The following is a 72,089-nucleotide window of genomic DNA, read 5'->3' as shown; positions in this document are numbered from 1 at the left end:
TGTCTACAATTTAGTCAACACCAATTACATAAATGAAGACAGATGTCTGTAGCAGTCTGCCGCCTGAAACCTCATCATTCTTCAATTTTCTTCAGTGCTTCAATGTTAAACAAAACTTTTCTGGCTTTTCTCAATTGCAAATGTTGTTATCCCAGAAGGTAAACACCATCCCTCTGATCCAGATGGGGAGAATGTTTTGAATGGCATATCAGCATATGTATCCTCATAAACTTGTTTTTTGTTTGCATATGCTCTTTAGCTGTTATATTGATCATAGGTACTAAAACGAAACAAATATAATACTGTTGTTACAGTGCTGTTGGCTGCATTTTGAGGGATTGATATAGGAAAAAAAAATACCATAGAACATTCTATATTTTTCTTTTAAATTAACTTGTCATTTTGTCAGTTTTCTTCATCTAATTTCAAGTCACTTCTTTTGCATCTCTAGCATGTTTTCTCATGATACTACCTAACTTCCTTACAGGACTTCATTTCCTTTATCCCAAGAACTCAATTATAATCTCATGACTGTCAGTACAGAATACATGTGTATTAAAAATTACTGAAAGTTCCCATCCTACAAGACGCTTCAAGCCTCTTATACATATGTTTTAAAGAGTAGACTGATGAAAGACTGGACTTTGGATTTGAAAAGTTACTTTCTCATTAAAAAAAAAAAAAAAAAGATAGCATTTATCATTTGCCTTCTCTAAATGTATGGTTGCGTTTTCTAAGAAGGTTATATTAAAAAGTCAGGAAGAGAGACAACAACATAAATAAATTTGATAAATATAGGTTAATGGAGATACATAGTTTTTCTTTGTTTTCAACACAGAAAGCAAGAAAGATAAGGAGGGAGGTAAAATATTCAGGAAGAGGGTTGCTTGTTCATTCAGTTTTATGCTTTTCTTGTGAGTTTCAATTCTAAAAACCTTAGTTTTCTTCTGAAATTCATATAAAATAAAAGTGAAGTATATTTTGAGTATTTTGAATACATATATATATATGCATATATATATATACGAATACATATATATATATATACATATATATATATATATGAGCTCCAGTATTCAGGGACAGACATAATAATTAAGTGGGAGAGTCTGAGAAGTGATACACACCTTTAGACATTTTTTTCCCTTTTTTTTTTTTCTTTTCTTTTAAAGGACTTCAGTCCCCTCCACATTTCTTCTTTCCTTTGTAAGAACATCCAAAAAGTGTTCATCATCCATCTCCTCCTGTCACATTCTCTCCCAGCTGGAGTATTTTGGATTTCTTTAGAAGAGTGATTTAGTGAATGAACCAGTATGCAAATAGCTTTTGCGGGGACTACTGGGATTTCTTGTACACAATATTTTACTCTCTTGTAGAAAGGCTATTTTTTAATAACCAGTATAAATATATTTTAATTAGAATGAAGCAGCTCTGACTTTGAAATAGCCTAAGGCAATGAAATGCTTTGTGACTATTTGGGATGTGAGAGGTAGCATATGCAGAGTGAGAAGTGGGGACACTTTCTGGTTTCCCTGAGGAATCAGTGCCTGAAGAACTGACCTTCACAACTTTTAGTTCTGTTGTTACTATGTATTATACTGCAAAGTAGAGCAGCTATTTCCAAGGTTACTAGAGAAGCATCTTAACTCATATCATCCCCATGAAAAGGGGTTCAGCTCATATAAAAGAATGAAAGTTATTGTCATTGCCTAATATTGATTCAGAACTAAAAGTCAGAAGCAATATATAGATCTTCTTTCTTACAGCCTCTCATATCTTTTGCTGTAAGAACCAAAAGGTACAAAAGACACAGCAATTTTACTGAATGCCAGATACAAACTTGGGAGGTATTTGCAGGCCACTCTCATTCTGTTTTCTGTCTGAACATTTGAGTGGATGAAAATAATGCTTTGAAAGCTGCTTCTATAGCCCAAAGGCAACTAAGCTCTCACAAAATGTTAATACTTCTTTTTTTTTTTTTTTTTAATCCTCCATGGAAACTTAATTACATTAAAACATATGTGTGAAGAGTATGTGTGTATACCATATAAGTGTAAAAGTTCATATATGTATATATGTGTGTATACACATATATACAAATGTCTAAATATATTATAAAGAATAATTGTTTATTCATATTTTTATCAGGTTATGGTTAAAAGCATTGAAATTTGAGTATTTTCATCTGTTTGTCACTCTCACTGATTATAACCACTGCAAAATGAACTGCAGTAATATGATAACTGAGTGGAATTAGGTGTCCAGGACTACTTGTAAATCATCTTTTTCACAAAATGTTTTTTTCACACATGAAGTGTACCAAATAGGATGATGTAACCACATATGTATGTACATTTGTGTGTATGTACGTATACTAATGTATCTCTGTTTCTTTCTTCAGAATTACAAGAATCCCTCACTTAACCAAAACCCACATTAGTAATATCAAATACATTTTCCAAAGGTGACTTCAGTTCAACTAATAGTAGGTCTCTCACAGCAATGTGTTGAACAAATATCTTTTTGTAGTCACACAGAAAAGAAAAGGAAAGCCTTAGAGGCTTTTTGGAAGAGTTCCTATGGAGAAGAGGAAGACATGACAGGCATCATCTTTTTTTCTCGAGTGTCAGTGTTTTTATGCCCAAGGAAATGAGGCTATGACTGGGCCTTGTCTGGAAAGCTAGTCACATGGTGACATACATGTCATTTCTGATAGACTAATACTAAGCAACATTGTTTTCTGAATTTTCTAAGCAAGACATGTCATGTCAAATCCTATTAATCAATCACGCCTCTTGTCGTTGCAAAGTCATATATGATATATAATAGAAAAGAGCTTAAATAAAAGGCAGAAAAGTTTTTGTGGTATGTACATATCTTCAGTTATGAAACTCTTGAATAAAGGGGGTATAGCTCCAAGGTTTTGTGTATCTTATGTTAAAAAAAAAAAAAAGAAAAAAGAAAAGAATCATCATGCTTTTACGCTTTTTAGGGAGAGTACAAAACAAAGATGGGTATTACATATATTTATGTGTAAACGCAGGTTCATGAATATTCATTGGAAAAAAATTATGTATTTGGAGGTAAAACTTTTTTTTGGAGGTTTAGACTTTATAAAGATGATTGATGAAATGTAAAGGAGGGGGAAATCTTGTCAAATGTCATTCAATATTTTTATTGTGTCATAAAATTCTCAGTACAACTGGAATCAATGTAGGCTGACTTCAGTTTAGAGTAGCACACCTGTTTACAGGGTATGCTTATGTCAATAATTTTCAGAGTGCGTATTTACTTAGCATTTTACTTTTTCTTGAATATTTTCAAAAGAAAATATTTTTAGGCAATATTTCCTTATTTCTGTTATTTATTTATTTATTTATTTTCTTGAACAGGAGAAAGGATATGGAGAATGCTAAGTGAAGGACTAATAGTTTCTTCTATGGTGAAATACATTGCTAGTGAATTTATTTTTATATTTGAATACAGCATCTTATACAACATCTCAAAAAGTCTAAGGAAGCAAGAAGTATGACTTTTTTATGGAGCTGGGAAGTGAAACAGAAAGACATGATAAAGAAATGAGTAAAGGAAAACACAAATGAGTTAATGAAGAACAAGGAAGGAAATGGGTGCTTTGGGATCAATAGGATCACTTAGAAGTGGAAAGTTGTATAGTTTTTGTTTCTTTGTTTGCTTTTAGAAAGATAATTGAATCAAAGCCTCAGAGACTGAGGGTTAAGTGTAATATAAATAATATACGAGAATGATTTTGAGTAAAATATATACACTGTATAAACACTTCCTTACTGTTACAGACTCTTATACAGAAGGACTGAAAACCAACAAAAGTAATCCACAGAAATATATGTATATTATTTATATTGGGAAAACAGATTAAACTCTCAATTTACCAATTAGTTTCAAGTAGTGTAAGAAATTATGCATTTCAAAGAAAATGTCTATTAGTCAGGAAAAAAAAAAGAAAAAGGAAAAAAAAGACAAGAGCTTCCTTTTTAGGCATAATAAGGAGTTATATCTGGAAGCACTGTTGTCACTGATATTAATCTTTTCATTAACTTATTTAGCATGAATTCATAATCTTGCTGACATTTTAAGTAAGGGTCTCCACTGTGTCTGAAATAATCAGTTAGTTCTGCATGGCAAAACTATTTACTCTTGTTATGTTAAAATGAATCACATTAGGAGAATTTGACTTCAGCTGGCAGTTAATTGAGATAGAGGATACAACACTGGTAATCGTTTTACAAATGAGTGCCCTGTTTGCATTCAGTTCTGACACATAGCTCCTAACAACATTGTCTTTGTCAATAGATCCTTATCAACAGAATTCTTTAGAACACATCCCTTGATTAAAAATTAGAACCTCTTTTTGTACACTTATTTTATGAAATGTTTTTAAAACTCAAGATACATATTGTATACGCTTACAGTATAAAACTGTAATATTTTAATAGTATTTTAACATTAAGACAAAAGCATAGTTTCCATTTGGTTTTGCAAAACTTATATATATATAATTTATAGAGAGAGTTTTATGTATATATATATTCAGTTTGATTCATAAAACAGACACTTGACTTTCTGGAAACACTGTGGGTAAAACATGTCATCACAAAGGGAAGCTCTTGGGACCATCTATGTATTTATTTCAGCTAACACAGAGCCCTTATATAGTACTTTGAATTTTAAAAGAAAGTCAGTAACTTTGACCAATCTAGAGAGAAAAGACATACAAGATTGATCACACGTTCTATTACATGTACATTAATTTTGGATTTCTTGTCAGTATGGGTCTGCAAGGGAAGAATTTTACAATAAATGCCAATATTTTGAGTATTACAGTTGAAGAAGTCCTGGCAGATCACACTAATAATTCAAAATCTTTCTTTATGCAGAGCATAAATACATTTTAAGGACACTGATATTTGCATTCATTTATCCTTACCTGTTGCCTAGCATAGTAATAAAAAAAAAAAAAAAAAAAAGGGTTTCTGTCTAGCCACTTGCTGATGTTTAAAAATGCTGATTTCTCTTAAAAAGTTCTATTTAAAATAATTTATCATAAAGTAACCTTTTTTTTTTTCTAAAATCATTTTCTTGTGCTGAAATAATTTCAAAGATTTAAAACAAAATATAAACACTGTCATTTGTCTGGTCAGCTCAATTCCTTGTGGCTTCTTAAAATGCAACATTCTTCAAACATTTCACAGAATATAAAAGGTTACATCCTTTTGCAAAGTACACAAATCAAATAGTTTTATCTGACTCATTTCCACTGTTAGGTAGTGCACATATTCTTTAATTCTTGCGTCACAACAGTTATTTTCTTCAAACTTCCTACATTTTCAAAGCATAACACCAGAGAAACCAACCAACCAACCAAAAACCCCTCCTCTATTCACTAATGATATTAATAAAAAGAAAATTAAAAAATAGCTATAAATATCTTTGTCTTCTTGTGATTAGTGCTTAATATATGCTTATAAACATAATTTCTGTTTTTGAGAAAGCCTTTGCTCAATGGACAAATTTTCCATCATGTTACAAAAATACATGTGGATGGCTTTGATGTTTGCCAGGAATGCTAAAGGAGATATATAATGCAGTGGTCTAGGTCAGTTTCAGACAATTATCAAATGTACTCAAAATGTTAGTGTAGCTATACCCTCCCTGAGATGAGACAGTTAGATGTAGCAATTCTTACTCATTATTAATAAAAAAAAATAAAAATAAAAAAAATAAAAAAAAAATCCCTGAAATGTGTAACTGAAAAAATTCAGATTTACACAATGTTGCCAAGTATGGACATGGTGAGAAGAATAATGCAATGCTTTTCACACCAAAATCACACATTTATGTATAACTGGCAACTCTATTGACAAAGAGTAGTAGAACAACTATTGCTATTTTGAAGATACGTGCTGATATACCTGATGCAACTAGTTGCCTGAAAGGCATCCATGAAATGTAAACAAAGTATTTCTTTGTTCTTTTGGTCCATCTCTACATTCCATACAATCTCTCTACTTCATTGAGTATGACTGTTTGTGTACTGGTATGAAGACATGCTGGCACCATCAGCAAGTAGCAAAAGTGGCAGTACTAAGAAAGAATAGCTTTTTTATTGCTGTGTTTTCATGAAAGACATCTTTCTTGGGTTTGTATCTTTGTAACATAAATTGTAAGGGAAGTAAAAAGCATGTTTGTTAAGATTGAAAAAATGAGTATCACAAAAGCTGTTTCAATTTGGAATGAATTCCTCCTTCAAACATAAAATAAAAAGTTTTCTAATCAAACCTGATTTAAATTGATCATACTAGTCTTCAATAATTATGAAAATGAATGGAACAATTTTGTGTTGTGTTTTTGTTTGTTTTCATACAGTGGACCCAATTTTCAAGCCATTATAGTGCTTATACTGTTGTAAAACAACAACAAAAAAAAGCTATTTATTTTTCCAAGTAGGAAAAGACATCTCTTTAATTTAGTAACAATTACACTGTTTACTGCAAACTTTTTGAAGCCTTAGTAAAATATTAAGATTCCAGACAATAAGTCAGATTTATAGACTGTTGTATATGATAAATAGATGAATATCTACATTTTCATTCTCATTTGTGGCTGGTTGGCACCGGCCAGCAGCCAAACACCCACTGTGCCTATCACTCACTCCTCTGTCCCAGAAGAGAACTAAAATAGAAGGTGAAGAGACTTTGAGATAAACACAATTTAATTAGAAAAGCAAAAGCAGTGCTGGCAAGCAAAGAAAAGCAAGGAATTCATTTACTACCTATCAGCAGGCAGATGTTTATGTATTTCCAGGCAAGTGGGTCCTCAACATATGTAGTTGTTGCCTCGGAAGACGAACATCATAACCACAAATGTGGTTATCTCCCTTCCACCTTATTGCTCAGCATACTGTCATGTTGCATTGAATATCCCTTTGGTCAGCTTTTGTCAACTGTCTTGTCTTGAGTTGTGGTGGTTTTACTCAGGTGAACAGCCGAGTTCCACCATGGCCACTCTCTCACTCCCCCCTCCTCAAATAGGAAGGGGGAGAAAATACGACACAAAGAGCTCAGAATGATTTAATTAAAGGGAAAGGGAATAGGGGAAAAAAAAAAAAAAAAAGGCTGTGCGGAAGCACAGAGAGAAAGGCGAAAAGAAAAGTTATTCTCTACTTCCCATCAATGAGCGATGTTTGGCCATGTCCTGGGAAGCAGGGCCTCAAAACTTGCAACCGTTGTATGGGAGGACAGCTCCTTCCCCCCTGAGAGGCCTCCTTTTTATTGCTTCGTGTGACATCATGTGTTATGGAATATCCCTTTGGTTGGTTTAGGTCAGCTGCCCTGGCAATGTCCCCTCCCCATCACTTGCCCACCCCCAGCCTGCTGGCTCTTGGGGGCTGCTATGAAGAAAGTTCACTTTGTAACTTCATCCCAGCCAAACAATGCATGGTCCCACTTCCATGCATATTCCTAAGCATAATTATGTAATGCCACTGTTTTTAAAATGATATGAAATATTATATGTCATGTAATACAGGAAGAGTTCTTTGTTGATATTTAAACATTAAAAGAATGATGATTACAAATATAGAGAGTTATATATATCAAGGTTAACATACATATTCTCGCATGGCATGGAACTCCACCTGCTAGGTGTAAACTAAGTTGCAGGACTAAGGGACTGGTGATGGTCACGTTGATGGTTGGACTTAAAAGGTTTGAAGTTTTTTTTCCAACCTAGATGATTCTATGATTCTATGACGCATAGCTCCACAGAGCTACACATCATAACACAAACTGAATGGATCAAGTCCCTGAATAAGCAAGCTAATCATTTTAATAAGACTGCTCTGAACTTTGTATCATAAGGGTTCTTGACTTTTCTCATATGATTTCAGTTGATAACATCAAGCATTTTGGGCTTGTTCTCCTATTTAAGATTAGATGCCATTTAAATCTCTTTTTTGTCCTCCTCAGCTGTTGTGGGCAAAATTTATACACAGATCTGATGTATCTGCAATTTAAGATTTATTAATTCCTTTATGGTAAATCACAAATTAGATAGTATGATTTTTTTTTTCTTTAGTAGCACTTAATCATCAGTTAATCGTTAGCCTATTTAACACAATAATTCAGTAGCATTTGCTACAATTAAAACAGCAACTTAGTTAAAAATTCGTAAATGGCAAGGTTCACACACAAGATTTATGGCAAGCTATTAGTGGTTTCTATACAAAAAGGGATAGGGGATTTCTATACAATGACAGATTAGGGATTTCTGTACAACAAGGTATTGGGGGAGTTCTAAACTCAGTTGTGCACTTTTGGTGAATTACTCGCTCTCCTCTGTGTACCGACCACACCACATTCACGTACCATATTCATGTACATTCATATACCATATTCACCACATGATCATTGAATATTGAAAAGTCAGGCCTCTAGAGTTACTCATTTTTCATTATGTTGTCATATACAGCTGGTAATCATTAAACCTCAAGGTGTCTTGTCCTGAGAGTCATCCCACATCAGGGGGAGATCCTAGGTCACAGCCCACTGTGGCCCAAGAGAGCTCAAAGGTGATCTTCATTTAGCACCAGCATTTATAGGACCATGAGATGATTGGCTTTAGTCAGTATTTTTCCATCCTGTCTACAATTCAGGTTGAGTAATTTTTGTGCTCCCCACCAACTGTACAATTCCAGTACCTTCCAGACTGAGCAGTTCTGGTATCCAGGTAGCAGGAGTTCCAGGCACAGTTAGGGAGTGCCTAACTGCACTTGTAATGGTGACAAGAATTACTCTTGAGATCAGAGTGGCCGGGGGGGGGGGGGGGGGGGGGGGGGGGGGGGGGGGGGTGAGAGCATGAGAGTTCCCACAACGTCAGCCCTACCTCCTGTTAAATATCCCAAATTAAGCAAGACATGGAATTTAATTGTAGCCAAATACAGACCTCTAACTAATGACAATTTTTACGATGTCTTTGAGTAAGTTAAAATTCAGTTTCTTCACTATTGCATATAATCACTTTACTCCCCAAACTTATGCATGATCCATGAAACCTGTAAATTCAATTTACTTCATCAGGAATTATAGATGATTTGCAGAATTCAAAAAAAAAATAGATCATGCAGAATTGGCAAATTTAAAACCAGGAAAATAATAAAAATAATTTCAGATATATTTGTGTGTAATGTAAATTTATCATTCTCTTCATGAAAAAGCAAATCAAAATTATATACATTGTTTTCTTTTCTCTAATAATGACACAGATTTTAACCTTAATTTTTAGCTCCATGGACTTTTCTGTCATTCTTTAGCTTCAGAAGTTAAATTGATAAAATGATATTACATAAAAAAATACATTTTGATATATAATAGGAGGGAAATGTAGAAATTGCCAAAACAAGAAAACTGCCTTAAAATCAACTTTTCCAAATCTATCATTTATCAAGAAAATGCCCCTCTGTTCCTGAGTATTTCAGTAGCAAAGGATCAAATATAAGAATGATCCTGAAACAATCTGTTGTAGAACCAAGAGCATAATTGATACCTTTTTTCTTTCTTTCAGTAATTTCATCTTTGCTACACAAACACAACTGAAAAGCTTATAAGCAAAATGGAACTACCTTTCTTTCAGACTAGAAGAAAGTGAAAGTGGGAGAAGGATTGCTATTTTTCTTTCTGCCTTTTAATAAACAGTTTATGCTCTGAAAATGTGGCAGCCTGAATGAGAAAAGTAAGACAGAAAAAAGGTAAAGAGAATCTCAGAGAGCTACTTTAACACTCAGGGAAAAGGTAATCCAGACTGTGTTTGCCTTTGTCTACATCCCCAGAAGAGCGAAATTGAAGATACTAATGTATTAGGACTTATTTTCTACCCAGCTTCTATGCAGTATAAGAGAGCATTAGCATGAAACATTCCAAGCATTTACATGCCAGTTTTTCTCTTCATCTTATTATCTATTGAGTCAGTAAACTCTTTACAACAGAAATAATCTCTTACTACATACCTGCTGGCACAGAAGGCTTTCCAGGACTCTGCCAGATCTGTTACATTGCTGCTAGTAACCATTCTTGAATACAGGTTACAATCTGCTGCTCACTTGGGCTTGAGCTATTTTCATCCAAATCACCTGTCCTGGTTCACCTGTGTCTCACTGCAGTTGCACAAATATAACATTTTGGCAATAAAATGAACACAATTTTTCAACTGTCTTTCATGTTTTGCTCCTACCAGAACAGATGCTTGCTTTCTTAACTGAGGCCCAGCTTTCTTAAATATGGTTTTCTGTTGAGGAGAGAGTAGGACTGGAGAAGTGGAGTGTGTCTGCGAAGATAAACTGTTGCTACACTGCAGTCAAGCCCATGGTACAGCAATCCTCTTCTAGGAGCTACATTCTTGGGAGCAGGACTAATTTTCTACTAATTCTGCTTTCTCATTTGTATCCTCAAGTTCCAGGTGATAATATCTCCATTTAATGAATGAATTAGATTCCTTTTTGAGCTAGCACAGTGGCTGTGTGGATGAAGTGCAAACTAAAGCCATCAGTTAACTTGGGCTATGGCATACCCATCTGAACTACAAATAAGATAAAAAATTAAGGTACTAATTTTATTTATTTTTTTGTTTATTTATTTTTACTCAGCCTTTTTTTTAGTATAATAAGCTCTTCACGGGATTGTACATTTATTTTGGAACACAAAATCTTTCGTAAGGAACTTATATCCAAGGTAATTATGTTTCTTCCACAAAACAGTTGGGCTTCTTAGTATTTTGTGCACAGTTTAGGAAAATTAAACAGTAAAAAACAATTGTCCAGCTGTAAGTGGCACTAGCTATATACTGCATAACACTAGCAATGTCTCTGTATGAAAAGTAATGTTGATTGCCCTCTACACACGTCTTTTCTACCTTTCCTTGCTGTGACAGAATTAATAATGTAAAGAATCTCTCAGAATGGTTTATGTGTTCACCAGAACAATATGACTGTAAACATCTTTCTCCTGCCTCATTTCTTCTTTTCAAATAGATTAGGAGAGGTTAGCATAGAGAGACAAACTATATAAACTTACCTGCAACACAACTGAAAAAAAAATGCTAATAGCTTTTTCCTATTGTTTGATATCCCCCCCCAAATTAAGAGAGTTCTTAAGTAGTAAAATGAATGCAGACTTGCTATAAAAATATTAATTTAAACTCCTGTGAGTCTCAGCTTCCATCAGCCTCCGCTCCCAGCTGCTCCCTAGGCTTTCTACATGAAAAAGTGCTTTTCCCTTGTCTACTTTGTTTCCAAGCACAGGAGTATGCTGTCACTGCATACTTATTAAAATAATAATAATTCTTTTGTAGTGTCATCCTGCTCTAACACTAAAACAAGTAGAATAGCAACAAAGTAGAAGTATGAATTACAAGTATGTTCCTTCTACCAGCTGTGATTGATCAATGAATGTCTACAATAGAAGACAGGTCTGAGGAGGAAAGATTAACTTTATGTGATGTACTGGGTGCATCTGGGATGGAGTAAACCTTTCCTGGAACAGCCTGTAGTGGTGTTTTTACTCTGCTGGGCAACTGAAGTCCACCACAACCACTCTTTCACTCCCCCTCCTCAGAACAGGAAAGAATGCTGGAAAGAAAAAATAGGCTCATGTGTTGAGATAAGAACAATTTAATTAAAGGGAAAAGGAAGAGAGAAAAAACAAGCAAAGGCCACGTGGAAGTACAGAGAGAGGAAAAAAGTATAATTCCCTACTTCCCATCAACAAGCAATGTTCGGCCACATCCTGGGAAGCAGGGCTTCAATATGAGTAGCAGCTGTTTGGAGGACAGATGTATTCATAATGAGAGCCCCCCCCCCCCCCCCCCCCCCCCCCTTCCCTTTCCCACATTTTATTTCTGAGTGTGACATCACATGGTATGGAATATCCCTTTGGGCAGTTTAGGTCAGCTGCCCTGGTGATGTCCCCTTCTCACCTCTTGCCCACCCTCAGCCTACTGGCTCTTGGTGAGGTTTGGAGGAAGTCCTGATGCTGTGTCAGCACTGCTTAGCAGTAGACACAGTACTGGTGTGATACCAGTGCTGTTCTAGCTACAAGCGCAGAGCACACCACTGTATGATCTGCTGCAGGGAAAGTTAACTCCATCACAGACAGACCCAATATGCCCGTATAGTGTTGTGCTTTGCACTTGTAGCTAGAAGAGCACTGATATCACAATGTTTTGTTTATTGCCAAGCAGTGCTGTCACAGCAGAAAGACCATCTCTCCAACTCTGCTCCATCAAAAGGACAGTAGGCTGGGGGTAGGCATGGGGAGGGGACATCACGAGGATGGCTCACCTAAATTGACCAAAGGGATATTCCATACCATATCATGTCACAGTAAGGCTGGGGGGAGGTCAGAAGGGTAGGGGGTGGGTGGTCTGGGGGAAGAGGGAACTCTTGTTATGAAAGCATTTGTCTTCCCAAGAAACTTCTACTCATATTGAGGCCCTGCTTCTATAAGTGGCTGAATATCATTTGCTGGTGGGAATTAGAGAGCAATTTTCCTCCTGCTTTTGTGTGCCTTTGCTTGCTTTTTTTTTTTTTTTTTCTCCTTTCATTATACTTCTCCTTTTAGTTTGTTTTGTTTTTTTTTTCCTACCCCCTGTACAAATTAAGCATAATTTATACTTGCATTGTGATATAAGTACATTGTTGTAACACTCTACTAACTCAAAATCCTGTACAGCATCAACTAACATTAAGTTCTTCACATGCGTAACGCCCCAAAGAACCTGCTCAGATAATACTGGACTCTGACACCTGCTTGTTTCCAGTGGTGACTATTGCTGCTACAACTAGGTAATCAAAACTGAGTACTGAACCTGGAGAGGACAGAACAGATCACATCTGGTTTATAAGAAATTAACAGAAATTGCAGTGTTCAAGGCAAAAAAAAAAAAAGTAATAAATAAATAAAATAAAAAGTGTTATATTTAACATATTCCTAACGATATCTAATTGAAACTGAATTATCACATGATCACATGCAATGACAGCAGGAGTGCACTGTGTAGTAACAGTGTTAATAATCAACATAAAGTAGGATAGATTATATTAATGTTAACAAAACATTAACTACAGATTTTAAACCATGGACAGCTGTGGAATTCAGCTACCTAGATCAACTTAGCATTTACCTTCTTACATGTCACAAAATATTTTACAATGATTGGATTAGCCAGGTGAAAATGGAGCTAAATGGAACATGACAGCATCTGCAAAAGCAGTACAAAACCTTTAACCTAGTACAAAAGCTTTACGGTACAGTATTTCTTTGTTTGACTTAACACTATCAGCAAGAATAGCAATGGCTAAAATCCTGTTTACATTGTCATATTATTTATTTTCTGTATTTTTCTGTATAGCTTCTTGTTCCCCAGTACTTATATCACTGACCGATTAAAAGGAACACTAAAATAAAAGAACGGGGATAATATGACTAATCTCTTTGTCTGATTAATATCCTCACTACTCAAGCCAAATTTTTCACTGCTGTATATATTTTGTGTCTGACTTGATTTATTTCATAGATGCTTTACAGGCAAAGAAAGTGTAGTTTTTGTCCGGATTTTATCTGTCTAACACTGTGTCCTCCATTAATACGGCTCCCATTTTTATGGCTTAGAATGTATCTTTCTGTAGTTAATCAGCTCATTGGAGACAATGGAGTCAGTTCAAATTGTATTACATTGCAGATGGAGACAAGATTGAGCAGAATTTGTGAGTCTAAACTCAGGAGATGATTCAGATTACCTACTGTTCGCATCTGCCAGATCCTTCAGAATCAGAAGTCTCAGGCTGAGCTGTCAGTACCTAAAGCTTCTTTGCAATTCTTAAGTGGGTAAAGAATTCACTCCCTTTCACAGAAGGCCTCAAGAGACTTAGTGCATTTCGTGTATACAGACTGTTCATTGACAGGTAAACATTGAATTCAGACCAATATTCAATCTAAACTATCTATTTGTTGAAAATAAACATGTGTACATACCTTTAGGAGTTCTTACTACTAGCGACTGATTACACAGCTCTAGTATTCTTTGCTGTTTCTCAGAGATGGGCAGTGCTGTGGCACAATAATTATAAAAAATACATCCTTCTGTGTGATGTTATTTAACACACTGACAAGTGACTCTGATTCTTTTGGCTGTGATAAAAATATCAGACCAGTTCTTACTTATATCCATAAGCTCTGTATAAGTCATTCTCATTATACAAAGTTATAGTATTAAGAGACTTTAAATACAAGACCTGTCATTCCATTTAACATTTTTAGTATTTCTATATTTGAATGAGCTTCTTGTACATCCCAGTTACAGTTTATGCTCTTGTATTTGCTTCTACTCCACTGCATTTCAACCACCTGACAGATATGATATTTATACTCCATTTATTCAAAATTTAGCTTTCATTAATTCTGTAGTTTCTTTCTTGAAAAGTTCCTTTCTGGACTTCAAACATGTACTTTTCAATTGTCTATGAAAGCCTTGGCATAAAATATGTATTTTGACTAACTTCTACATGTTGTTTTGTTGTTGTTGTTGTTGTTGTTTTGTTTCGTTTTTGTGTTTTTTGTTTGTTTTGCTAAAACCTGGATATTTCCTAAGCATAAGCTAAAGGCTTTATCACTGCTCATTTTCCCTGATTTAACCATCTCTTTTATCACTGTAATATCTATAAATCTAGCCTATTTTGATTTATTTGATATTAGATTTCTAGTTGTTCATCTGCTTAACAAGTATATATGTTGTCCTATTTAATGTAAGATCCACCTCTCTTTTGGTTTATATACAACATTATTTATTATTATTATTATTGTTGTTGTTGTTGTTGTTGTTATGCCCTGAAACAAAACAATATAGTCTTTAATTAGGTGTTTCAATAAGTCATTAACAGGACTGGCTTTTTATTTTTTTCTCTGACAAATTCTTCTCTTTCTTTTTCCTAAAATACCCTTTAAGCATTACTTTTATCTATACAAAGATGTGTTGCTCATAAACTCTACTACTTTCATGAGATAGATACAGTAGAGACATAAATAATGCTTTTGGATCTGCCACTTGTATTGGGCTTCTGTGTGTATTGGGTTTATGTGGCAAGGGTTTGGTAGCAAGGGCACTGCAGGGGTGGTCTCCATGAGCAGAGCCCAGCAGCTGCCCCATATCAGAGCAGAGCCAGCTCCAGCCAGCTCCAAAAGAAACACACTGCTGGCCAGAGCCAAACCAGGGAACGATGCTGGTTGGGCCTCTGGGAGAGAAGACTGAAGAAAGGGGAAAAAAAATATTTCTGTGCAACAGCAACTGGCAGAGAGAGGAGTGAGAACCAGCCCCGCAGATACCAAGATCAGTGTAGGAGGGCAGGAGGTGCTCCAAGCGCCACAGCAGAAGTTCCCCTGTGGCCTGTGGAGAGGCCCCTGGTGGAGCAGGCTGTCCCCCTGCAGCCTGTGATGTGCCATGCCAGGGCAGATATCTGTGCTACAGCCCGTGGAGACCCCCATACAGGAGAAGGTGGATGTGGCCTGGAGGAAGCTGCGTCCCATGGAGAGCCCCCGCAGAAGCAGGCCCCGCGTCGGAGCTGCAGCCCGTGGTGAGGAGCCCACGCAGGAACTGGGGGTCTGCAGGGAGCTGCCGCCCGTGGGGGACCCGTGCTGGAGCAGTTTGCTCCTGGAGGATGGACCCCGTGGTACGGAGCCGTGTGGGAGCAGTGCTTGAAGAGCTGCTGCCTGTGAGCAGCCCCCGCAGGCTCAGTTCGGGAAGGACGGCATCCCGTGGGAGGGACCCCGTGTTGGAGCAGGGGCAGAGAGTGACCATGAAGTGGAGATGAAGCACGGACTGAAAAGAGCCCCCATTCCCCATTCTCCTGTGTGGTTCAGGGGGAGGAGGTAGAAGAGGGCAGATGGGGGGAAGGTGTTTTTAGTTTGCTTTTAGAGTCTCACTTTTCTAGTCTGCTGTTTATAGGCAATAAATCATATCAATCTTCTCTGATTGAGTCTGTTTTGCCTGGGACAATAATTGTTGAGTGATCTCCCTGTCCTTATCTCAATCCTTGAGCCCTTTCCATCATATTTTTCCCCCCTGAAACTTATACATACTTTTGGGGTATATGCAGTGAGAGAGAGGTTCTGGTGGAGTTCAGCTTCCACCACAGTGTGGTAAGGGTTTGTAGCAAGGGTCTGTAGGGGTGGCGTCTGTGAGGAGTCCAGAAGCTGCTGCATGTTAGGTAAGAGGTAGTTCCAGTAGCCTCCAAAAAGGGACCCACTGTTGGCCAAAGCTGAGCCAATGAGTGATACTTGTTGCACCTCTGTGAGAGCAGATTTAAGAAAAGGAAAAATCCTGTAAAACAGTAAGTAAGAAAATGCAAAGAGAAACAATCCTGCAGATACCAAAGTCATTGCAGAAGGAGGCCAGGAAGTGCTCCATGTACCACATCAGAAGTTCCCCTGCAGCCCATGGAGAGGATCATGGTGGAGCAGGCTGTCCCCCTGCAGCCCATTGGGTACCATGTAGGAGTAGACAGGTGGATGTGGCCTGAAGGAGGCTGCAGCCCATGTGGAGCCCACTCAGGAGCTGATGCTGGGCTGGACCTGCAGCCTGTGGAGAGGAGCCCACGCAGGAGCAGGTGATCTTATGGAATATCTGCAACCTGTGGGGGATTTATAGTGGAGCAGTCCATATCTGAAAGATGGACCCTGTGGCATGGGCCCATATTGAAGCAGTTCTTGAAGCTGTCTCTGAGAATCAGACTGCATATCAACTGCATGGAGCAGTTTGGGAAGAACTACATCCTGTGGAAGGGACTCCACACTGGAACAGGGGGAAGGAGTGAGGAAGGAGTGGCAGGGTTGAAGCATTATGGACTAACTGCAAGTCCCATTCCCTGTTCTTCTTTACTACTCAGGGGGAGGAGGTAGAAGAGGGTCGTGAAGGTGTTTTTAGTTTGCTTTTTCTTCTCACTGCTCTAGTCTGTTTGTAGTTGGCAATAAATTACATTAATCTCTCTTAGGCAGAGTGTCTGTTTTGCCCATTACAGTAATTGGTGAGTGGTCTCCCTGCCCCTACCTCAACACTTGAGACTTTTTTTCAACATATTTTCTCCCCCATCCCCTTTAAGGATGGGGAGAGAGAGAGTGCCATGGTGGAGCTTAACTACCTATCAGTGTGAAACCACCACACCACTCTTAAACAAACAAACAAAAACAACAAAAACAACAACAACAAAAAAAAAACAGCTGAGCAATCTTTAGCTCATCCTTAAGTTCAGTTGCTTCTGTAATTCTTATATAAAAATCAATTTGTTTTCTGAGCCTGTAGTGGGCTTATACATCACTTCCTCTCATTCTGAGGGCTGTTGAAGATTTGGTTATAGATGAAATACAGCAACCATTAGGAAATTTTCTCTTTCAGTGAATCTTCTTCCAGCAATATGTCCCAGTTGCTTCCTGTTTCTTTCAACAGCAGAAGTAGTTCTATACAAATATATATGTATTTTTAAGAAACATAAACAATTTTTTTTTCTCTTTTTTTTTTTTTTCTCCATGTGCACAGTTATATAGTAATACCACAGTTAGAGTAGTAGAGTAGCCAGGAAGCATGGATGCTGAATTCTTCACAGCATTGTTATGGTTTTGGCTGAGTTAGAGTTCTTTTTCTTTGTAGAAGCTCATATGATGCTGTCTTTCATATTTTTGTTGAAAGTAGAGGTAACACTCTGAAGTTTTTAGTTGTTGCAGAGCAGTGCTTACACAGAACCAAGGACCTTTCTGCTGGGGGTGCACCAGGAGCTGGGAGGGGACCACAGCCAGGGGTTAACTCATCAATGCCTGAACTCTGTGACACTATGACCTGTGATGCAGACCTACTTTGAAATGAGACTCTGTCTGTTAATTTGTTCCCCTTCTGGGTCTATTCCTGGGTTGGTCGGTCTCTTTTGAGAGAATTTTTAACCCTTGTTGGCCAGTCTTTTTGGAGATTTTCTTTTTTTTTTTTTTTTGACCCCTTTGGTGGTGGGGTCTCTTCAGAGATAGCTTCTTGACTGCCCCCAACTTTCCCACAGTTTCTGGTACCAGTAATTCTATGATTATGCATATGCAAACAATCTTTCATATGTATCGTATTAATAAGTATAATCTATTATAAATCTCTTTGCTGTTAGAGTATTGATAAGCTTGTAATCTATACATATTTTCACTGTCATAATATTATTGAGGCTTTGAACCTGTTCGCAAATCATATCTGCTACTATATTACTGATTTTCCTACCTCAAATTGCCTTTCTACTATTTCTGATTGCTGTTACTATTAATTGGTTCTGTATCCCTAATATCTGTTGCATATATATTTACTTGTGTCCTGGTAATATCTGTACTAGCTTTTTATGAATATATCCATAATCAGTGTTCTTACTAGTGATTTATGATGATTTATAATAAATAGAAAACCTTAAAAAACAAATAAACAAAACAACAACAACAACAAAAACTCTTGTGTATCATGGAAGCCTTTGAACTCACTGTTTATATCTCTGTATACCCACAGGCTGGGTAAATAAAGCTTCTCAGACTCACTGAACATATATAAAATTAAATATGGGAGAATGATATGCCTAATAAAATTTATAAACACAACAGTTCCCAAATGCTACACGTAAGTCATGCCCGGCAATGTTGTCTAATAACATGACATGTAAAAATAGAATAGAATAGTTCCTGTCATCGGTTACCAGAGGGAAGACACTGGGCACCTTCCCCTCTGCTTCCCCTGCTCAGGAAGTTCTAGAGAGGTCACCACTGAGCCTTCTTTTCTCCAGTCTAGACAACCCAAGTGTCCTCGGCCTTTCTTCATAAAGCATGCCATCCAGACATTTTATCAACTCTGTTGCCCTCCTCTAGATGTTTTCAAGGACCTTAACATCCTTTTTATATAGCCCAAAACTGCATACAATATTTAAAGGAAGGCCACACCACTGCTAAATAAAACAGGAAAATCACCTCTTTTGACTGGCTGGCTATGCCGTGTTTAAGACGTCACAAAATGCGTCTTGTTCTCATGGCTTCCAGGGCACACTGCTGATTCATGTTAAGCCTGCTGTCAACCAATACCCCCAGATACTTTTCTTCTGAGCTGCTCCCGAGCCACTCATCTCCCAGTCTGTACTTGTGCCTGGCATTAATCCATCCCAAGTGCAGAACCTGACATTTTCCTTTGTTATTTATTTATTAATATTTGGAAGATTTTCCTTATAATCTTGTTTGATATAGTAGCATATCTTACCACCTGAGGAGAGCAGTGCAGACAAGAATGTTTTAGATATTTAGGCCTTCAGTGATCTTTTCAGTGCATTTCCGTCTGTAACTATTCATACAATGACAATATTTCTTTGTTTAAAACACATGCCAGTTTTTCCTCTTATCATTGATCTCTGATCTCAACAAGGATGAAGAGGTTGGTTGATACATCACCAACACCACGCAGAAGGATTTTCAGGTTATTACATGACAGTTCCAGGTTTTGAGGCTATCGATGAACTTGAATAATTTGCTTTCATGATCTTGACTCTGACAAAAAAAGGCCAGTTCAGTTGCCTAAACATTTGTATTTGTGTCATTGAATTGTATCTTTGCTGTTTTCTTGTGTACAAATTATCTTCACAGGTCTGGTAGATAAGAAATTAAGGGAACTCATGCAATATCTGCACTACAGGTTGCAGTCCAAGCATGTATAGTAAATATCTGAAATGATATGAAGATTTTGGCAGCTGACTACATCACAGATTTTAATCCATGTATGCATATTTTCAGACAAATAGCCTTTAAAAAGAGAGGTCCAGTTATGAAGTCTGATTTTAAAGTGCTTCATAACACAAATGGTAAAACCTCAGTTAAGAGATGTTACTTCTATTTTCACAATAACATGCCCTTTAATATGATGCCTAACCTTGACTTAAAAGGCTGAAACTGATGAGAATACATTATAGCACTAGATCAGTTATACAATGATTTATTGCCTCCGTGTTAAAAACCTACTGTTAGTAATTTTATTTTGTCCAGTTTCGGCATCTAACTATCAAATCTCACTATGTCTATTTCTGCCTATTTAAAGGACCACCTGTCAACAACAACAACATCAACAAAATTTGCAGCCTATTTATTTTTAGGCCATCATCCTGTCATTTCAAACTTCCATGCATAAAGGAAAATGATTTTCACCCAGAAATGTGCTTAAATATTCATACCTTGAAGGAAAACACATTGCATAGTGCTTACTCAGATTTTCTACTTCACTCTTATCTAGACATCAAGATTGTACATTAGGATCAACAGTGGAAATATATTTAGGATAAATAACAGATTATGTGCTGCATTAAGCAATCAGGATAAGAAGCAATACATAACATGAAACTAATTATTTTTTCACTAAAAATAATCTCCATAAAAGTTCTTTACATTGCTCCCTTTGAGGAGAAAAAAACAAACAAACAACAAAAAAACCCCACGATCTTAACAGGCTTTCATTAATTTTTAGTATTTGAAGTGCAAAGGAATGAGGGATTAAAAAAAAATTGGTCAGAACTAATATAACAGTTTAAACACAAATACCACAAGTTTGCCTTGGGGGCTTTGGGATCTAACTAATGCTTAATTACATTACATAAAAAAAAAAAGCCTTTCAAGGTGATAAAGACCAGAGCAATCCATTATATTTCTATCCATGTTACTGCAAACACATTCAGATATATAGTCCTGTTAGGCATGTTTCACTTACTAGAAAAAAGCAGTCTGTTACAAACAGTTGGCAGTTTGGGAATATGACAGAGAAAAAAAAAAGAAAAAAAAAAACAGATGGAGAAAGGCTAATAAATGCATGGTGGCACTAAGGAAATGACAAAAAAAATACTTAGTAATTACAGTTAGGTTGGCCTTCACAACCTCAATATGGACACATATACCTTACTTAATATGCCATGCCATGGCCTACAGGCAAGATATTGTATAATAAGTGTTTTGTTTAAATTTTTAAAGCAAAATATATATGTATATATAGTTTTTTTTTTATTATTTTTATTTTAAGTAAAAAGTGAGCAATAGCATTGTACTTAAATAGTTAACACGTATGAGGATAGTCCTACATGTGTTTAAGCAGTTGATTGCTAAATAACTATTTTGAACAGTTTGAAGTGACATGTTGGCATCTGCCACACTGATCCTCAGGGAAGAATTCTTCACTTAAGAAGAATGTTGTTGTTGTTGTTTTTCGTCTCTGAAAGTCATAATGGTACAATTTTGAATAATTTTCACAAAGTAGAAACTATTTGGAATTAATCTAAGGTTGAAACGTACTTCACAAGAACAAAATTCTATGTTCCAACAAATTCCTAAATTTTTAAATTTAAATTGTACCTTTTTGAAGGCACAAGCACCTTATATATAAATACACATGAAAGTCTAAGTAGAGGTACAAATGAATTAGTTATTGTTGTAAAATTTGCTGTTATCAGACTCTGACGAAATGAAAGAAAATATACTGCAATATTTGCATTGTAGATATAATACATATAATATTTTAATAAGTATTTATAACAAAGTCAACTGTTTTTCATTGTAATGGATACAGGAAAATGTGACTGTTTATTTGCTTTTGCAGACAATAATTTATATCACTTGTATTTGGCCTTTTTTCCAATGGCACAGATTTCAAATGGCACAGAAGCTATTCTATAATAGGGATTTTTCTTATTTATGTAACTTAATTTTGATGCTAAAAAACCCCACATACTTTTAGGAGCTACACTGTGAGCACCATGATAACCGTTAGGAAGAATTTAGCTATGGGGTTATCCCCATTTCTACATGCCTGCATTTTCCCTTGTTTCCTGTCCATCAACATTTCTCTAAAGAGAAAAAATAGTAAGGCTGTTTTACCAAGAATAGGACAGATGATCAACTCTAAGATCTAAGATCAACTCTAACTCAACATACCCACTAGAAAGTAATAACATCTAAATTTGGAGTTAGACTATCTTAAAAACAGTGCTAAGGATATTTTTAACTTATTCTTAATTTGCCTTTCATGAACCCATGCTGACTGGGCCTGATCCCCCAGTTGTCCTGCATATGCTGCATGGTAAAGTAAAATGGTACAAGTAAAGCAAAACAAAAGGTATTGTTATAATATTAACAGTTAAAAACTGTTCATAAAGAAGGGATATTCACAGGTTGAAGACACAACACTGGCACGACAGAGCAGAAAATCCATCTGTACAGATGTCACAAAAAGCCAAGACATATCCTAAATTTTAGAAAGAAGATATTACTTCTTTTATAAATAGAATTTATGTGAAAATCATGGAGACATCAGTGACTTTGAAGATGGCTCAATTTTCCTGTGTTTATTTACTGAATGTAAGCACACAGATACTCGTAACAGGTATAATCCTCACCATGGGTGTGAAACTAAGGATTTCTACTTCACTCAAAAAGGGTGTAAATGGATAAATTTATAAGTACTATTGGAATGTAAGAAAACACTTGATACGGAGTACTTTCATAAGTAAGATTTCTACAGACTTGTCTCATTACTTTTTTCAAAATCTAGCATTTTGGTCAATGAACAAATACATTCAAGACATTTATATTACCATGAAAATTTAAATACAAAAATAACTTCCATGAAGCAAATAAACTGCTCAAAGGCAAAGCTGTAGACTATTATGAGTAGGAATGTAAAGAATTTTACCTCACATGCATGTCTTCCTTAAAAGTTTTGGGAGACAAAACAACAAAAAACAACCTTCTGGTAACAAAATAGCGTTGTCTGACAATTAAAGAAAAAAAAATAAATTCATAATCACTCAGGTTTTTTGACCTGAGGTTTTGACCTGAGTAAAAGATTCTTCTTATGACAGACAATGAAATATTTAGGGCAATAATAAAATAAAAGGGTTATTTTTAGTAGGTTTTGCCTTTGGTCCCAGACCTTCTCTTCATCTTTGTGAGATACCTAGGGTCAACCCAGATGCAAAGAAGTTGTTAGTAATAATAGTGGACTAATAGTAAATAATATGTATAGTTAAAAAATAATAATATCCGGACTCCTTAAGTAGCATCAATCACCATCACTGAAGGGGGTGGAGATGACTCAAATAAATATGTTCAGTGAGTTAAACTACTGGAGCTCAGAAAACAATAAAACCAGAAACTAAATAACTGTGTAGGCCTGTTCTGAGTAAATTCATAATTTTAGTTAAATATCTAAAGTTGCAAGATCGCTGTACGTTTTTATGAAGGTGCTTAATAGGATACAATCTATCTAAAAGAGAAAAATAAAGCTAAAATCTTTCCCAGAATGTGCAGTTATTACTCCACTTTATTTCAAAGGAATTTAAAGCATGAACATTTATCAGAGTTTATCCCCTTACTACTTGATAAACACCTACTGCACAGTTCCTTGAAACCAGTATTAGAGTTGTGTAAAACATGAATTACAGTCAAGATTAACTACCTTTTATATCAAAGTTGTTGATTAATATACATGCATTGAAATGAATTAATGTGGACTGAGTAAAATACATTGAGCCTTCTTCTGAATTATTTTAATTGTTCCTTTTACTTAATGTTTGATAAAACAAAATGAAATATTACATATATTCAAATAAGTTTTCATAAATCAGGATCAATTAAATACTCTCTCTCTCTGCTTTTTTTCTCATGTTATTTCCTTTTTTTTTCATATTTTCATGTGAGAATTGAGAAATTATGACTTTTAAATCATTTTATTAAAAAACACTTGTGGGAAAAAGAAAAACAAAACCAAATCCTCAAAATCTCTAATTTTCTATGAGGTAAAAATCAACTTTAAGAAGGAGCAGGACAGAATATTGATCCAATCCACAGGAAAGAGAAGTAGAGAAGTGACTAATGACCTAATGGAGAGGTGAAGATCACTCCATTGATAAGCCCAAACAAAAATAGCTTTTTATTCTTTCATCCAGTTTTCAATCTTACAATCCTGTTCTCCACATCACTAGATGTTTTACATTTTTACATTTACAAAACAACAGTTTTACATTTACAAAGACTTTTGACTTCACACTTTTCAACAAGTTTATAAGCGGTTTAACTCATCATGGTTCTCCTAGATGAAAGTGCTAGGTGGGGAATGAAATGGCTGTTTAACACAGCATCATTTTTAAAGTTGGTATATAATTAAGCCAAAAAAAAATTTGGGGATTCAGTTCTGGAAAGCTATAAGTTATTTTTAAAAACTCATGGATATTCAGGGAAGTGCAGCTGAAAGACACTGCATGCTAATCCTTGTGAAGTGATTTGAACACTGTGGAAGTTCTAAGACTGTATTTACTTAGTAATTATGAATATTTTGTTGTTGTTGTTGTTTTGTTTTTTTGAATACTCTTTTCCAAGGACTCATACAGACTGTTTACTTCCAACTTGAAACAGAACTTCTCAAACACCATTAATAATTTGTGAGGACTCTGCTGTCCAGAAGAGGCAACATAGAGATCATTACAATCCAAAATAATTGTGCAATGCTGGATTAGTTTTCAAAGTCTCTTAAATGTAATAAAATATATTACATATATAAACATATAATCCATATAATCTTGGTATTGTTGAAGTCGGAAGAAGTCTGATATCATCTAGCTCAATACCCCCAAGCTGCCTAGGTCTGCATCCTGGGTTTTGAACATATTCATGGATAGAGACCCCACAACCCCACTTTGTGCAGTGCTTTGTCACCCTCACATGGAAAATTTGTTTTCTTGTGTAAAGATGGAATTTTATGTTTTCATTTTATGTGTTTGTTTGTTTTTGTTTTGTTTAATTTGTGCCCATTGTCTCTTCTTCTGTCACTAGGCATTGCTGAAAAGAGCCTGGTTCTGTCTTTAAAGACTTTCTTCAAGTATTTATATACATTGATCAGATGCCTCTGAGCCTTCTCTTCTCCCGGATGAACACTCACAGCATTCACATCCTTTCATGATATGACAGAAGCTCCAATCTCTTTGTGACGTTTTGATGGACTCCATATCTTTCTGGTTCAGGGGAGTCCAGCACTAGAGAGTATTCTTTATATAACATCTGTAATTTAAACAAATCACTTAAAAAACAAACAAACACAAAACAAGAACCAACCAACATACCAACCAATACACCAACCACCACCAACAAAAAAGTATACATAATTAACATACTAATTTCTATGTCTTAAAAGCCTAGATTTATTACTTTTTTATTACTAGCTTTATTTTTTCTTTCTTCCTTCCACAATTCTCAACAGGTAGGTTTAAATGTTGACTCTTTAATTTAGAGCATTTTTTTTTGTCTCTTAAGGTTACTTAAACATGTCTAGAATGCACTCCTCTTTTCAGAACTTATTGAATGTCTTAGAATATCTTAAATGTCAAGAGGACCTACGTTTTCTCACTAAGCAGAATTGGAAACATCACACCCTGCTGATATTCTTTGTATTTTATTTTGATTTATTGTTTGGAAGGTCATGTTTGATTTATACACCTACTTAGATATAGATCTCTTAAAAAGGTGTTGATTCTTATCACCAAATCCTGTCTCTGCGAGGCTAAAATAGACAAGTGAAAATCCTTGTTGCTCTTAAAGTACAAGGTCTGTAGTTGACACTGAAAGCTTGAAAGAGTAAAGTCTGTTGTAATAAAAACTTGAGAAAATAGATTACTTTGTGCATAGATCACTTCACACTTGCCAGAAGTCCTGGTCTTCTGTCTGAGAAACCTTAATTATTGTAAATATGTGCAAGCAAGTTAGACACATGAACATATTAAACCTAATAAACCTTCATTAGGCATCCCTAATGGATGGGATCACATCATAATAAGCTGAATAATTTGAATAAATGCAAACTATTTCCATTAAGGACATAAATAAGTATATTTCCTCTTGTATGCATGTTCTGAAATAATATATGGATCCAAATTCCAATAATGTGAAATTCCAGTCTTAGCCATATCATAATGGTTTTCCAGTATCTGACATATTGCAAGGGTTTTCCAATATCATATTTCCAATAGCATTAAATCATCTAATCATGTTGACTGTAGATACTATCAAGTGAATCAACTAGGAAATTTAGCATTTTAATTTATATTTCCTGGTTTTGGGTAGTACTGTCAATATTTTTGATGCAAACATAACAGGGAGATAAAGCAGACAACATTCTTGTCAAATTTCAGCCATTCCTAATTTGAAAAGGCAAAGCCATAAACCCCTTTTAACCAACATTTGCTGGTGAAAGGCATAGCAATCTGTCAGCTACAGCAGCCTTTGTAGGTAGCATTCAATATCTTCAATCACTGTAAAATGCTGCCATCTACTGGAAAATATTTAATTAAATATTAAAGCCAGCATTGTGATTGCCCAGAAAAAAATAAAAAATAAAATCCTGTTATTATCAAGAAAAATAGTCCTCTGGTACTTCAAGATGCCTGTCATTGGTCCTTGAGATCAATAATTAAACAATTTGCATAGGACAAATGATTTCTGATTTTAGAATAACAAAAGGTGATGAACTAAAGGAAAACTTTACATTTTTTGCAGATCATAGTTTAACATTAAATGTGACGCCTTTATTGGGAAATTATTTAATGACAGTTAAGTTATAACTTTATTTAAGCTGAAAGACATATATCCACCTTTTATAAAGGCAACTGAATCACTATGATTTTCCATGAATTATTTAAGTAAGATAATCAGAATCAGTGTCTTGCAGAGGTTTTTGAAAATTATGTTTTATAAAAGTTGGCTGTCATTAAGCAGAGAATATATGGACTTTTTAAAGATAACATTGACATAGGTATGGCATTAAATTGGTTCACCTGAATGTGGTACACCATTGTTTCCTTCCCCTGAAGAAAAAGTTAGTGTGTATATGCTCAAGTCAGCTCATCAGGGAGGCAGTGGTTTCATGCTGTCAGCTTGGTCCATTTTGTGAATGTATTATTTCACTGATTCCCTGGAGCTGTTAAGGAATGACGTTTGGTTCTTTCATGTCATACCCTGGTTGTGTCAACACGGCAAAGCAACCACATTTTATTCCATGTCATTACAGTCCTTACATTGCTCTGGGAATAAATAAATAAATAAATATATGTATACACATATACATATATATAATAAAATAATACTAAAAAAAAGAAGAATCCCTAGACATGCATATGCACATACAAAGATAAAGGTAAAAAATAAGGACCTTGTGGATCAGATTCCACATAGTTGTTCGTAACCATCTGCCTTAAAACTGCAGTTATCAAAAACTTTCAATGTTTTCTTTTGCTAGAGCAACTAGACATTTAATCCTGCATAAAATTAAAGTTAGGTTCAGAAATCACACGCAGTTTTATTAATGTATAGTGTGTATTATTAATGACTTTAGGAAGGATTTTTTGTTAGATGTTCATTAGCCTGTTAAATGTTACATTTAACTACTTAATGCAGTGTCAATTAGTTACTTATTAAATGTCAATCAAAATTTAGCAATTAAGTTAAATTTACCCAAGCATTATGTACCATAAAACCTAAGAACAGCAAAACTAAATTTCAGATAGAAACTGACTGTGTAACCCGTCCCTTTGATCAAGAAAAGGATAGTTGGGAATGACTAATGAAAGGTTGCATTTAGGTTTTAGAGTTAGATCACATTAGGAAAATCCTCAGTTCTGGTGTTCTAGTTTTCTATTTTATTTTGTTGGTAGTAAAAAGCTATGTGCTTATGTGTAAGATTCCTTATATATTGTCTAAGTTGGGATCTGACCATTTTCTTTATTGGGAAATCCTGTAATGCTATGTTATGTTTAGACCATGAAATATGTAGATGAGTTGATTTTATTAATTGATTCAAGAACAGAGAAGTTTGTTTTTTCAACCTTAAGCAAAAGGCATACCAAGAATTTAATTCCTGCCTTTGAAAGAACATAGTATTTGTTCCCACAATTTATGAAACAAGCTTAAATATTCACCTTGAAAAGGTGCAAAAAGATAAGAAAAAAACCTTGTGTACCAAGGTTTTGTCAGATAATTTTTGAATTGGAACATGCTTACTCAATGCTTACTCATTTTTTTTTAAGTTTAATCATCTTAATAAAGCCCTAGAAAGGGGAAATTTACATGCAGATGGAAAAAAAAAAAAACACAGCAACAACACTTTTTTGGGGGAGAAAGACAAAATTCTTATCCAAAGTCACAGTGTCACAGTATCCATTATTATTATTATTATTATTATTATTATTATTATTATTATTATTATTAAATAGAGGGAGGTAAAAATGGAGAAATAATTAAAAATGCAGTTATATTTCTAATTAACTTAAAGCAGTCATCCCCTTATTGATCTGTGAAGCAAGTGATCAGGAAAGTACCTTTGCAATAGACGTTGATGAGCTTCTGCTGTTTTGAAATCAAGCCTGTAAGTAGTTGAAAGCATTAAAGGAGCTAGTTTACTCCAGTTGCATACTATGTCTCAGGGTATCTATGTGTTAGAGTAAAATGTTGATCTGTATGTCAAATAGAACTGATTGAAAATTCTGCATAATTTGGTCGAATTAAAAAAAAAATATATACTGCAAGGTCTTAAGAGAAGCAAGAGTTGTAAATCCTTTCTTTTAATAAGTGGTAGTTTTCACACATATAAGGACAGAATAAGCCTCAAATAGGGATGTCTCTACATTTTTTGTCTAAAAGCAGCCGTCTTACATCTGGAAATGTTGAAGTGAATGTGAGAAGGGGACAATGCTTGTATGTGTGATTCTCTCACCACCTAGTCGTAGAAATTCGTTCTGAAGAAATCTAGGACAGTTAAATGTAAGAAAGAATAGAAAGAAGCAAACAAGAAGCACAGAGGCAAGTGAGAAAGCTGTTTTGGAAGAAGAAAGTTTGTAAATTATGCTTTAAAATTTGTAGATATGTGAGGAAGTGACTGGAAAACACAGAGAGCCATGCTGTTGGGCTCTCAGCCTCCCTGCTGACATGGAGAGTGCTGACATAACTGCCTTAATATTTAAAAAGCTCATCTCTTCTGGCTATTGATTTGGAGAATAACTCATGCAACACACATATATTCTGTAGAAGCTTGCTGAAGAGGTCTACACACCATGTGGAAAATGTGGCTCCCTTGTTGCTAACTAACTGACACTGGTGACTGGGAGAGGCTGATAAGATTTGCTATAGGGAAAGAAGAATTATTATACCAAAATAATAGTATTCTATTGTTGCCTCACTTGAGTCCTCTTACCCAGCCTTGATAGAAGTAGTTTAGCAGAGTTTATAAACAATTTGGAGCAGAAAATGAGGATGTTCTATTTCTCACAAAGGGAGATGCACTTCATGTGCTGATCTATCCTGAATAGGTTGCAACAAATGCAACTAGATTCAGATGCTGCTGCTACTGCATTATGCTAGAGAGTTATTGACCTTTTTCATCCTGTTCAGGATTAGGTAACTCAGCCCAAGGAAATAAAGCCTAGGTTTGTTCCAGTATTTCAGTACTTCTGATCTTTATATAAAGAAGTCACCATCTTTGTTTGTTTGTTTACACTGGTCAGAAATATATCACCTGGAAATACTACATAGATTATCAGAAAGCAGCTCAGTGATAGCTACATTGTTCTATTTAATGAACAAGTCAGAATACATTTGGATGATATTCTAGGACATTTTACAGACATATTCTTTCCAAATTCTTCTTCTTTGACAAGACTTAAAATGCATAGAAAAAAAAAAAAAAAGACACATGAGGTCTGCTGTTCTCTGATCTTTAGTTACCAGCAATACCAGCAATGGTAAACACCTAAGGCACAAGTCCTCCTTTGTACACCAGATATGACAGTAACCAAATTAATCTGTTCTATTTTAAGAAAACAGGCTTTTCAAAATCACTTCACATATATCCTAGTTAACTCTGCCACACTTTACCCAGGCAAAATGCTAGTCAGTAACACCAAATTCATCTATTTGGACACTGGAGCACTGGAACTGGCTCCCTAGGGATGTGATCAGGGCAGCAAGCCTGTCAGAATTAAAAAAAAAAAGAAGTCTGTACAACATTCTCAGATATATGGTTTGATTTTTGGGTCATCCTGTATGGAGCCAGGAGTTGTGCTCATTGATCTTTGTGGGTCTCTTCCAACTTGGGGTATTCTATGATTCTATTCTCTGGTTTTTGTTTGTTAGATTGTTTGTTGGGGCGTGGCGGTGGTGGTGGTGGAGGAGGAGGAGAATCCAAAACAATTTGTCTTTTTTCTGAACATTTTCTCTTCTCTCCCTTGTACAAGTATCACTGACTGTCTCTTCAAGCCTACTGAAGTTAGTGGTTGTAGATACTTTCATAAGCTAAATTCAAACCCCTTAGAATGGTCATATTCCTGACTATATACTTAACTGGTGATTTAATTGTACATCTGACAATTATTTCTGAGCTGCTCTGTAAAAGCTCTATACAGCAAGCAGGCAAAGTGATAGTCATTTAAAATTTTAATACAAAATGTATAGTAACCTTAGTATTTTTATATACAAAATTTCCTTAAAAATAAACATCCTCAGAAAATAAAAAGAAAGCCATAAAAATCTACAGAAAACTGAAACTATGGGGCAACCCCAAGCTAAATGCAGGCTGGGTGGAGAATGGGTTGAGAGCAGCTCTGAGGAGAAGGACTTGGGAGAAGCTCAGCATGAGCCAGCAATGTACTACTGCAGCCCAGAAAGCTGACCGTATTCTGGGCTGCATTAAAAGAAGCATGGCCAACAGGTCGACGGAGGTGATTCATTCCCTCTGGTCCACCTTTGTGAGACTCCCACCTGGAGTACTGCACCCATCTCTAAGGGACCTTAAAGATCATCTAATTGTAACACCCCCTGACATGGCCAGGGACACCTCCCACTAGATCAGGTTGTCTAAAGCCCCATCCAACCCACATCCAGGGATGGGGCATCCACAACTTCTCTGGGAAACTTCTTCCAGTGCCTCACCACCCTCTGAGTAAAGAATTTCTTCCAAATATCTAATCTAAAATCTATCCTCTTCCAGTTTAAAACCATTATTTCACTTCCTATTACTACACTCCCTAATAAAGAGTCTATCTTTTTTATTAGCCACGTTTATATATTGAAAGGCTGCAGTAAGGTCTCCCTGGAGCCTTCTCTTCTCTAGGCTGAACAACCCCAACTTCTTCAGCCTGTCTTCATAGGAGATGTGCTCTAGACCTCTTATCATCCTCATGGCCCTCCTCTGGACCCCCTCTAGCAGGTTCATATCTTATGCTGTGTCCCCCAAAGGTGAGCACAGTACTCTAGGTGAGGATCTTATAAGAGTAGAGGTGGAGAAACATGTCCCTCAGCCTGCTGGTCATGCTTCTTTTGATGCAGTCCAAGATATGATTGGCTTTCTGAGCTGCAAGTGTACACTGCTGTCTCATGTCAAGTTTTTCTTCCAGAAGTACCCCCCAGTCCTTCTCTGCAGGCCTGCTCTCAATCTATTTTCCATCCACTTTTTATTGATACTGGGGATTGCCATGATATTGCATGCAGACTTGTACTCAGACCTTCATGAGATTCACATGGGCCTACTCCTCAAGGTATGGCATCCCTTCCCTCTAGCATATAGAATCATAGAATATCCTGAGTTGGAAGGGACCCATAAGGATCATCGAGTCCAATTCCTGGCACCACACAGGTCTACCCAAGAATTCAGACCATGTGACTAAATGCACAGTCCAAACACTTCTTAAACTCCGACAGGCTTGGTGCAGTGACTTCTTCCCTGGAGAGCCTGTTCCAGTGTGTGACAACCCTCTCAGTGAAGAACCTCTTCCTGATGTCTAGTGTGAACCTTCCTTGCCACAGCTTGACACCATTCCTGTGGGATGGTCACTAAAGAGAATATCAAATCCAATAGCAAAGCATCAGCATAATGAAAGAAACATAGCCAAAGGACTTAATTGTGACATATTTTGTGTCAAAATGACAAAAATAATGCAACTTTCCTTTAAATTTGGAAAATTTCACAAATCTGCATTTACGGTTGTCCTGGTTCCAGTTAGGACAGAGTTAATTTTCCCTCATAGTAGCTGGTAGGGTGCTATGTTTTGGATTAGGATGAGAAGAGCGCTGATAACATGCTGATGTTTTAATTGTTGCAGAGCAGTGTTTACACCAGGCCAAGGACTTTTCGGCTTCTTGCTCTGTCCTGCCAGCGAGCAGGCTAGGGGTGCAGCAGGAGCTGGGAGGGGACAGACCCAGGACAGCTGACCCAAACTGGCCAAAGGGGTATTCCATACCATCTGACGTCATGCTAAACAATATATAGGGGTGGCTGGCCGGGGTGGGGGGCCGGCTGCTCGGGGATAGGCTGTGCATCGGTCAGCGGGTGGTGAGCAATTGCATTGTGCATCACTTGTTTTCTTACACATTATTATTATTAATACTATTATCATTATCACTATTATTATTATTGTTATTATTATATTTCTGTCTTAATAAACTGTCTTTATCTCAACTCACCGGCTTCACTTTCCTGCTTCTCTCCCTCATCCCAGCGAGGGAGGGGGGAGGGTGAGTGAACGGCTGTGTGGTGTTTAGCTGCCAGCCGGGTTAAACCACAACAACGGTCCTCCAACCATTGGAATTATTAGAAAGAATTTTCCCTATGGATATTGCAGCAATAATTGTTAGATTGATAGATTTGTTCTTAATAAAAAGAAATCTATAAAAATTAAATAGATTAGATAGATTAGATTAGATAGATTAGATTAGATTAGATTAGATAGATTAGATTGTTCTTAACATTTTCACTGACACTATGGAGAAGAACAATACATTGAATATTAACTAATTAACATATATTAAATTTGGACTTGCTACAAATAACACCAAGATATAAAAAGATCATAATTATTATGGACAAGGAGAAAATGAGCTGGAAAGAAAGAATACATTGGGAAATGTTGAGGAAAAAAATGAAAAAAATGTTATTTTTACATATTTATGTTGGTACAGTAAAAACAGCCTACAAAATAAATGAATATATAAATAAATAAATAAATTGACATATATTGGCCACTTAAGACTGATCAGATATTCAAATTAGTCATAGGATTTCAGAGTGGTCTTACAAAACAGACAAATCCCCTTCTTCAACATTTACTAACGTGTCTGACAATTTTTGTGTTACTGTGAGTAGAATCAAACACACAAAGTAAAACGAAAGCATATAGTCTGAGATTACTAGAGATTAAAGTAGCAAAATAAATATGATCTAGTTAAACTATTTAACCTGCTGATAAAATTTACCGTATGCTTTATCTTTCTTGGAAGTTAAAGCACTTAGTTGTAATCTCTATTTTATTAAACTAATGAAAGTGTGTAAAAGTCCAGAGAAAAATAGTAGCCTCAAACAAAGAAGCAGTGGTAAAAAAAAATTTATGCTTCATGAGTGTTTTCCAATTAAGGTAAGATGTGTGATGTGTCGGTAGGGTTAATAAATAAATAAATAAATAAATAAATCTTAAAATTGAACTGAAAGATTTTGGTAACATTTATTTGGATAGCATTTATTAACAGAAAGGGTAATGTTTAAATGTCTATTGATTGTATGAGGCCAGAGTGAAAAATACTGCAAGTAATGTTCACAGTTCATCTTCAAGGTTAATTTTCAAAGCTCATGTTCAAGATCAACTTGGCTGCCTGTATTCAAGAGCAAATTACTTTTGAACAATATTCCTCATTTTTGATATGCCAGTTAACTGATGAAGCAAGTTTCACTACCACTAACTCTTCCTGACAAATAGTTGCTTTAAATCAAACCAAGCCATTACTGCCTGACTTGAGCAGGCTGTGAAACACTTTTTATTCTCATGGCAAAGCTGAGAGTCCATTTTACAAGCCAAAAAAGAGCTAGGGTAAATTTGTTCATTTTAATACTATTTATTCAAAACCCGCTTTATTGTGTTCACATACATTACCATATTTGTCCTCTCAATAAAACTTACAAGCAAACATATTCTCAATTTGTTAAACAATTTTCTGAATTCTGCAAGAGTATCACCTATAGAAGGATGTCCACAGGAAAAGTCTTGTAGACCCATGAACATAGCCAGACTGCTGGATCTTTAACTGCAAGGCCCATAAAGCTAGAAGAGCCTCCATGAGCTGTCTTTTCACAGCACACCATAGTAATTCTTGCGGAACATATTATTCCCTTTACAGTGGCAGCTTTCTACATGATTGAAGATCCTTTCTCTTTTGCAATGATATTCCTACACCTTCCTGACTTTATTTTTCCTTAGGTGGCAAAGATGAAATGCAATCAGTTTCAAGTCATTTCCAATGAAATCAGTGCCAGTGAAATCAGTTAGGCTATTTCTGAGTACACAGGTATGAGCCATATCAGTTAGATTTTAATCAGACAGTTTTCCTCCTAACCAGTTTAATTAGTCAGGGTAAATAATGTTTTTTAGCTTACTAGAAACCAGAAATTAGGTTATATTTCATAGAGTTTATTTTCCAACTTTAAACTAAAGAGCTTCTTATCATTCAGAAAATAAGATTTTTGTGAGAAGTTTTTCTTTCTAATTGTTATGAATACACATCTTGGTTTTCACATTTTTGCCCTGACATTTCTGCCAAAGTTTTCCCCTTTTTCCCCTTTTTCCCTCTGACGTTTGCCAAGTAGATATGAGTAGACAGTAATATATATACATATATATATATTATGTATATATATATGTATACAAGTTAAAAATAAAATAATAGTTTTGGTTGGAAATAAGGGAGTGAGTTTAACTGTTGAAGTTACAGTAAAATCAAATGCAAGCTTCTTTTTTTTCTTTTTTTTTTTTCTTTTCTTCTTCCATGCTACATTTTTTGAACTACTACAAAGCATTCCTGGGACCTCAAGGAATAACAGACTTTCGGAGCTGTTATGTTTACTTAGATACTTCCTGTCATCTCTTGGCTCCCAGTGACTAGGAGTGAAAACTGCAGCACAGCAGGCACAATGTGGAGGAAGGACAATGGCAAACAAGTTCAGAATGTGAGAATTATATACAGCAGGTTCCTGGGGAGTGTTCATAGCTGCATCATTTCCAGGAGATCGATTAACTGTGGGAAATGATAAAGTGCCTGGAAAAGAGCATACTGTAGAGGAAGGATTTTCAAAGCTACATTTCTGATACCAAAGAGTCTACCTTACCAAAGCAGAGTATTGCAGGTTCAAAGAAAGGAAATGGTTCTGTTTGAAGATCATATACACACAGTTTTCTTCTTGACAAAACAAAGTGATCAGTCTATGGCCAGACAATCAATTTGTGTCTTCTTGCCATTTCTGGTTTTGCCTTTTTATCAGAACCTCATTATTTCAGAGAAGCATCAGCTATATTATTTAGGCTGACAGTCTACACATTTCTGAATCCAGATAGACCAGTAGTGCTGATTGGACAATGGAGAAAAAAAAGAAAAGAGTTTTGTCTTTCAGTTGTAAGACCTTCTCCTTTCTGTGTAATCAACGAGTAATAGTGGTGTTTCAGTTTTTATTTAAAATACTTGGATAGCCACTGAGGATCCTAGTTGATTTTATCTCTTATATTGTAATTCCTCTTTCTAATTCTAGCTTTTAATGCCTTGTACGTACTCTTTTTTTTTTTTTTTAATGGTTCCTGGATGTAAAAACTGTGATGCACAGCATATGATGCTGTTTTGTGTACACAGCAGAATGTAATATTTTCCTTTATTAATAATGTTAATATTTAATATAACATTTTAGTATTAATAAAATATCATTTGTTATAATTATTACTAATTATATTTAGACACAAATTTTGAGTAACTATTTCTGTAATGTTCTCATTTACTTGTCTGATAATGTTTTAATCCAAATAATATATTAATTTATCAATTTAGCAATAATAATTATTAATAATAAAATAAGAGTTGCTATTAATAAAATAAATAGAATAAAAGTAGAGACAAATCACTAAATTAACAGAGTCTATAAATGAACTCCAGTGTTTTAACACATGGATTGTTTATATTTCTGCTTCTTAATTTTGTTTTGCAGTTCTAAGATCCGTTAAAGCCTCCTAAAGAAACCAGGTTTGTTCAAAGAGAAGTAAAGTTAAATACAAGGAAAAACAAAAACAAACAAAAAATCATTATATCAGTAACCAAACCAGTTTAAACAGCTTGCTGACTATTTTTATAATTTCTTGTATTAAATCATCATCATAGTTATAGACAGCTGCTGAGCAGCTCCCCTATAGTTTGCTATTGTCTACCATTTATAATATAAGCCTTCAGAAAATGTTTTGCATCAAAAGCTCATATTATTAGAAAATAATAATAATAATAATAATCAAGTCATATGTTGAAGATTTTCAAATATCATTGGCTGGAAACTGTAGAATGACAAAATATTTTGGAATGAATACACTATTCACAGTTTATAGTGCAGATTTTATTGCAACACACATACACGAAAGTAATAAAGTATTTCTAGGTAGAGTTTTTTTCCTCCTAATTTATGGAGAAAATGTTCTTTTAAGCACAGATTTGTTCTTTCTTTTAACCACTTTAGTTTGAATTAGTGCTTTAGGTAAGTTATTTTATAAACACGAGACTAAACCTTTGTTTGGAACGTTAATAGCTTTTCACAGAACAATGCAATGACATGATAGAATTTCCATTAAGAATGTCAGCATTAAACTGTTATAAAACCAAGTCAATCATGTTTTGTCATTAACTCTATGGTTAACTGTGTTTAACATTTTTGGCTAGAAACTGAATAAACATTAGCAATTCTTTAGCAGCATTTCAGATACATTTTAAAATTATAAATTTCTGTCTTGCTTTATAAAAATGTTCTACATAACTAGCTAGTTCATTAGAAAACAAACTGAAGTAAAACCTAGATAACCTACAAAATCCTAATATTATGCACTGATCTTAGTTTATAAGCAGTTTATAAGCTACCCTTTGCTCAGAAGCAAGGTAAATAGTGCATGTATACATTTGTCTCACATTATCTCTATATAGTTTCTTACTTAAGTAGCTTTTTTAAAGGGAAGAGAAAATGAAGCTGGAGTTCGTCTCAGGAACACAGAGTGACACTGACTTATTACTCCTTTACTCCTTCATTCCCGTCATTCATCACCTCTTTAGTTGCATAACAGCTGTAATCTCACTTGGACACAGATTTTAAGTAATTACATTTCTGTAAAGTTCTAATTTACTTGTCTGGTTATGTTTTAATCCAAACGATACACTTATTTAGAAAATATAGAATGGCATTCTTTAGCATACAGATTTTCAACAACTATCTATATGTTGTACAAAAAGTTATCTATATTACATAGCGAGCAACTGAAAGGAATATTGTGACAAAAAGAAAAGTAATGACTAATAAGGATTTTAGTCTTCTGAAATTCATTGCAAGTAATACTTTGTGTTTATTGATTATATAGCTTAGGCCTATAAAAACAGGCCTATATGAGACAGCATTATACAGGATAATATTGTAAATTTATGCCTTATGAGATCAGGTTGTTTGTCCAAGTGAGAGAGGAAAAAGAAAGAGTACAGTCACCTTACCTATTAATTTAATATGTATTACCACATGGAGAGGAATGTATGTGTATATAGGACAGATCCTTACCTAGTGTAAGGATAACTGTGGGGAACTGCATGTCTAGGAAATACAGCTATGAAAACAAGTTGAAAATCTTACTATAACACCAATATTGTACAGTCATACCATACATTTTGATACTGCTTTTTATTAATGACCAGTTTTTCTCATGTATGGCCTTATTTATGCCTTTTTCAGTTTTTTTTCATTTTCTCTCTTTTTTTTTTTTCTTTTAATATATTTTTCTCTTCTCACCTCTAAAAAAATTCACATAGGTATCTCTTGAAAATTATTTTAGGGAAAAAAAAAAAGTGCTAACCAAAATAAAATAACAGCTGACTTATAAGTTACATTATGTCCTGTTTAAACATGGTTGCCAAAAAAAAATCTTATTTAGGTTAACAACACTTTGCAACAATTTATTATAAAGTTTGCATACAACAAAAATTGGGGGAAATTGTGCTGTAAATTATTTAGTAGAATTAACTGGTACCTCAGTATGGTCAATTTATAATACAAAACCAAAGAAAACGGTACTGTTTATACAGACTTTAAAAGTTACTGCTGTGCAAGTACTGTAGAAATAATACAGTGTTCTTTGTTGTGCTTCATTTCTTTGGGTGGCTCAATAGCTGGAAACATTTCAGAGAAGAGGAAGGAACAATTAAGTGTTTTAAAATAGCTTATAGTCAGACAATTCAAATAATTGATTTACATAGCAAAGAAGAACTTGTCAGGTGGCTTAATAACAGATTACAAACACTTTTTATGGGGAAGTGAAATGCATTTAAAGAGCTCTTTAATTCACAAGCATATAAGAAATTCAAGGTTATAGAAACACATTCAGTCTAGAATTAAAGTTTTAGCAGCAGGATCTGAAAAAGCTGATCCAAAATAATAGCATACACATATATTTATTCATATATTCATAAAAGTTACGTGATAAATGATTTTACTAGATTTAAATAATAATAGTGATAATAATGTTAATAATTATATTAATGAATAATAATAACAATAACAATAATAATAATAATAGTAGTTAATAATGCTCTGACATCTCATTACCCTTATTAGAAGAGAGCTCAGGCAAGAAGATGATAACCACTCCCTCTGGCTTTAAATCATTTTCAAAGGTGGGGAATACCTGCCCCAATGAAGTAAATGAATTAAGTCATCAATATTTTTTACATCTCAAACTAAGTGTTTAAAAGCATGCGAATTGCTAAAATTATGTGATTATACAAATTGCTAAAATTGCATTATTGTAAAAGAAAATAAACAGCAAATGCTTTTTTCATGACTCTTTTTTTTTTTTTTCGTAAAATCCGGCAAGGTTCAGACCAAAGACAGAATGAGCTAGAAAAAGCCTGCAGTCATTACATAATGCTGCACTGTCTCAAAATAAGCAGTAAGCATCACATTTATATTATCACTTTGATAATATAGTTTTTGAAAACATATAATTTCAGAATTTTTCTTACAGCAAGTTGTATTGAAATGAGGATCTTTTCCTGATATTTTTGATGTAACTAAAATTTTACTTGAAAGTATTAGACCTTTTTACAGCTTTTTCAATGAACATTTTTATTCCCAAGTCATGGGAAATAGAGACAGAGAGGTATTTTAATGGCCACCTACTCTATCATCCTTTGCCATCTTACTAACTGAAAAGCCATTTTGCCAGGCCACACATGTTTATTGGGTACTACAAGGCATAGTCCTATGAGTTACAGTCAGAAGGCTTTACTGTGCTGCCCTTTTCTCATGGAAAACTCGAGTAGGGAACATTAGACATGCTGCCTCTGCTAATTCCATTATTTCCTGAACCTTCATCTACAGATAATGGCACAGGTGATTGATAGATAAGACTGACTTTTTGCACTCTACCATGTGGGAGAACAACTCAGCATGGCCTCTTTTAATAGCAAAGATGATTTATTATTACTTTGGAAGTGCTATTTCTAAAGCTACCACAGATTGAATATATATATTTATTTGACATTTCTATAATGTCTATATATATTTAAGTAGTTTTAAGTAAGTTTTATTTAAATTTAGAAACTGAAATGAACACGGACTAAAATAGAAAGATAATTATTGCCAGTCCAACCCTCCAGTCGCTTGTTAGGCAGCAGTCCCACTGAGTTAAGAGTGAGGAACAGAACCTTTAGTTATTTCCTTTAAAGATCCTCTTAAAAGGCACTATCTCCTCCTTCCAGTTCCCATTATTTCTAATGAAATAGTGATGAGAAATTTACTTTAGAAATGACATTTTTTAAAGCTTAATAAGATTTGTAGACATAGTTCTTTCATGTGTTCAATCTGAAAATAATCTTTGATTATAGATGTTAAAAGGTTGATTCATGAGTATTACATAATGACTTAAGAAAATTAATTGCTTTGACGATTGAAATATATTGCATACATGTACTGCTAATTGTGCGTATATTTTGTGTTTTTATGAATTTTATTCATGTATAAAAGGAGCCAATTTCAAAAGGAGTCAATTCCTTATTTGCAGGATGCTTAACTTAATTGCAAGATAGTGGTTTTTTTTTTTTTTTCTGCTGCTGATAAACTCTCTACCTGATTATGTCAAAGCCTACATGATTTTTATAATTTGCTACATATATTGATTTTGAAGGTATCAGTTTTACCTTGCTGAATTAATTCATCCTTTTAGCTTGAGCAAGGCCATCTCTTTCCACATAAATAACTCAAAAATATGGAACTGGATGTGTAACAATTGTTAAGAATTAAAAGCACTGTCTAATGTTTGAAATGAGACTGTTAACTTATTTTTCTGTTTTAAACTAGAGCCTTTTATTTCATAGAATATCAGTGCAGTCACTCTATTAAATATCACGGGAGCTCTTTAGAGAGAAATTGAAGACCTAGTAAGACTCCTCAGAGTAATACAATGCAAATTGCAGAGTTCTTCTGTTGCATCCAAATTATAACCAAGGCTCAAGGGTGTGGTACTAGACCAAACACCTCATAATTTATGAGAGCTAAAAAAGCACACCTTCTATGCAAAAACAAGAATCTGGTCTAATTAATGTCTTCACAATATTATCAAGGAGTAATTAAGAATAAAACTAACACAATACTGACACAGGGCAAATTACCCAACTATTATAGATCATTCCCAACAGCACTACACTCAAATATGATACACAGGATTATATTATTATATTATTATATAGGTATATTATTATTATTATTATTATTATTATTATTATTATTATTATTATAATAAAGGAAAATACACCTTTCTTTAGTTTTACACTTTCCCTTTCACTGTTCCCCAATGTCCTAAGGTTTGTGGTGACAACTTTTTTCTCAGGAAGAAGTTTTGGGGTTTATGATGACTCATCAGCATCCCAACTTCTTTACTAGGAGGGTCATGACATTGAAGTGGGGAGTTTCCTCCTCTTGTATGTTCTCTTCAGGTTACTTTTATACATTTATTAATACATGACACCTACTCATTCTTTCCTTGTTGTTTCTTAATGTTCGTGTAATATTCAAATTTTACTATTTATGGTCAATTTTACTTAGGTTGGATAGTTTCCCCTTGCTCCTTGCGACACACGCTTAATTTTCTGCAGAATAGTCTATCTAGTTAGGTTCACGAAGAAGAGATTCCATAAGTACAAACTTCTTACCTTCATTAAGATGCTTCTTTCAGTACGTGACATCCCGAAACCTACACTTTCGACACAAATAAGAAGGAATAAAGGTAAATGTAATATTCAAGACATGGTCTATAAGAACATAGCAATTTCACCAGTTTGTTGCTTGAAAGTCTCCTGAACACTTCAAGTCCTCTTTTAAAAACTTGTAACTCAACTGGAAGAGCATGACAGATGTTTGTGGAAAATTGGAATAGCAGGTTTAATGACAAAAGCCTGCCTAAGTAGCTGTGAGGTGTGCACACATACTTTTTACTCTACTTTCTTCTTGTTCTATTTATCCTTCTTTTTAATACAGTGACAGTCTATTTACATCAAAGTTTTAAGTGTTGAGTTTACATTAAATATTTAAATCTGACTGTATCAAGCAAACTCAACTTGACCTTCTATTTTACTGAGCACCTACAATTTCAGTGGAGCTGCTGGTATTCAGTGTCTTTGAAAACAGTATTAGTTATTAAAATTGAGGAATTTAAATTAATAATGACTGACTGTTATTGACTCTTCTAACTTCTCTAGTACTTATCCATTTGCATTTTCATTATTAATTTATTACTTGAATTGCAACTGAACCCACTGTTTCTCATTTTTTATTCCCAAAGATATTGTGTACTAGTGCCTTTACTTATGGATTTTCTAAATCTTCATTTTGTATTATGATCCAGATTCTTTTTTTCTCTTAATAGTTCTAATTTCTATACATTGTTACAATATTTTGTCTGAATATTTTGTCTTGCTATGTCAAAATAGCTACAAAGAAGAGTTTGTAAGAGAAATCAAAAAAAAAAGTTTTTTTTTTTTTTTAAGAACATCGTTTCAGAAACTGCAATAGAATAATTACCAAAGCTATGCTATTTGATGCAGTGGCATTTTATTTTATAATCCAAACTTTCACACTAAGTGCATTTTCTACAAAAATTGAACTTTAGCCAGAGACAAATAAAAAAAAGTTACATAATCTCTTAAACAATGATTAATGTAATACTTTGTCAGTATGAAATAATTGAGTTATCAAGACAGTAGTACAATAGTAGTAAAGAGAAATGAAAACACAAAAACAGTTTCTGAAAGAAGTAGCTGAAAACTCTGAGTCATAATATAGAGATGGATTGAAAGGGACAGATAGAAAAAAATACTCTCTTATTACTTTTATTCCAGTGGCAATAAAATAACAAGAAATAATTTGGTCTCAAAACTGAAACATTTGGAATATTGCAGTTCCTATTGGGGGTATAATTCCAGAGTTTTGCCTTATTTCCTATGAGGGGACCAAAATTATTATCATAGACAATGCTATTTCCTTACCCTTTCCAGGTACAAAAATTGCCAAGACTAGTAAAGTTTGGACCGAAAGCCAAAAGATTTTGTAGTTCATTGACATTTTTATTTTCTTGTTAACTAGATTAAGGAAATCATATACATAACGCATAGTACTAGTGTTTAAGATTTTATGTGACAATAGAATAACGTTTGCAACAGTCAGTGTTCAATTTGTGTCAGTCCTAGATGTTTAATCAATATCAGTATGGAACAGTGTTTCTAATTGTACTAAAATAATACAATTCTTTCTCTCCTTTTTTTTTTTCTTTTTTTTCTTTTTTTTTGTGTGTGTGTGTGTGTGGTATCTATCATACATGTTACTTTCTTCTGTGATGTTCTTTTAAAATATTAATATTCTTCACTGATTTACCTTCCTATCAGCACAAAATATCAGTTGGCATTTTTTCACATGCCAGGTCTGTTAATTTTGGAAAAAAGAGACCTTTTTTTTTTTTTTTAATGTAGTGGTCTGGAAAAATGTAATAATGTTTCTAATAAACATATTTTGGTTACAGTGAAGTTTCAAAATACTGATATTGAAAACAAATTGTTTTCATTTTAGCATGGTTAATTTAACATTTCCTTTTAGCTAAAATTGTCTAGTTAAACATTCACAATATTATTAATTTAATGTTTCAAACACTACAAGGGCAATCCCAAACAGGTCTAGGGTGTAAGACTAATCTCATATAACACCAACTATTACAGATGAAACTCTAGAATTAGCTGGGATGACTATAAATTTGTAATGAGATATTTTAATCTATAATGCAAAGCTAATTGTCATATGTAAAAGTTTCTGTATAAGAACAATATACTGCTGAACACAGAGAAAGCATAAAAAGATATGGAGACCTAATGCTTTCTTATTTCATCCACTGCCCACCAGGTGGTTATATGAATATAACCAGTCAGAGTTTATCAGTTTACTTAATAACTGCAAAGATGAGGACAAATTTAAATTAACTACAATGCAAAATAGCTTTGGAAAAATTGTTCATTGGAAGGGGTATTTCTCATGGCCAAATCAATGTAATGTACAAAGAGATAACTTGGGACAGAATTCAATAAGGCCAAAACAGCAGAGAACCTGCTTTTAACAGACCTGTTTTCGATGTGCTTGTCCATGACTTTTGAATTCCCTTTCTGTCACCTTATTGAGTCTCTTTATTTCTAACGCCCAGTTACTATTTTTATATTTATATTATTTTCTGTGTTCAACTACAAAGATCATCCATATGGTTAAACTATATGAACCTTCACCACAAATTTAACTGTTTTCCCATGGAAGATTACTGTTTTCTTTACTGTGATAACATTTCAACTTTGTGAACCACATATTTTCCCAAACAGTCTGACCTCCTGTGAATCATTCTTCAATTTTATTTTCTTTCTTCAGATGTACATTATCCCTTTTTAAAAACATTAATAATGTTTTTGTTTGTTTTTCTGTTTGTTTTTTAAGTGTGGTTCAAGCAAGACCTAGTAAATTCTTTGTCATATATAATTCCTACTCTATGGTTCCAAAATTCAAGTTGCAAAGAATTGGTGAAATAATATACATGCATTATATGTAATATACATAGAAGAATAAATGTAAGAATATAATCTATAATACTTAAGAATATTATATATACACATGATATAACTTTTTCATATGTATATGTGAAAGAATATATATATATTTTTCCAATATATCTTCTAATAAATATGTAAAACTTCTTTTACTACTTGTTATTAACATTTATTTAATAACAGTGATGTTATTTGTAAATATTTTTCACTCTTCCTTTTCAGATTACAATAAGCCCATGGAAGCTGCTGAAGTCTGAAGTTTTCTGAACAACAGATCTGTTGATGAATGTTCCTAGGGCACCCTTTAAATTTCTAATATGCAATCAACAATTTAAAGCAATGATACTACTCTAATGCTTAGAATTTTCAGAACTGGTTATCTAAGATAGAAGAATTCTCCCTTGGGAATTGCAGTTTTCTAAATTAATCAGATTGACTACAACGTGTTTTTTTGTTTGTTTATGTGTGTGTGTGGTCTGTCATTGCATCTTCAATTATGCACTCCACGGCAAAAAATTATCATTCTTGTTAATCTTTTCATACGTTTACAATAAAAATTAGAATAGACTTCTTCATTCCTTCTATGTACATATTTGGAAGTCCTTGTTATTGTTTGCCTAGTATTCTTCATTGTTTCCATTTTGATTACTTCTGTTTCACCTCTTTAATTTCATGTACACTCCTATATATTCCATATTTACAAGTTCAACATCAGTAATTTCTCACAGGTATTTTGAGTATTGTTAATTATAATCTAGAAATATCAATAAAAATAGAATAAACTGGTGAACTTAAAGACAAGAAAAAAGTTTTCACATTAAAATGACTTAGTGTTTCAATATCTAAAGAAGATTAAGATTATTCTTTTTCTTAAGAATCCCAGGTAGTTAGAACAATGCTTTGTTGTCCTCTTTAATATTTTCATGGCATTAGTCCCCCAAAACTACAACAAAAAAAAAGTAGTTTTGCTGAGCTAGATGCCATGCAAATATATGCAAGCAAACAAACAAACAAAAGTATAATTGTTTTCTATCTTTAGTATTGTAATGGTCTACTCTCTCCCTACCTTCACCCCCCCCCCCCCCCCCCCCCATCATCTCTTCAAGGTTTGAGATTCTTTTTTGCTTATATGATCTTGTATAATATTAGAATTATGGATTCTAAATAAATATATTATTGACAAAATTCATAGCCTTTGTAGTCACCTAGTACAAGGATCTATCCCCATCTTTAAACCAGCTTCTAAGTGGTTACTACATTCACTCGGAATACTGGAGAATTTGGACTACTTATCCTGTAATTAAACTGAAGTAACTGAAGTGACCTCATATTGTATCTCTTGAATACAGTAAATGCTTTAAGTAGTCCAGGCATAGCTTCACACCTCAACTTAATAAACAGTTGTACAGTATGTCACGTGCAAAATGGTGCTTGTTTAACTGTGTGGCCTGGAAATTGTCTGTTTTTATTGTGAAGGGAAATGCACTACTGTGTGCATTAGCTTCTGTTAACAACCTTTCCAAGTAGCAACTGGCACAACCCATCCTATTCCCCTTCTTTCAAGTGGAAGTACAGGACTCTCTTCCACTACTCTAGTCCTTCTCTGAAAAGAAGATTCCCCTTCAAGAACACTGAGAAGTTCAAGTTTCTCTAAAATACTGTGAAGTCTTGTCTTTATGTGAGTGTAGCACCTCCTTTGAACTCTCCTCCATTTCTCATTGTATACTCAGTGGGAGGACCAGTGAAGAAAAACATGAATTACTTTATAGTATGTTAAGACACCTGCAAGGGAATATTGATGCTCCATTCCTTTTACAAATGAATATTTAAATATTTGATGCTATACATGCATTGGGATAATGTCTGAAACTCACATGTCACTATTTCAGGGTGAGGTGAGAAGTCTAATTATACTGTTATATAGTGACTTCTTGTGCTACTTAAATTGACTAAGCATTTCTTTAGAAAGAATAATGACAACCACTCTTCACACTCTCCTACTGTTTCAAGTTATTAGTTTATGATATGGAACATACATCTGACAATACTAATACTAATACTAATACTAATACTAATACTAATACTAATATATTCTCTAGGCAGAAGATCATTTGTTTCTCCAGGTGCTTTCTAACCAGTGAACTATAGAACTAAAGAAGGAGCATAGACAGACAGAAATACCATTCTACATAAAGTTCAACCTAATAGTTATCCAGTAGAAAACCTGTACGATCTGTCCTTGGAAGCAGGAAAGTCAAAAATATTAATGGATCTGAATAGACTCAGGCAGACTTAAGTCTCTTATGTTTCTCCCTACAGACAAAATGGTTAGATAAGCTTTGGTTAGGTGGGCTATATAGTCAGTAGAAAACTGCCTGGAATTTTATTTGTGGTACAAAGTTCAGCTGTTACCCAGGTACTAGAGATATCCCAGTATGGAGGCTAACACAGTTTTTCTTCTTTATTAGTTATCCTAGAAAGTGGGACAGAATACAGTCTCATAAAGTTCATGGATGATACCAAAATAGGGAAAGCAATCGGTTTCCTGGAGGTCACTTGAACATAAATTACTCTATATTCTGATTCTGTTAGTCTAACAAAGAATGAAAGATGACATAGTTAACAGTGGTAAAGTAAGCTCTGACAAAACTACTTTTCAATAACAGCTACCGCATTGAGAAACTCAGGCACCAATAATAGAAAAAGATAAAATTATTTTTCACTATTAATCCATAGCTATCTAATTAACAAGACAGGTAGAATCTGTTTCCCACGATTAATATGAACTGATGCAGCACTCCTGTAGTAACAGAAAACATAGCCTGACTTGCAGTTTAATTATTTTATTCTGTGGGACATCATACAGATCTCACCAAATGTGAAACTTGTCCAAAAAGCCATGGAAAGTAAAAACAACTATTCTATTGATTTGAATGGTCTTTCAGTATGGAATAAAATTATATAATATAATAAAATGAAAAACTTTTTAATGTAGGTTAAAAATCACAGTACATGATACGTGAATTTTCAGCTCGCTGTGTGGAGAAAAATGGGAAGGCATATAGAGAATTTGTTACTTGAACAGTTCTTAGGTGGTAAATGTTGCTGTTTTGTGTGTGTGTGTGTGTATGTGTGTGCGTGTGTGTGTGTTTTAACATTAAAAAAATCAACAATTATAAACTATACCAGCTTTCAAAGTTGAAGTTCTTCCCTGCTGAGGAGTGTGGTGATGTTACTCAGGCGGGCAGCTGAGCTCCACCACAACCACTTTCTCACTCCCCATCCTCAAAGAGAAAGCTAGAGAAAATATGATGAAAAAGGCTCAAAGGTGATATAAGAAGAGGGAGATCACTCAATAATTATTGTCATGGGCAAAACAGACTCAGCAGAGGGAGATTAGTGAAATTTATTGCCTGTTACTAACAAGCTAGAGCAGTGAGAAGAAAAAACAAAAACAAAACAAAACAAAAAAAAAAAACAACCTTCCTCCATCCACCCTCTTCTACATCCTCCCCCCAAGCAGTGCAGGGGAACAGGGAATGGGGGTTGTGGTCAGTTCCTAACACTTCATCTCTGCTGCTCCTTCACAGTCACTCTCTTTCCCTGCTCCAACTTGGGGTCCCTTCCACTCGCAACAGAGTGCAAACAACATCACTTATTGGCTTGGAACTGGCTAGCTGTGGGTCCCTTTGGAGCTGGCTGAAACTAGTTCTTATCTAATATGGGGCAGCTTCTGAATTCTACTCACAGAAGTCACCCCTGCAGTCCTCTGCTACCAAAACTTTTCCATGTAAACCCAATACAAGGAGCTACATAAAAATTACCTACTTCATTATGTGAGATGGATTTGTAAAATATTATGTTTGAACTTCTAAGTTGAGAAAAGTCTCAAAGATGGAACTTCAGCATAATTAATACATAGCTCCACACATTAATGAATGAAGTCTTTTGTCATAGAATCATAGAATGACTAAGGTTGGAAAAGAACTTCAAGATCATCTGGTCCAACCATTGCCCTACTACCAATGTAACCCACTAAAACATGTCCCTAAGCATCAGGTCCAACCTTTCCGTGAACACCCCCAGGGATGGTGACTCCACCACTTTCCTGGACAACCTGTTCCAAAGCCTGACTGCACTTTCTGAGAAGAAATGTCCCCTAATTTCCAGCCGAAACCTTCCCTGCTTTAGGAGAACATGAAGCCATTCCCCCTAGTCCTATCGCTAGTTATCTGTGACAGAAGACTGACTCCCAGCTCCCCACAACTTCCTTTTAGGTAGTTATAGAGAGCAATAAGGTCTCCCCTGAGCTTCCTCTTCTCCAGACTAAACAACTCCAATTCCCTCAGCCGCTCCTCATAAGACTTGTATTCCAGGCTCTTCTCTGGACACATTCCAGGGCCTCGATGTCTTCCTTGTAGTGAAGGGCCCAAAACTGAACACAGTTCTCGAGGTGTGGCCTCACCAGAGCAGAGTACCAGAGGACAATCACTTCTTTGGTCCTGCTGGCTATAGTATTCCTTGTACAAGCCAGGATGCTGTTGGCCTTCTTGGCCACCTGGGCACACTGCCGGCTCATGTTCAAGCAAGCATCGACCAACCAACGCCCTGTTGTAGTTTAACCCAGCTGACAGCTAAGCACCACACAGACGTTCGCTCCCCCTCCCCCCTCCCTCTCTGGGATGGGACAGAGAATCAGGAAAATGAAGCTTGTGGGTTGACATGAAGACAGTTTGTTAGAAAGGAAAGTAATAATAGTACTACAAATAATAATGTGTACAAAACAAGTGATGCACAATGCAATTGCTCATCACCCGCTGACTGATGCCCAGCCTATTCCCAAACAGCCAGTCCCCCAATCCCAGCCAGCCACCCCATATTCATTGTTCATCATCGTGACATCAGATGATATGGAATACCCCTTTTGACAGTTTGGGTCAGCTGTCCTGGTTCTGTCCTGTCCCTGCTCCTGCTGTACACCCAGCCTGCCCGCTGGCAGGACAGAGAAAGAAGCTGAAAAGTCCTTGGCTTATTGTTAAGCACTGCTCTGCAACAATTAAAACATCAGTGTGTTATCAAAATTATTCTCACCCTAAATCCAAAATACAGCACCATACCAGTTACTAGAAGGAAAATTAACTCTACCCTATTTGAAACCAGGACACTCCCCTAGATCATTTTCCTCTGCACAGCTTGCAAGCCACTCTGCCCCAAGTCTGTAGCACTGCATGGGGTTGTTGTGGCCAAAGTGCAGGACACAGCACTTAGCCATGTTGAACATCATCTCTTTGTATCTGCTCATCAACCTATCCTGTCCAGCTCACCCTGCAGGGCCTTCCTACCCTCCAGCAGATCGACACCTACCCCCAGCTTGGTATCATCTGCACACTTACTGAGGGTGCACTCAATTCCCTCCTCCAAATCACCAATAAAGAGGATGGACCCCAACGCCAACCCCTGGGGAACACCACTGGTGACCAGTCAACAGCTGCATTTCACTCCGTTCGCCACTATTTTTTGGGCCCAGCCGTCCAGCCAGTTTTTAACCCATCAAAGAGTGTACCTGTCCAAGCCATGGGCTGCCAGCTTCTCCAGGAAAATACTGTGGGAGACTGTGTCAAAGGCTTTGATGAAGTCTACATAGACTATATCAACAACCTTTCCGTCATCCACTGAGTGGGTTACCTGGTCATAGAAGGAGATGAGGTTGGTCAGGCAGGACGATGAAGTTGGTCAAGTTGAGGTTGGATGAGGTTGTCAAAAACAAACAAACAAAAACAACAAAACCCAGCAAATAAAACAGCAAAAACAATAAAATCTTCCTTAAAAACAGGATGTATAGAGACATTGTTTCTATGAACAATTAAATGTAGTCTATATGCTTATTTTGCTAAATTAAATATACACCGTACAGTTCTATTGATCTATTATAGTATCTTTAACAAAGAGAAATCACTAAAGAGATGTTCTGTGCTAACTCCGTTGGGGGAAAAAAAAAAAAAAAAAAAAGAAGTTAACATTTCAGGAACACATAAAGGTAGCTAATAATACAAGCATTTGAAACAACAGCAAATAGTTGCATATCTGATTAAATGCAGCAGGGACACCTCTGTAAGATTTTCAGCATGTGTAATTTCAACCCTGACAGATCAGCAAAAACAAAGATATTCTGGTGAGCAGAACTAATTTTTACATTAGAGTTTTTCTCCACTGTTATCTTGAAATTCAAATTAATGGTTATGGAAAACTGACATTGGTTTGTTACATACCTATCTGACAATATATGAAATAGAAATGTAAGCCTCATGAAGAAAATCACAGAAAGTAAACCTTCAATATGTCAACAGAAAAAAAAAAAATCTAATGAGAATATAAGCATTGTTTTATTTCAAAGACATAATCAGTATTATTGCTGTGGCTTTACTGAAAGAAAGAAATAGTATACAGTTCAGTGCACATTTGACACTTTTAGGAATCTAAATGTAGATATCTCTTTCTGAGATTAGCAAATCTGTTCATTGTCTACGTAAAGTCACCTAGCGTTATTTGAGATTGTTTTGAGTATTTAAGATTTCTGTATAGAGATGGCAGGAAACTTGTGCCTGTAACTTGGGCTGTTAGCTGAAGTCTGGTACTTCCAATGAAAATAGATGCCTACCCTTCATCAACAAAGACTGAACCTAAAAGAGGAACCACAGCCTCCAGTTCTCCAAAGAGTAGAGTTCATGCCAGTTGCATAAATAAAAACATAAGGTGTAATTGTAGAAACAGCAGAGTATTCAAGCCATCCATAGACATGTCAAATGTGATACAAGAAACAGAGTTAAATAGTAGAGAAACATCTGCCATTTTGGACCTGCGGTTAGAGGCCAGATAGAACAGCTTGTGCCAGTTTAAATAATGCTACATTCCTGAATTTGATAAACTGAGTCATCCCATTCAAAGAAATTTAGCTCATTCTAAAATACACATCATCTGGCTAGTCACTCCAAATTCCAGCCTTGACTAGCTGCATTTAGAACCACTGAATTACCAATGGAATCAACCAGCAGTCCCTTCACCAGTATGTTCTTCAAGGAGGTGGGCAAGACATCCACACACTAAGGGCAAATTACCTCTTTTTGTTAACAATGACCCCTTCAAATCATACATTGAGTGACTTACTACATCACCTAAGGTGAGACGTTATCAATAACTGCAGAATTCATCAAGTTTAATCTATGCTTACTATAGATAAGGTAGGCTTTGCTTAAATGAAATTTGATCAGCTTTTATAGCCTGCTGAGGGGCAGTCCAGGCTCTCAAGTTGTTTTTCAGTCATGATGTTCATTAGTTCTGCACTATTCCTTGCTGATTTTAGATTAGGATCTTTTTTTCCTCTGTTTTCTTCTTTCCATACTCCTACACAGTCACTCTTTGTAAGCTCTTAAAACGCAAAACAAATTTCTTCTATTTGACTTTATCACATCCACCAAATGCATGTTATCCTTACAACACATTCTCTCCTACTTGCTATGGTCTTCAATATTGCCTTAACCTAATTTATGTTCTCCCTAAATTAGATTATATGCAAGTAAAATAGTCTTTATTATAAGGTCAGCTTTTCTCTCTCTCTTTTTTTTTTTTTTTTTACTACGTTGTTTAGCCTGGTGGGTGTTGGTCACTACCATCTGAATACCAATGCCTTCCACTAATTATGCAGAGCAAATCCATAGCTAATGAGGTGTTGCAATCTTTCAGTAATAACCTACTACATTGATTTAGGCAGATTAGGTGGCCAGCACATGTTTATGTTTAGTCAAATTTCTCTCGGTGCATATGTCCATTCAAAGCAATATTTTAATTTGTTGGATAACAAGATAGCTTTCCAATCAACTTATAAAGACATTCTGCTTTTTGAAATATAGAAAATGTGTTATACAACTCGTTCCAAAGATAATATTGGAAAATAATATTGTAAATGATTCAATGCCTGGATTATTTTGTCATTTTTAAAGGCAAATATTTTCTATGGCTATTTTCATATTAAATTACCTTTTCTAATCTGTTAATGTATTAATAAAATGAGTGTCAAAAAATAGAACAACACAGAAGACAATCGACCTTCAGAATAGAGATAAAACAATCCTAATTAAGGAAAATTAATGTGAGTTAATGGAGTTATGACAAAAGATTTATGTCCCTGAACATAAATGAACAAAGTATGATCTTAAAAAGCGTGAATAAAAGCAAATCTCAAGATATCAGAGTGAAAATATTTAATACTTAGAAGTAAATATATATATATATATCTCTAAAGAAGCAAAAATTTCTACTTGCTTTTGCAGTGTCTCAGGTAAATCATTCAAGACAAAATAACTCAACTGTTTTCAAAAAGATGGTAAGGAATGGTAAAAAAAAAGAAAACAACAACAGCAACAGCAACAACAACAACAACAAAAACACTTATTTTGAAATATATTGACTCTATTGACTCATTCAGAGATATCCCCTTTTTAATCTATGAAAAGATATAAAGATATGGGCAGGACGAACTCCAGATAGTCTGTGAGTTTCCAATCTGTTCGTCCACAGCAGATAGTTTAGGGGCACTCTGTTTGATGTTCAGGCACTGATGCAAAATAAAAGAAGGAAACACAAATGCCTCAATGTTTTCTTTTGGACTATATAGGAGGCCTGCCCAATAACCTATGCTGTACAAGGCACAACTATATATTCTAATCTAAAACAAAACAAAACAAAACAAACAAACAAACAAACAAGAAAAAAAAAAACACAGCAAAAGCAGATAGTCAAAAGGATGAATGAGACTGAAACATATGTTAACATTCATCGATAGTAAGTCTATTTTTAAAATCTGCTGTCATCTTTCATATTGTATAAAGAGCCAATATTCTCAGGATACATCTTCTGAAGAAATCAAGTCCAGGAAGAGACACCAGTTTATCTTACTCATAGACTACCTATCTTGCCCATAGACTTTAGGAGCAATAGAGCAGAGAAGTCAAAGAAGCAAAGATAAAAGGACTTCATTTTTGTGGAAAGTTTTTCTAGTTAAAAAAAATAAAACATTGACTATTATAAACAAATTATAAATTAATAAACAAAATTGACTATTTAAAAGAATGGTAGTTTAAATAACAGATATCTCTGATATTTTTAAATAACAGATATCACCACCTACTAAGAACCCAAGGAAAATCAGTACTCTCACTGCTTTCAAAAGTATTACGGCATACATAACCTAACTGTATCTTTTTTTTTTTTTTTTTTAATTGAAAGTTTCACGTTATTCTTTGACCTGATGTCATAAAATCTCCTGGAGCTGAGCTTGTGCAGCTTGTTTCTTTGATGATTTATCTATTTATAGATCCAAAAGCTAACATTTTAAATAATCAAACCCCTATATTTTCCAATTTAATACATAAAGTCAGATTATTGTGTCTGTGTCAGTGCCTCTAGAAATAGATCAGCATTTCATTTCATAGAAGGTGTTAATTTTATTGATTTAATTGGTTCATCTGTGCCTGTGCAATGGAAGCAATAAGAATTTTCTGCTATGTTATTATTGTTATTCAAGCTTTTATTTTGGGAGTGAAGAGAGCTCAATTCTGTGTGCTGTTTAACATGTTCTGGAAACTGCATGCAACCCACAGGGCTGAGAAGCAGATACAGAATCATAACAACGTGTGAGTTGGAGGGGAAGTAGTATTTGAGTTATTGTTGGGGTTTCTTCTCATCTGAATTTTAGATGTTATTTTGGGTTTATCATTATTCATGTGTTTTATATTCCAGTCAAGTGTATGGTTCATACTGTAATATATTCTTGTATCTTTATTTTATAGTATGTTTGAACTGGGTTAATTTGCAAAGATGTAGGCTGTTCATTTCATCTAGTCCATTTAGAATAAGTACATTTTAACTTGTATAATACAGAATTTTGATAACAAGATTCTCCTCTTCATGTCTTTTAATTTCTCTGTGGTCCTGTAGATCCTGACAAGGATTTTTTTTATTTTTTTTTCAATTATGACTAAATTAAATATTCCCTGAAGAGTTGCTATATATAGCGAAGTCATTTAAGCAAATGTCAGCCATTTAAAATCAATGATTTCAGAAGACATCATTTCCACCGTTCTCATCAGTATCAGTTTGGTATGAATTACAATGTGCCATGAAAAACTAAACTTTATGGTTACTTTTACAGTCTCTAGAACTGTCATTTGTAAAACGTATCCTAAAGTTATCAGTATCAACAAATATATGCATATGGGAAGTTTACCATACTACCATGTTTGTATTTAGCTTCAAGTTCTAATAGGGTAGGAACTACCATATCTGCTCCAAGATGTGGTATCTGTTAAAAATGTTCCTAACTGCAAGTTTTCAGAATTTTTCACTGAAAATACACTGATATGAGGGTGGAGGAGAAGACAAAGAAGAATGAATACGAAATGTCAGGTTTTTGTAAGGCGGTAAAAATCAAACAAGCAGGAAAAAACAAACAAAAAAAAAACACACAAAGTAGGTTCTGAAAATTCAGTTACAAAATATATCATAGAACTAATCAAATTTCCTAGTAAAATATGTTGTGGTTAATGCTGTCCCAAATTATAACTAGTTTTTACTTTTTCTTTATTGCCAGTGAAATTATTGTCCTTTTGCCTTATTTCTCCTGATCTCCTCACCCATTTTATAATGTCAAGTTCCTTATATTAATATATTTTATTTTCACAGAACAGCCACCATTAGTTTGCAATTCTAAAATGCAGAAGACTGTTTATATTTCTCATTAATTTACTCTAAATATACAAATGACATTTTAATAATTCAATGGAACAAAAAGCTAACACGGAAAATAAAATAAAATAAAAAACAGAATAAATTGTACTTATATATTTTATTTTATATTAGGGCTTTCTGTTAAGGAAAATATTGTTTTAATCTAATATTTGTCTTTGACATTTTCTCATTGTTACCTGCTGTCCTTATTTCAAATTAGTGGCATCTCTAGTTTAGTTTTGTTAACAGTTTGTAGTTTTCAGAGACACTAAACTTGAAGATACATCAAAAGTAAAGAAAAACCTGAAGAAGAGAAAAAAATCTCAGTGAGACTGAAGTCCAAATAACACTAGGTTTCAGAAAACTGTTCAGAAAATTGTGAATTCTTCCTAATTCACTCGTTTTAGAGAGTTGGCATATTCTTTGATGTATAATGGTTTTTTCTCCTTCACAAACTTTTGGGTTTGATTTTTTTTATGAACCCTTAGTGCAATGTAGCCTGACAATGATGTCTTAGTTAGTTTCACGTGTTTTGTTTGTTGTTTCTTGTTTTTTTTTTCTATCTCCCTCAAATTTTCTACCTTCTGATGTGACTGAATAACCACAAGTTCTTGTATTATGAATTAGTGTGAATAGTAACACTCCGTATTTTTCATCCCCTTCACTTAATTGTGTAATGATGCCTGTTTATGTGCTACCTTATCTTTTTCAGCGTGACTGAAATCTTAAGCCTTCAATTCAAACAGATCTCAATATTGCACTTGCTGGGATTTTGTATACGTTCTCCTTAAAAGCAGGTGGAAAAAAAAAAAAAGTAAATGAATTCACACATTGAGTAAAAAGAGCCATAAAATTATCACTATGTGATTCCATAGTGCTTTAAGATGGATGTAACAGCTGCAGCTGTAAGAGGAAAACATTAATATATTATCTTCATTTCAAGAAGTTGAATAAACCTCAGTAATCTGCTGCCTGATTTTCAGCAAGAGATATTCAACACAAATGAGAATGAAATTAAAAAGAAAGTGTATTACTAGAGCTTCCCTGTACAGAATCTTAAGATTTCATCACGCAGCACTGCTGTTGTTATAACAAAATGACCACAAGTCTTGGGACAGTACCCAAAGCCCTGAGAACAATTGTGTATCATGTTAACACAAAAGCAATAAACAAGAGATTTTTATCAGCTTCTCACATTACTCCACATGAAAGTTGTTGCTGTCTTTACCATGGGTGCAATGGGTGCAGGATGACGGCTGGTCGAGTGAGTATTTAGGTGAGGAAGAAGCAAGGACTTGCAGAGGTCACCAGTCAGATATGTTGCTATTAAATGTTACATATTTGAATGTGCAATGTCTCATGTGTATTGAGTGCTAAATAAGAGAGGTGAGAAGGAAGGATAACAAAGAATAAGGTCTGGAGTTGTGAAGGAATATCTGTGTAAGGAAACTGCTCCTCAGTGTATGGAAAAGCAATAAAGATAAATGCTGTTAAAATCGGTATGCACATCATCACATAGTGGTGGTGGCAGTAGACCACAGGACGCCATTCCCAGTTGAAAAATGCAGTTCCCAGTTCAAAAAGTAATTTTTTTTTTTTTTTTTTTTTTTACATAGATTTGGTACGGAATTAAAAAATATACTATAAGCATTTGGATAATAAAAGTGGGATTCCTCTGTCAAGAAGATGATCTTCTACAGAGCCATATGTAAGATTTTTACATGAAGACATTTCTAACTGAGATAGTCACAACAACTTCCTACTAGTCAGAGAGAAATGGGCACATCTGGGACATAATTCAAATCAGCCTTATAAAAATGTCTAAACAAGGTCAGAGTAATTGTCACCTAAACATAAGCTCATTGTCCATAAGCCTTTCTTGCTCATTTATTTTAAGTTAAGTTTTGCTGGCTAGAAAGGAGAGAGGGGAGATTAGTCTGATTTCTGTGATGCCTCAGTTTCACTGCTGTTTATAATCTTCAGCTGTCTATAGTGATTTATCATACATTCTTCAAGGGAATAAAGGACATCCTTTATTCATATTTTTTATTTTTATTTTTTTAGTTTTATTCATATCTAAAAGAGAAAGATAAGATAATGGTAAATATAATCAGAGAAATTAATCTATGATTCTATCATGCTATGATTCTAACCTGAATAAACTGTGGTTAGATCAGTTCAAAAATTTAGGAATATTTAAGTTGACAATAACTGTATATTAGAATCATCACATATATCTACATCTTGTTGCTTTCACAGCTCCATTAGATCAGTATTAAAATGTTCAGAAACCTGTGAAAAAATGTTTATATATTAAAATTTCTCTCTGCATCATTTTATTTAGTCTGGCAATCCAATGCTCATTAGTTTTTTGTTTTGTTTTGTTTTTTCTGTTTGTTTGTTTTGGACACTTCACTTTAAAAAAAAAAAAGTTAATCATGCTTTAAGAACAATAACTCTCACACTCTGATAGTGTTTCAATGCTAAGTGCTGTTAATTTCAGCAACTGGAATCTTCCAAATGATTATGTGTATGATGACAACTATAAGACAATCCTATCTGCAAGAGCTGAATTGTTATTCCACATGCCAAAGCAAGACTGAACAGCCAGCTCTTCTATTGAAACACAGGTGCTTTCTTCTCCGCCTGTGGATGTTGTGCATGACAGATGAACCATTATTGTAAAAAGGCAAATTCTGAACTTAGAATTTGAGAGTATATGGTGAAGATTTCTAAACAGGCAAAGGAGCTTTTTATGAAATTTTGACTATCTGCAACTGCTTTAACACTTTGTTTAATGATTTTAAGTTAAGAATGATGTTGTGTTGCAAATATAGACTCAAAAGACGGACTGTCACATCACTGAGGGGTAGCTGTGCAAAACCACTTGCTCAAGTCAAGATGTATGCTATCTGGTTGGTGTCTTGTACTTGTTATTACCATCAAAATAAAGACTGCTTTTGAGCAAGGAAGTACCATACCTATTTATAAATCTTAACTTATAGAGGTATTGTATTTCACAGATAATTTATTGCATCTTGCCATTTTCATTAGCCCAAAATCTGAGATCTCATTCCAAGAACTTACAAAAAGTGTTTATCTGATGTATGTGGGTAAAAAAAAAAAAAAAAAATCAATCTAGTAATAATTCTGTGGGTCAGAATCTCTTTTCTTGAGGAGTTCTTCCTTTTTTTTTTTTTTTTTTTTTTTTTTTTTTTTTTTTTTTTTCTGTCTGTCACCAATGCCAATGGAGAAGGTTTTCTTTTCCTTCTTGCTAATCAGCTCTGGTGGTTGGAAGTGTTAGAAGCAAAGGTCTTATTGGAAGTTTTCTGTCTTGGCCTATCTTTATAGAGATATAGAGATAAATTTAAAATTTAAATTACAGATCTAAAAAGTTTAATGCTCCAGCTATTAGTTGTTCTTTAATGAACTATATAATATTAAAGGAAAATTTGAATGGACTAGCTTCCTTCTGAAAATAGCTATAAATTATAAGTTTCAGAAGAATATTGTGACTCCAGTGAAATGTCTGGTTAGCTCACACTCCCATTTTTTTAACAATTATCTGCTAAACTTCTCAGATATCTAAGTTGTCCATGCTCCTCTGCATACACACACTTTGGTCTGTGTTAAGATAACTGAAGGTAGTGAATAAAGGCAATTTTATATTTTTCTAAATGTGTATGTATAAAAATATTTGTATTTCTGTAACATCTCTCTCACACAGTATTTTATTTCAAACAAAAACACAAATAAACAAACTGTTTTTCCTTTCTACCCTTCCTTCTGCTTGATTTTTTTTTCCTGTGTGAATAACAGACCATAATAGAGACTTTCCATTAAAACAAAGTTAAAACATTGAAGTCAAGAGCTCTAAATTTCTCTCTCTGCCAGAGACTTTCTTTGCGACCCTGGCTGAACCAGTGCTGCTGTTTTCTGTTTTGCCCTAGTAAAGTAAGTCTGTCAAAGTATTTTTTATTGACCTATTTGTTTTATTCTGCCAGTAACATTTTAAGTACAAAAAAATACAAAGCAGCAAAAATACTGTTTAAAACTAAAGAATAAAGTGAGATAGACACTTAAAACCACAAGATCCCACATATTATGCTTGTTTCATGAGAGTCCTGCATAGTAAAAATATAAGAAACATTGGAGATCTCTTTTCATACTAAGAAAATAATAAAATATCAAGTGCATATCACTGGATCATGCTATACAGTCTTATTTTTGATCATGTTAACATCCACAAAACTTATTTATTTATTTATTATTTAGGCAGACCTAAGTGAGATTTTTACCTTCTTATTTTTGCTTATGAAAAGTCACAAGCAACATATTTCAGTGTGATTAATCTGTGTATACGTATCACTGTTTCTTTTTTTATGTAAGTCTCTAAGTCAAAACCTAGATCAAATACAGATCAATGTATGTTTTTCCAAAGCCTTCAAAACGTGTGTGACATGTAAATCAAACGTAAAGGTGAGAATAGAACAAACAAATACGTAAACTTTTAAAAATCTTTAAAGGTATTCTATTATCCAAAGTGACCTGGACAAGCTTTAGAAGTGGGCCCTCAAGAACCTAATGAGGTTCAACAAGTTCACGTTCAAGGTGCTGCATCGGGGTCACAGCAATCCCAGACATGAGCATAGGCTGAGAGCAGAACTCATTGCGAGCAGCCCTGCAAAGACAGACTTGGGGCTTACGATGGATGAAAAGCTTGACATGACTCAGCAATCTGTGTTTGCAGCCCAGAACTGCTTGCAGCCCAGCGAACTGCATCCTGGGCTGTATAAATAGAGGAGTGGCCAGCAGGTCACACAGGAAGTGATTGTCCCCCTCTGCTATGCTCTCATGTGGCTCCACTTGGAGTGCTGTGTCCAGGTCTGGGGCCCCCAAGACAAGAAAGTTGGGATCCTGTTAGAGTTGTTTTTTGTTTTGTTTGCTTGTTTGTTTGTTTTTTCTTTTTTTGTTGTTGTTCTTGTTTTGTTTTTGTTTTGTTTTGTTTTGTTTGATCACATAATAAATAACATATATAAATTGAAAGAAAGTATCTTGGAATGATCTACCAAAAGCATCTTCTTTTCACTTGGAGTAAAATATTCAACTTTTAAATTTCAAGACAGTGAATTCTGATGCTATTCATGTTTAGTCCAATTTTTACCATTGTATAAATCCATTGAAGGACTAATGAATTTACATCACTCCCTGGTTTTATGATTGACTCTTAATTGTTAAATCATTGACAATTTATTTAATATTGATCATCCTTATCTTTATCAGCATGTGAGTTGAATTATTAATTGATGTTTCACTAGGAGTACTTTGCCTTGACTGAATTTCCTTTGAGAATAAGGTGTTGGAAATTATCATGCTTTCCTTTTCTATAAATATTAGAAAATATAAATTAAAAAAAAAGTTGAATTATTGTAAATGAAAGTATAATGTCACTTCCAAAGTCTACGTGAGTGCTTTCAAATGAATACACACCCCAAAACAAAACAAAACAAAACAAAACAAAACAAAACTATTACTTACAACATACAAACAGAAATATCCTTATATTTAGGTATTTCACTAATCCGTGAACTATTATGTTGGTACTGCCACAGAATTTAATTCTTGATATTTACAGATTTTTTATTTCATAATTTCATCTAATATTTAAGACATTTTGTTCTGGAATTCTCTTTTTTTTTTTTTTTTGTAGAGAGAACATACAGATCAGAGATCTATACTGATTTTACTAGTTCTCAATCAATTACAGAATCAAATTCAAGTTTTCCTTTTAAAAGTTCGACTAGCTAGTATGGCACAATAACGACAATCTAAGTAAAGTGTCCCAAGTATCTACAAAAAGTCCATCACTTTATCTTTAGCTGTTCTGAAAACCCTCATAAAATTTCATAGGTATCCTTTTCTCCCTTTGTGATTCCCATTTGGAAGGATTTTCCAGAATTCATTTTGCATTCACATTTACCTGGATAGATTCAGTTTTGCCCTCATAGAATATGTTTCTGTTTTCAGCATTCAATTAACGTGTATTATTTTGTCTATTTGTCTGTGCTACTTGTTTATACTTACACTTGTTTTCATATGATCTTGGGTGTTACTTTTAGAACTGCTTCATAGTTCTTGGATCTTCATATGAAAAGTGCTGAATAAGAAAATGACTGGTTACATACAAAATGACGGGTCCTGAATGTTTCTGAGATGTAATCCAAATGTAGATGAGAAAGTGCCTGCTTTGTAATCTTTAAAGTCGTCGGCAGACTTAGCAAACTTGTACAGGTGCAAAGCATAGAGTGCACAAGTGTATCATGATTACTTCCTGAGAGACACTATCTAAAAACAAAAATCATTCTCTTCGACAATCCTGTAGAATATTTTATATGTGGAAATAACAGTAAGGTACTATATTCCTTTAATGACTATATTCACAATGCCTTGTAGTATGTTAAAATCTTTCCTAAAATTCTCTTCTACAAACACAGAAGACATATGATTAATGATATAAATGAGAAGTTAAATCTGCCTAGTCTGTATAGTTTTTTTTGCACAGGATTTTTTCCCCCACAAGAAAATTCTTTACAGAGTAAAATTTCAGTTCCTTTCCTTAGCTTTTGTGTCTTGGTTAAAAGAATAAAAAAATGCCAGGTGAGAATTGCTTTAACATGTTGTTTAAGGGCAGACACTGATGTTCACTACCTGTGTCTCATTTCAGACCTAATGTAATCATAGAAAAAATAATTAATTTAGACATGTTTTCAAGAAGTTTATGCAGTGTTTATTTTCTACTTAATACTTATGCATTTTGATTTTAACTGAGAAAACATCATTGGTTCCCATCATTTCCCAGCACATACTGTCCCTAGATATCAATACTGTTTTAATTTTCCTCCATGGTGTTTTGAGAAGAAAGCTTGTTTGCTTCATCATTCTTAACCTCTCAGGTCCTGATCACATCCTGTCCTTCTCCGTCCTGTTTCCCGACAGCTATTTCCTTAATCACAGTGTTTTATTAAAGCTTCTTGTGTTCACAAGTGTCCTCAGTCTTTGTCCTTTACATCCTCATGTTTTCTTTGGCTTCCTATCCCGCACTGAATATATTTCTAAAAAAGTTGCTGGTATCTTCACTTTATCACTGCCTTTTACATTTCTAGTAATATTTTCTCTTTTTCAGGACAGCTGAAACAACTTCTGGTGTAAATGTCTGTTAGAAGTATGCTGAATGGAAAAGACGTGCTTTGCTGATTTGACCTAGACAATGTAAACACCTTGCAGGAACATTTCATATTGTCAAGGTAAGTTCTCTGACAGTTAACGTTGTTTTGCAATGGTACAACGTGTTTCATAGTTGCATGTTTTGGTATATTTCTCAGAGGAAAACCTTAGGTCTGTAGACTACCTTTCAGACTATCCTGCAAAATTACTTGATCACAGAATGGCAGCCACCAAAAAAAAAAAAAAGACATGAAAGAAATTAATGTTCCATTTGTTGAATAGAACAATAGAAAGTTACTATTTTAATAATTGCAAACAAAAAATGGGAGTCATATAAATTCATATAAATTGAAGCTTAAACTGACAAAACTAGCACATTATTCATAATAAAGTGACTTGAGCCAACAGTTCTATCACTGTTAACATTAGGGTGTCAAACCGGAAAGATGTACAGCCTTATATAATACTGATGATTCTGTCTTTGAACTATGCATGTTCTGGAATAAATCTGAGGATACACAATAAAACCAGAACAAGTTAGGCAAAGAGTATAGGTAGAACTTGTTTTCATGAACTAACCATGGAAACAGTTGCTAAATTACTGAAAAGAAAAAAAAAAAAAAGTCATAGTTTGTTGTCCAAAGAATAAAGAGGATACGCAATAAAACCAGAACAAGTTAGGCAAAGAGTATAGGTAGAACTAAGTCAAATAAACTGGTTATCAACTCAATAGATGGGATGAAGATATAGAAAATTATTTAGTAAATAAATTCAGTTTTGCAACCGATGCTAAAACATTGTCCAAATTTCATTAATTTCTCATGTTATTAAAAAACAAACAAACAAACAAAAATATGCAGTTTAATTTTTACAATTTCAATATATTAGTTGTAATTTAGATATTAGAGCTTATTCATGAATGGTCTAATCACTAGGCTATGATAGGAATAAGATGGGTTTCTCTTAGCTTCTTCTGATGAAGCTCTTAGCTTCATGTGGATTTTTTTAATAGTCAGAGAATGTGAAAAAGTACTTAATTCTTTAGCCATGTGGTTAGAATATTTGTTTTTAAAAATGGGGATCTGAGACCCTCTCTGTGAGTAATTACATTAACACAAAGTTGGTCAGGTTCTTAAAAGAAAGGAGAGCAGTAACCATATTCTTCATCTTTTTATTCAGGATAGTTATGTTTGGAGCCTTTTGTGTTAAAGGGTAAAGAAGCTTGGCAGGGCCTAAATCCTCTGGTGTTCCAGCTTGAACTCAGATATCAGAGGGGCTGGGAGTTGCTGGTCTTAGATTCTGAAATCCCGGATGCAAAATTGCATGATATACCTTCATTCTAGTAAATTAACAACTGGTTCACTTCACTGAAGCAACAAGAGTACAGGTTCTTTGTGATTGCCAGTGATAAATACATTGTCTGTAAAGCACATATAAATGCCAAGAGTATGGCTAACATAAACAACTACATATAAGTTAACTTATGAAATAACTCTATAAAGAATATTAGGTTTTCCAGGGAAGGACTTGGTATAACCGAAGGATTGAATCTCACCCAATAAACATCCTTATGGAGGGGAAGAAAAGTTCATCACATCAACTGATCCCAGAAGTCAGTGATGTCCTCCAGACTTTTCCGTGATGGTATCTTTCCCAACATTCTTCTTTTCTTGAGACATTTTTATCATATTTTCTTGCTTTTAGGTGGAGCTTGAGTGATTTTAGTCATACATACCTTCGTTATGATTGATATAAAATTTTTTCACCTTTGATTTATAGGTATAGGCTTAGAGAAATTCAGAGTGTATGCTCAGTGAGGGGTGGTCACACATCGGATGTGGGTAGCCTTTGTGATGGATGTATGTTTTGGCATTATAATGAATTTATAATGAGAAAAGTTCAATCAGAGGATATGATTTTGTTATCAGCTTGGCTCAGGGCTGGCCATGCAGTCGATCAGTTCCATAGTACCATCAAGTTCCACATCCCTGTGGTGATATCACGGAGCCTGGATGCAGTGTCTTCACTGTGCTCCACCCTTCATGCTATTTCTGTTAGAGTCAGCACACCAAGATCTGATTGTGTTACCAATATCTAAGGCTGTGAGTTATGTTGTCAAAAGGACTATCATGGAACAGGTTCCTTGCCTGTCCACCACTTTTCACCCCGGAAGTTTCTTCAATGCTGAACCTCCTCTTAAAATGTGGACATACTGTTAGTCTCGATAAATCACCTCAAGCAATTATTCCACATAGCCCTAAAGGCAACTTCTAGCTTGAAAATATTTTATCTCAGATGTGACCCAGAGCTGAAAACAGTTCAGTAGGTATTCACATAATAATAAAAGTTCAAGTTCCTTGAGGTGGTATTTCTTTCAATGAATCCTTAACTATATGAGGATTAGGAATAACTAATGTTCAGATTCCTTGGATGATCAACAAGAGGAGAGACTCCAGAGGGGAATGAATCAATCTTGAAAGAGACCTACCCCTGTTTCCAGGAAAAGCTGGCACTACAGTGTTGGCATCAGGTATCCTAAATTGTAGTTAGGCACATATGTTCGTTAGTGAATATACCCATTTGGCTTTAATTGATACACAGATCTTTCACACCAAATTCCATGCGTAGAAATGGGCAGATGTGTGTGTTCATACTTCACTTCTGCCTCTAGCAGGCAATGGTCTTGCTCACTTAAAATTCAAGGGTGCTTCACATATGCATAATTCCAAGCACCTATGTAGTATATGATGTTCAGAAATATCTATAAGCTCTAAGAACTACTCTGAAAATACTGTCCTTCGCTCTCTTTATACACATAATTGAAATATTTCTCAAGCTGTTATGGCTATAAAAGCATGTACTCTAGAATGCTCAGTCTAAAACAGCAGACACTTCTGAGCAGTCATACATGACCGATGCCAGTTCAGAGCAGCTTGTTCTCTTAATCCTCAGCTTGGAGATGCCATGATGGGGAAGTTGAGTTGAGTATCACATATTTCTATATAAACCTTGTATGAGGCTTAAAACTGTGATTAGTTGGTTAGAAATCTGCCTGTGAACCAACATACAAGGTCTTGAAAGTTAATGGAACAGAAAATGAAACTGCAAGAGGCTAATGCAAAAAATGTCTATATTTAACATCCTGTTCTCTTCCTTTCCAGTACCACAGAATTTTACCTCTGTGTATTACAAATCTCAAATGTAAAATTACCTAATATCAAGTGAACTACAAAGAAACAACCCTCTAAAATCCATTATATATTCATTCCCAAATAATTTTTCATAACACAGTGCCAATCTCCCCTTTCTAAAGCTTGCTGTTTTTAATGACTTCTTAAATTTTCTGCTTATCAGATTCTCTTCCTTAATGGTTCTCTAGAATGCAATTCTAGAATTGTATGTTATCGAGACAACATGACCATTACCTATGTTAAAAGGAAACTACAGGAGTTTGTCTAGTTTCTAATTTGACTACAGAACAAAACAAAAAAATTGCATTGTAAAGTACATAACAAATGTTAAACCTTTTTTTTTTTTTAAATTGTTATTGTATTTACAGTACCTAAAACATGATAGCAGACAGGTTTTGAAAAAAAAAAAAAAAAGCTTAAAAGAAAGATGGTATTAGCAACGAAAAGGATTGTTTAGACTGCTGACTAACTAGCTAACTTACATCAGACCAAAAAGGGAAATGAGAGAAAATTACTGATCTGCCCCACAGAGATCCACCCCTGGTGCAGACAGGCAACACAATAAAATCAGTCATGACTACAGAGACCATCTCATCAAAAAAGGTTCATTCAAAAAGTATAAGGCTGCCTTGAGATAAGATATTTGCCATTGTACTTTAAATTTCTATACTTTTGCACTACAGGTGTTGGATTTAAACACCATGTTCATAAATGACGTCTTATATGTGCCAGCTTTCCTGGCAGCCTTCCAAGGAGAGTAGTTCAAGCCTCATTAGTTAACTACTTCATTTTTGGAGTGAGAAACAACATAAGTAGGTAACAATTGATCACCAGGACTATCAGAGAGGATCTCTTCAGCTCTTATCTAGTACCTTGTGGGAACAAACACTAACAGCATACTGGATTTAATCAAAAAGAATGTGACCAACATGTCTAAATTGAGTCATTTTTTCCCTTCATACAGCACTAGCAAGGCGATATCTGGAATATCAGATCCTGTTTGGGGCTGCTTTGTACAAGACAGTTGTTGACAAACCTGGAGAAAGTCCAGTGAAAATCCACTAAGATGGTAAGGGGGATGGAGCACATGCCAAGACAAGAGGTTGAAGGAACTGATCCAACTTGGAAATTAATCCTGTTTTGACCTTTGGAGTTTTCGTCCAGGCTGAATTTTAATGTGATCTTGTGATTCCCCAAATCAATTTCAAACAGAAGAGCTTCTATTTGAATAGAATAGAAGAGCCATGGAGAAAAAGTAAAGAGTGCCTTAGGGAGAACATATACAGATAAATGTATTTCATAAACTCTCAACAGGGCAATTCTCCCTTTTTCAAGGCAAGGATCACCAGCTTGGAGAGACTGCAAGTATTGTATTTTGTGTGGTTCGTGCTTATGAAATACTTCTTCTACAAGTCAGTTAGGCATACCAAAGCATATTCAGTTTTGCTATGATTTCCACATTGACAAGTGCTCATATATTTCTCATCTTACTTTCTTTGTGCCCCTTATTTTCTTTGTGTCATTCATTTTCTTAGCCATGCTGGCAACTCTGACAGTCTGAGTGCACACAGTCCAAAGCTAACAAGTGAAGCTTATCAGAAGATGCCCTTTCTTTTTGCCTCTGATCAGAGAACTTGAACTTTGGTCCTTTTATCTTTTATCAAAACAAACTTTCAAATACTTTGATGTACAGCAGCCTCAAGAGTGCTGGTATCAGTTTTTCTCAATCATACATGACCACAGACATTTTCTCACTGCTTCTTTGTGCGTGTTATGGGGAAGCACTGCTTGAATGAGACAAATAGGAAAATGTTACAATACCCTTTCACAGCAAAAACATAAAAAGGGAAGAGTCTGCTGAGACCAGAAAGTTTGCAGCACTTGAAAGGATGCCCTTGAATGATTTAAGAATAGCCAGGCTGATATTATGGATACAGTACAATTCAAAGATGAACCGAAGTAGGAGATTTAATGTAACCTTTATCAGAACTGTGAAAAGGCTCTTTTGGATGAAATGTGTTTTTTCATTTGGAGTATACTTGGTGTTTAAAATTGCATATATTTTCCTTTATTTAGGGCCTCATCTTTCAGGATGTTTTGTCAGGCAATATCGGTAATTGTGAGGTGAGGAATAACTGCTCACTATTTTTCACAGCATTCAGCATGTTAAAGAATTGTACGGTGCACTACTTCTGGCAGTTTTCTCTCTTTTGATGAATGGGAAAAAATATTATCATTAATGTAGAACAAAAAGTTGCACCAATCATGTTTGCTAGTACTTAGTGCACACAAAAAAATAAAAATAAAAAAATAGCAAACATGATTGGTGGCTGGCTATTCTTAAAAAAAAAAAAAAGCAGAACCATCTTATGGGCATCTAAAATATGGTATATCTGTTGAAAATCCAGACTGATAAAAGTACCAAGGAAAAAAATAAAAATACAAATATAAAAATAAAAATAAAACAACACTGATTGGCAATGTATCCCAAATGAACAGCGGGGGTGGGGAGGGGAAACAGTGCATGCTTTATATGCTTTACTGTGCCTTCCAGCTGAAGGATACATGAAGACATTTTTCTGTGTTACAAGAGCAGAACTGCAAGCATCCTAATGAGAAGGATTGCAGTAGAATTATTCACTAATGAGCAGCTTGTAAAATTTTGTCAGGGGTAGTAAATATGTGGAATACAAATATATATATAAAAAAAAGGGAATACCGTCCTTTGATTTCTGTCATAGAATGTTATTGGTGCAATTCCTGCTTGATTTTAAGAACCAGCATGGAATGAGTCTGTGTCCCTGTACTTCTGAGAAAAAGTTTAATTCTGGGTTCTAGTAGCAGTGGTAGTAGAATTTAACTTCTAAATGAGTAGAAATTTGAATGCATCCAGTAAAACCTTGAAAAACTATTTTATCACTTACAGCTCTTTGGAGTTTGTTTGTTTGTTTGCTTGCTTGCTTCCTGACAATGCATTTAAATATTGATAGCTTCTGTTCTAGTGAGAGCTATGTATAAATTATAGATAACACATTTTTGAAAACTACTATTAGATTTTTATTTTAACAAGACCAATATATGAAAGGTCTATGAGTTAATATTTTATGCCCTGAAATTAGTAAATATTCCAGTGTAGACCGTGACATTTTGTGATCTACATAGATGGCCAAAGAATCAGAAAAAAAAAAATTGTATGGGAAATTAAAACAACACAACAGCAACAATCACAATTTTTATGTTTGTAAGATGCCTATTTATTTTCAATATTTCAAAGTGGGTCAAAGCTGAGACAAGAAATTTCCAGAAACAAGATTTCCAGTCCAAACTTTAATATACTCTTGTTGATTTTATGGGATATAGAAAAAAAATATATATATATATATAGCAGATTATAACAGAACTAATTACAACAGAACTAATACTGTGTTCCCTACAGTTATATTCATTGAAGACATTGATGGAGTTATTCCTGTAAGAAATTTGACCATTTAAGTTTCAAAGGGACTAGTCTACTATAATTAATGTTTAAGGCAGACAAACAGCATCCAGGGACAACCAGTAATTCCAGAAAAATATATGTCTCCTTGCATGCAGACAATTCAAAGGAAATATCGAACCTTCTGCTTACCCAATGTAGGTCAATTAATTTATGTTAACATTGTAACTTATTCAGTATTTAAGGGGTAGTGTTAAAATTTTACAAGAAAGCCTCTGTAAGACATAATTTACCATCTAAACCATTGACGTTCTCATGATGGCTCAGTTCTTATAATGAGTCTTTTCTCACTTCCTTGTCATCCCATTCATATGCTCTTCCTTACTTTGTTGTAGAAGGCTGAGGAATATCATATAGGAAAAGGGAAGAATATGTGTTCATATGTGTATGACATATTTATCCTTCATATCCAAAATATTGAAATTCTCACAAGAAAAGCAACCTCTGTCTGTGCAAGAGTTCCATTCTAGTAATTTGCAAATTCTTAACCCATTTCATGGCTCATTCTAACTGTGATCACACAACAAAATACCCGGCATCCCTGCTTGCAGGAATTAGGCTGGGTACCTTAGCTATTTTAACAGTCACGTAGTAAAATATAACTTTCTATTATTTTAAAGTAAAATGATTTTATCTAAAACCAAGGTGAGCCAGAGTACAACTACATTTTTAATTTGCTATATATTTCTGCATAGTTGAAAGTCTGATCAAAGTTCATTTTAGTCTAACCCAACTAAATATGGCACATAAAAACAAAACAGAAGAGGAGAAAAGGAGAGAGAGAGAGAGAGAGAGAGAGAAAGAGAGAGAACTAGGTGAAGTAATCAGGCTCAGAGGAAAAAGAAAGTTATCATTTCTTCAGTGAGCGTTTCACCTCTTCAGGATAATTTTCTTTGTGTCACTATTTGCATCTACTTCTATTCGTTTTTTTTTTTTTTTTCTGAATTCTTTTTGTTCATGTCTGTGGGCTCAATGAAGTAGCAGAGCATTTTGTAAATCTCCAGTTCTATTCAATAAATAATAAAAGTCAGAAGAAAAACGACTTTATTTTAAATCAATTTACTGAGGTCCGTAAATATTAAGTTTTATTCTAGGCATTTGTGAACATTCTTAAGAATTTAGAAAGACATTAAAGAAAAGTCTCTGCAGTCTGGCACAGATAACTCATGTAATCAGGACTGAGTACTCAATGAAGGGAGTGAAATCTGTATGCTGTCTATTGTCATTACCTGTAATATGTTCCTCAGATGTCTTGTCACATTCAGAAAAGAAGATGAATGTCTTAAATGATTGATAATGCAATGGAGAAGCTTACAATGCTAGATGACTAGTTCATATATCTCAAAGCGGGACATAAGATATCTCCACAGTTGCCCAGAAATACCATAGAAAGTCAGTGGTATTTTGTTCAGTTTGTTCATTGTTTATTAGTGCAACTAGAGTTTGAAAAGACAGAAAACCACCCAACGTTAACTTTCAGCAAGTGCTTCCATTTACTAGCAATAAATAAAAGTGGACTGAAATCCACAGTTAAGAGAAATAAGATTAAAGAATAAAATCCAGTAGTCTGAGCCTATACTCATATGTAGATAACCCAAAAAACACACAAACAAGCTAACTGCTTTCTATTTTTGCTGGTATTATGACCAGATGTGAAGTCTGAAAGTTGAGCCTTAAGTATTTCAAAGAAATCTGCTCAGAAGAACTTAACACATTAATATTTAGGTGTCAGTCATGAATCAGCATTTCAGTGTGGGTCAATAGTTCATATTAGAGTTAAGCATGTGTGTCATAGAGTACAGGGTTCACTGTCACCAGTCTTCTATGTTGCTTGTATCCCTCATTGTCCATGTTAAATATGTATAGCATACTGATACTCTTACTGATAACTGAAATATCACGGCTTCTAATAAAAAATAACATTAGAATCTATGTTATATATATCATATATATTTATGTCAACACATATATATATATTATTGCTTAGGTATATGATTAGATAATCTGTGAGAAGTTTCTGAATAGATTAATCCTACACAAGATTAAATGGTATGTCTGTTTTAAAAGAATAGTAACCTTTGATCACTAGTGGTTGCTGGTCATTTAAGGAATAGAACCTTATGTGCTGGGTACAATCAGATACAGGGAGAGCAATGAGAACAAAGAATAAGCATTCAGTGTATGTAGAACATATATGTGTATTAATTTTCCTGTGTGATGTAGAATTGAAGACCAGTGAAGCAAGAGCAAGGCAGAGTATGATAGAAAAAATACAAACCTGAAGTTTGGAGGAAGAAACTCAGCCATCAGCTTTGTATTTCACCCAGCAAAGTGAAGGACAAAGTTCAAGGAACTGTTAGAATTTACCCTAAAATGTTTCCATGTGTTGAAATTCATTTTGAATTCTGTGCCTGTCCGTAAACAAGGATGCTTTAATACTTTTAAAAGTATTCATCAATCTAAATGTACCATAAAATCTTTGTAGGTATAAATTAATAGACTCCTGTTTTTCCCATATGACCAATTAAGAATTTCTGCTATGAGAAATTATAAATTCGTATAGCATGAAACAGTCATTCCACCAAAGGGAGGGCTTATGATTTATATTAACACTTAAAGGAAATTAAAAGTATGAATAGGCCTACTCAAGGCAGTAGTGCAGTGTAAAGCTAAGAATAAGGTCTGTAGCTTCTGCACTTAAAAAAATGTTTCATCCACTGAATAATCACCCAAACACTAGGGTTAAAAAAGTCCTCTGAGTTTTAGCCTGGGCTTCTGTTATCTCCACAATTAAAATATCAGGACTAAGACTAAATGAGAAACAGTCAAAAGAAAGATCATGATTAAGCACCAAACAACTGTGGTATTTAGCAGAGATTTAATATCTTTTGTTCTCAGAAACTTGTTCAAAAAAACAGGAGACAGAAGTTGTTTAGTGCAGTTCCCATCTTACAGAATCACCGTCTTGGCAAATGTGCTCATTGTTTAAGTAAATGATTGTACTGTACAGCTAAAAATGAAAAGTAATTATATTTGATTAATTTTAAATTAATGGCCTGAGGAAATTCAACTTTG

At 34.6% G+C, this 72,089-nt stretch overlaps 2 long non-coding RNA genes across 2 annotated transcripts; both read left to right on the top strand.

Moving 5' to 3' along the window:
• Nucleotides 1–32,454: 32,454 nt before the first annotated feature.
• On the top strand, nucleotides 32,455–45,191 carry LOC125182955 (uncharacterized). Its single transcript, XR_007163840.2, has 4 exons — nucleotides 32,455–32,478; nucleotides 36,163–36,197; nucleotides 41,293–41,473; nucleotides 44,544–45,191. It is a non-coding gene; the product is annotated as an uncharacterized lncRNA (long non-coding RNA).
• Nucleotides 45,192–58,765: 13,574 nt separating this feature from the next.
• On the top strand, nucleotides 58,766–70,336 carry LOC106035260 (uncharacterized). The gene is made up of 3 exons (XR_007163881.2): nucleotides 58,766–59,987; nucleotides 62,287–62,407; nucleotides 66,483–70,336. It is a non-coding gene; the product is annotated as an uncharacterized lncRNA (long non-coding RNA).
• The last annotated feature ends 1,753 nt before the right edge of the window (nucleotides 70,337–72,089 follow it).

Source organism: Anser cygnoides, chromosome 2 (assembly GCF_040182565.1).
Source record: "Anser cygnoides isolate HZ-2024a breed goose chromosome 2, Taihu_goose_T2T_genome, whole genome shotgun sequence".
NCBI lineage: Eukaryota > Metazoa > Chordata > Aves > Anseriformes > Anatidae > Anser > Anser cygnoides.
Note: the sequence above shows the minus strand (reverse complement) of the source record. Positions and strands in the feature narration are given on the sequence as shown.